We start from the raw sequence: 70,763 nt of genomic DNA, 5'->3' as shown, positions 1-70,763 counted from the left end.
CGATGCAGCAGTTTAATCAGAGTATGCCGATCGTCGCATTTCCTCCTGTGGGTTACGGGCCCTGCCCTTGTTTACAGGAGGGGAGAACAGAGCTCAGGAAAGGGGAGGATGAGAGCAAGCAAAGCGAGCCGTCTGCACCCCTCCACAATGACGAAGGGCCACGTGCCCCCCGCTACGTCGCCCTCGCGCGCCGGCGATCGCCGTGTTTGGCTTTGGTTCCGTCATGCCTCTTCGGCGTGGCTGAAAAGTGAAGAACGTGCACTGCAAATGACATGTGATTTTTGTCAATTTCTTTTTAATATACAGACATGAAAGTATGCCTTTCTCGACGTACAGTTTTATGAGATTTGACACATGCCCGGAGCGGTGTAACCACCACCACGATCGGAATACGAAACAGCCTCATCGGCACACGGCCAGCGCGTCGTGTTCAAATGCTCCTCCCACCCGACGACCGCAGTGACCACGAAGCTCTTCATCCCTACACCTCGCCCTTTACCCACCGTCCTGTAACTGGAAACCTGGCTTTGTTCATTTACGTAACGGATAAAGCGTTTTGTACTCGTCCGTGGCACCGCACGTATCGGTTACGTACTCCTTTTGACGACACCGTAGCATCTCGTACGGACCCGCCAGTGCTCGCTCATCCAGTCATCAGATAAAGGGCGCTTGGGGTGTCTCTAGGTATCGGCGATTGCCAATGACACTGCTACGAACATTTCCACACGTGTCGTTGCCTGACGTCCATTTACTTACTTTTTGGGGGTGAATACGTAGGTGTACTGTTGCTGTGAATCATGTAAGTGCATGTTTAACTCTATAAGAAACTGCCAAACTGTTCGCCATAGTCCCTGGACCATTTTGCATTCCCGTCTGCAATGTATGAGAATGCTAGCTAGTCTACGACCTCGCCAACACTCAGCACTGTCACGCAGCATTACTATTATCGTCGTTATTATGATTATGATTATTATTATTATTATTATTGCAATTCTAACAGGTGTGTGGCGGCACACCACGTGGTTCCACTTCGCATTCTCCTTATGACGCTGGGCATCTTTTCACGCGCTTACTGGCCATTCTATTTTTTTCTTCAGTGAAATGTATCTTCAACCCTTTTGCCCAATTTTAAGCGAGTCATTTTCTTAGCCTGAGCATACTAGGCGATTCCTAAGCTTACAATTTTTATTAAGTATAAGCAGAATAGCCAAGGTGATCAGCAGCAGAATTCGAGTCAATGACAGCGACTTAAAGCTAGATTTTAAGAAGTTCACATATTTACAGCTCCAGAACAATGCTCCTCAGAGTGTAGTGTGCAAATGAATTGCCTGAAGATCTTGTTTTAAAAATGCAGATCCTGGTTCGGTCGCACCAGTGGGGCCTGGGAATCTGCGTTTCTAACATGTTCTTAGGTGATGTTGGTCTTGGCGCCTTCATCCCATTTTCACTAACAAGAGTCTAGAGATTCTGGCCTAAACTCCCTTGCATAACCCCAAAGCTGACCAACACTCATCATGTCATTAAATCTTTCTCCTTTTTTTTGGAAGAAAAAAAACCCCACGAAATTAATAACTATATCGAGAAAATTATCTCTCTCCCTTAGGACATAAGGCAGACAGCTAGAACATGAACAGATATGTCATGAAGTCCCTGTACCAGATATCTGTCCAGAAACTGTGTGGTCACGTTGTTTAATTTTGCTACTAGGGGCATAGAGAGATCTTGCAATTGAAGTCAATGCAATAAAGAAATAGTATATATAAAAAGGTCTGCCTCATATATGTGTGTGTGTGTGTGTATCTCCTTTGTTAGAATCAATTATTTTTTACCGCCCCCCCCCCCAAATACTGTGATGACATCACTAGTTTCAGTCAAAACCTTCTCTCTTTCTCCCCACAATTATGCGGGACTCAGTGGGCAGTGTCCAGGTACCCTACGGCCTTATTTAAAAAGCCTCACACACAGAGGGCATGAATTAGGTGGGTATTATCTAAATGCAGCTTAATATTGCATCAAATATATAGTAAAATGACAATTGTCCAACTGTCTTTGTGACCTAAACTTGCTGTTGCATTTCTGATGTTCAAAGAATCAGAATTCCGTTAGCCCAGAGAAGTCAATCGCCTATGATTTTGGAAAATGCACAAACTCATTTTTAAGGGGTTGTGTATACTTGAGAAGGTAACCAAGATGAGACGTTTAGATTCAGGAGGAAAATATTAGAATTTCTATTTTCATTTATTCGTAAATTTCAAAATAAATAGATAGATAGATAGATAGATAGATAGATAAGAAAGTCCCATTTGACCACACCAGATGACACGCAGGGTCTTCCTTCAGACTTTGTGCCGTAAAGCAGAGGAAAAGAAATTATCTTTTGGATGTACGTTCGAAATGTCTGAGAAATGTTTTTGAAGGCGATGTCAAGGAGGCAGTTAGGCTGCTAATCACAGGAGAAGGAGGGCTGGACCCGTACGGCGACGAGGTGTCGGAATGCGGACGGGGTGGACGGGATCACTTCGGTGACACAGAAAGGTGTAAATGGGAGGGCACCCTCGCACTGAGAATTTTGTAGAGGAGAAAAAACCTTCAGAGAAAACCAAGAAGACACCAGACTCAAGGACGCCCAGAGAAGCAGGCGTATTCCCAGGAGAAAAGGGTGTTTCAGAAAATAGTAGACAGAGTGTTCAAAAAGGCTGATTGTCCGCTTTAATTACTGCCAGAAGGTGTAGGAAAACAATGCGGAAGATGCCGACTGGACTTGGTTACAGGGCGGATGTCATCGGCGACCGCGTCTAGCAAGCAGCCATCTCAGAAGACCACCGTGAAAGCGGTCACTCCCAAGGAAGGACATCTTCTTCCCGTTCACTACAGTTTATTTTATGTGATGTAAAGAAATATGTGTGTGAAGTGTTTTGAAAAATTCAAGAAATGCCAAAGCTGACAGACTGAAATATGTTTTACATTTGTCACCGATAATCCTGTCATCTGAAGATGAGTCCAGTAAAGATGCCGTGTTTTCTCACTTGGAAGGATTTTGTCTCTTTAATTTGTTTCATGTAATCGCAATTATATTTTATACAGTGGTCTTTTTTTTTTTCCCCACTTTTTTAACACACGTTTGAAACGCTTTGCAAGCATAGCATACCACAGTAAGCACACCACACAGATATTTATCCCACTTAGATTGCTTCCAATTTGAAAGTTGTCACAAATAAAGCTGAGATGAGCATCTTTCTGTCTAAACCTCCTCCCCAATTGTTTCGGATTATTTTCTGACAGAGGAATATCCGCGGGGAAATTTCCAGGCTAGATGTCGGGAGCACCTTCAGACTCTAAAGATTTACTTTAAATGAACATTTCCGTGCCCTGGAATGAAGAGGAGGACCCCAAGGAGACCCCGGGACGAGATAATAAACTCTTGGCGGTTTTAATTAGGCAACCTCCATGGACTCAGCTTCTGATTTCCTCTCTTATGATTCAGAATATTACTTTTCCACCTCTTCCTCCAAGGACCTATAACTTTCCTAATATTGAGCAGTAAAGCATCACTGGCCGTGAAGGGGGAGGCGTGGGGAGGGGAAGGGAGACAGACTGGAAGGGAAGAAAAGGGATGTGGAGGGGAGGGGAGGGGAGGGAAGGAGGGGGGAAGAGTAGACCGCTCGAGAAAGCCTTTGAGTCTTGTGTAACGTATTCCCCTTCAAATATCTGCACTGTCGCAGGTTGAAGGCCTGGCACAGCGGACGTCGATCGGTTCTAGCTTCCCTGACAACCTGCCTCCTCCTCCTTCTACCATCCGCAGCCTCCCACTCAGGAAAGCCCGTCAGCCGGAGTCCCCGTCCGGGACGGCCGCCCCTCTGTGGAAGGGAAAGCAAGCACGGTTCTCCTCTCCGTCTTGGGCCGACAAGAGGCCGCCGCACGGGGTGGGTTCAGCCAACCGGCAACGGATTCTGCGGTTCGAATCTTGAGAGAGCAAGGCAATCATGTGGGAACGAAGGTCATCGTCGTCGTCTTTGGCAGCCAGTCCCGCCTGGTGATCACCTGTTTCTAGGTCTGGCCCTCTTGCCTCTGCGAATCCTGATAGCCCTTCAGCAATCTCACCTGTCGTCTAAGTTAGCCTAAGTCAGTCTCCGGTGCTTGCAGAGACGTCTCTTGCCTGAGCCCAGCGGGCAGGGCCAGGCCACAGTTGGGATTTTCTGCCTTATCTTTAGAGCAATAGGAAACTATTAAGGGGTACAAATTGTTTCGGCACGAGACTAATGATCCGAGGGGTGAGGGAGGCCTTCTGGAGAAGGAATAGGAGGTCGGCAGAAGACAAGTATCAGGAAGAACACGAGGGCGCAGGAGAGTGGCCGCTCCCTCCAGACGGTGCGGAGCAGGAGGTGGCCGACACGCCGGGACTCAGGCCATAGTCTCGCTTGTGCATTATAAGGGGCTCCGGACACCGGGGAAGTAAGGGAAGGGGCTGGCAGGCTGCCACCACACGCGTCCGGAAGCCATTGCAAGGACAGACGAGGGTGCCAGGAGAGGCAAGCCATGCGGCTCCACGGCTGTGTTGTGTCCAGTTCGCGGGGCCACAAAGAAGGAGCAATTAGAGAGTGAGCTGTCCTCCCGACAGCTCCAGACGCCCCAGCGCTCACCTCCAACACGTTAGAGAGGAAAACGGGGCGCCCCCAGCACGCGGCCACCTCTGCCGCCTTCGAGAAGCCTTTCTTCAGCTTCGCTGGTCAGCTTCGCCTGAAACGTGGCATCTCAGCTCTGCCCACAAGGTCCTGGTTCAGAGGGTCAGGGCCAGACCCCGAGAGTGATTTCTAACGAGTTCTGCCATCCGATTCTTGGCGTCGTGGGAGTCTGCGAAACACCGCCATAAAGTCCTTTACCTGGTAAAGGCAGGAAACAGACACCTAGCGAGGATCATCCTGGTCATCTATGGCGGACCCTGAGGAAAGGGTGGTTGGAAGGCCGAGAGTGGAGGTTTTTGGCTTTGCACATGCCAGCATCCCCCCCGAGAGCTTGTGAAAACATGGGTGGCTGGTCCCCGCCCCCCAGAGGTTCTGAGTCACAAGGTCTTGTTTGAAGTCTGAGAATCTGCATTTCCAACAATTTCCCAGGTGATGCAGAAGATGCTGGTCCTGAGACACTGAGAATTACCGGCCTAGAAGGTACTCAGTGTCCAGTGCATTGGAGCCGAGGCCTTGGGAATTATCACTGGCTGACTTCGCCAAAGGGAGCCCACTCCACTGACAACAGAACGGGGGCCCTGTGAAGATTTACGCACCCCAGAGCCCCAGAGATCAAGACCTCCCACCCCCACAGTATATCAGAAACAGAGCCTGGAACCCTCAGGGCGGGTGACAGGTGCCCGGAGGCCCAGGCCAAGCCTCTCCCTCTGCGGATGGAACAAAGCACAAAGCAGGAGGTTGCAGGTAGATGGACGCCTGTACCTGAGCAGAGGTGGCGCTTCTACAGAAAACACCTGGGAGACCCTGGCGGAATCAAGGCAAGGAAACTGAGGTGAATGCCCGGGAGCCTGGGGACACATCCCCAGGTGTTTGGAAGAGGACAGCTGAGCTGTGGAAGAGGTCGTGCCAGCTGGGCATCAGGGCGGGAACTGGGGAGTGTGGGCAGAGACAGCTGGAGCTTTGGGCTCTGCTCCGCCACGCTCTGGGGGAACGAGGTCGTCATTCGCAGAACTGGGCCCACGGAGCCCAGGGCACAGGGCCACCGTCAGGAGGTCCTCGCCGATGCCAGACTATGCAAAGTTCTAAGCGCTTTTCATACTCACTCTAAGCCAGTGAGTGAGTGCCGTAGGCTCCACCCTTCACAGGCTAGGGCGCCGGGGAGCGGAAAAGCCAAAGACACCAACAAGATCTCAGGGGGAGCGGAGGAGCCGCATTCGCAGTTCAGGCCATCTGACTTCAAGGGCGAGAGGCCCAGCCACAGTGCGCCCCCCGCAGCCCCTTCTCCTTAATAGAATATGCATGTCTTCAGCACCCGCAACCTTCCAGTCGCTATTTTAGCCACTCGGGGGAGGGGCTCGAGGAGGGGATGCTACACATTAGAAAAAGATCATCTCCCTGCCCTGGGAGAGATTACAATCTGGTATCACGGACGGACGGCCCGTTTACAGCGATCCCCTAAACGAGGCAGATCGCAAGTGCAGGCAGCTATCGCCCGTGAAAAGCCGTGGGGACACAGAAAGAGAGGCTTGTGGGAGGAGGTGGCAGGTCTTGGAGATGGTGATGGAAGAGGCTTTTAATAAAGGCCCTGAACGGATTATAAATAAATAAGTGAATGAATAAGTAAATCAGTCCCTCCAAGGCTGGCACTTGAAAGAGATTATCTTGGAAGAAGCGGCACCTGGTTCCGAGGCTCTGACCTCATTTTCCAGGTTCTCCTTTGCATCCGCTTCCGGTTCCCAGTATGGCCATCGCGCCGGCCTCGGAGGGTGCTAATCTTTTTCAAATATTCTGCCCCAGACAGAAAAGACCTTGCCATTAGCTCCTCACTGTACAGCTGGGGCTGGAAGCAAAAAAGAACGAAAATCAATAGGTCCTTTACTAAACGCTCTGGAGAAGAAACGAGAAAATAAATAGTCTGACAACATCAAAACGCAGTCTAAAAGGGCTGCCGCATCCCCACGGAACCCCCGGGCAAGGGACATCAAGCCCGGCTCCTTCTCTTCCTGGACCCTCGTCTCCCTTGACTTAGAAGATGCTGTTTTCATCCCCGCCTGCTATCTGGACTCCTCAGAGTCTAGACAAGGAGATGGAGAATCTTCCTTAATTCCTTTATGGCCTTTCAGAGAATGACATGGCTACCTTGTCTGAAATCGAGTCTGCGTACTGCCATTAATTAACCGCAGACCTTTGATCCAGGCGTTTCACCTCTCTGAGTCTCTGCTTTTCCTGTTGGTGAAATTAGGGGTTTGAATGAGCAGTTAGCTTAGTCCCGTTTCTGATCTCTCTATAATTCTAGGGCTGTCCATGGTGTGATTCAAGTTGCTCAGAGCATACGTTTTGCCTCAGCGGTAATAAATACATTAAGAGAAATTGCCTGACCCTGGAAGGGCAGGTCTAAAGAAAGAGCCCATGTCCCCAAGCCCTTTGCTTTTAAAGAACAAGCCTGGGTGACCAGGACCTGGCTCCCGGGTTCTCACTCTATCTCTACATACATAGCATTTAAATTATATTAGGACTGAGGGAATGCAGGACCCCTTTTCTGTCTGGGGCAAGCTCAGTTGCATGTAGAAGCAGCATGACTGATAAAAACACAAAGGCCCGAGTCGTCAGCTTGTCCCTCAGGCCCCGGCGCCCAGTTTCCGAGCCATCAGAAGTGACAAGCAGAATTCAAGCTAGCCTTATCACATCAAGCCCTTACCCAGGAACTGCACACCATGGCCTGGGGTCATTCACCCATGGGCCATCAGTACACATAAGGAAGTGACAATTAGCCAACTACTGGTACTTGTGAGTTTCTTTTAATATGCGAAGATGCATACAGAATTTTCATATGATGACGCTGATGATAAGGCTCATTCTGAAAGAAGTAGAGAACCCAGTGGAAATATCAAAATGCTCGCAGAGGCTGCATCGACGTTACCAATAACGATCATTGCATCAAAGGTCATACTGTTGGCTGGAGGCTTTTCACCATTTGGGGGCCTGCCACACTTGGTGCTCCTCCTGTGGCAGGAGATTCGGGAGAAGCAGACCTGGAAGATCCAGCAGAACTGAGATGGAAACGCCTCCCAATGAGAGCACAGGCGAGGTCAAGACGCGGAACCCTGGCTCAGAAGAGAATCAAAGTTAGGAGCCCAGGAGGGCGGGGGTGGGGGTGGGGCAAACATTCCAGCCCCGGGTGCAGACCCAGGGGTCCGAGAGGTAGGAAAAGAGCAGAGCTGGACCACTGAAGGAGGAGGCGGAGCACAAGGTCGTTCTGGGGAAATACGAGAAAATATCTCCGTCGTCTGAGGCTGGACGCGAGGTGGCCTTTTAATGCCTGGTGTTGTGGTGCATGGCACTCATCTAAGGCTCTAGAAGTCGATCCAACCTGCTAAAAAAAAAAAAAAAAAAAAAAGACAACGGGCGTGTGTTTTCTGAGCTTCGTGATGTCGTTGGCTTCCAGCCGAATTTGGTTTCTGCCACCTAATTTCATGGAACATTAGTTACATATCTCTGAGTAATCATCGACGACAAACTTAGCAGCTTAAACCAAAGCGTGTTTATTATGCCGCAGCTTCTGTGCATCAGGAGGCCACGGCTGAACGTGCTGGGCTCCCCGCTGCAGAGTCTCACCTGAAAGCAGCCGTCAAGGCGTCAGCCAGGGCGGCAGCCTCACTTCGAGGTTCGGCTGGAAGGAGAGTCTCCCCGAGGCCCCCATGGCTGCAAGCAGCACCTGTTTCTTGCAGGCCGTAAGGCTGAGGACCTCGGCTTCTTGCTGGCTGTCGTCTAGAAACGGCGTTCAGTTTCTGGCCACGTGGCTTCTGCGCAGAGCAGCTCGCAGCATGCACGGCTCCTTCGTAGCCTGGCAGGACAATGTCGCCTACTGCGTATCTTATGTAGCAGAATCGCGTCCGTGCCATTGTACATATCCTATCGCCTTTGCCGTATCCTAGCGGCTTGAAGCAAGTTAGCCGACACATCCACACTCGAGCGAGGGGATTCTGCAACGGGCTGAACACTGGAAGGTGCAGCTCACGGAGCCGCCGCCAGCGTCTGCCACGCATCAGTAAAGCTGCCTGCTGGTGCTGGATCCCAACGCCACCCTTCCGTTCTCCCCGAGAGACTGAAGACTCCAGAGTTTGTGACACAGTTAAGTCCAGGCCCCCGAACCAGACAAAGGGGCTCCCCAGGAGTGCCGGAGCTGATGAGACGAGGTTGCTTCTCCTTCGGTTGGCTAACAGCTGAATTTCCATTCTCAGAAATAAAGCCTTCCTTTCCCCCAAACGGACAGGACCCACGGCCCAGGCGAGGGGAGGTGGAGACCCAGACAGGGAAAAAGCCTTAGGATCTCCTTCTGGGTCCCCGGAATCTACTGCACAAGTCGAGGCAGAGCTTGGTAACACAGGCTTGTGATTAAAGCCTCAGGGATCCAGTTGACTCAGAGTGAGTCAGCAGCGAGGAATGGCTGCCAAAAATAGCACGGGACGCGCCAGACTCCGCGTAATTAGTCCAGATGGAGGCTTCTTCCAGAAGAGATGACCCCTTCTCACTCGCGCTGCTCTGACATGCACGGAAGCTGGTGCTAATTTCAAACCCCATATTTTGGAGGGGGGGGCGGGGACATGGGTAAATTAGAATACCTGCAAAGGAGAGTCACCAGGAGGTTGCGGAGGCTGAAAGCATGGAGGATAACAAAAAGGACGAGCACAGGGACATTCGATCCGTAAAGGCACACTCCTAAAGTCGATAACAGCATCCTTACAGGCTGTCTTAACAGATGAGGTGTCAGACGGCTTCATAGTATCCCAAGGAACAGAACCGTCGCGCCCCAAGCCCCAGGCTCTGATTTCTCACGTCGCACGCCACGGCAGGGTTCTCATGGTTTCCTGTGCCTTCTCGTTCTGGGACCCAGGATGAAGGACCTTGGGACGGAAGAGGAACAAAGCTGGTGGAAATCTGAGATGCCTCGGGAAGATCTCCCTCAGGTAAGGTTCACGTGGTTCGCATTGCGTCGGCCAAAGCGTGTGACATGGCCGGTTCTGACATCCATGGACAGCGAGGCCCGGTCCCAGCACAGGGACAGATGACAGCAGTGGGCACAGATATATGACCCGCTCCAGAAAAGCGGGAGTGAACGGCCAGGAAAATGATACCACTTACGACGATGCCCTCGGCGACATTCCCTGGTTGCCGAGGGAACACGATTTTGTGAAAGACACAATTCCTTAGAAGGGGCTTCGAGGATGGAGAAGATCATTTTCTTGACAGGCCTGGGCCAATCGCTCTCCCTCTCTAAAATCACTCTACATTCACACATAGACTTATTATATGGCATAATGCATTTCGGTGTGAAGGTTTGTAAATTAGTTAGCTCGGGTCTAAGTGGGATAGTTTCCTTGCCTGAGGAGAGAAGGGGAAAAATAAACAAACTCTTCACTCTGGGAGTGAACTCTATAGACATTTAAATGAGGTAAATGAAATTTAAACAGTTGAGAAATTACAACTATGAAGAGCTAGGTTAATCCAGGAAGGGAAGGGAGTGAATCAAGAGAAAAATATAAGAAACTGAATTTAATTAGAGGACCTAGAAGGAAGATATTAGTTGCTGTTCTCCATGAGGAATAATAAATGAAAGATTGTCTGTCAGTTTTTGGTTGTAAAGGCCTAAATTATGGTTCTCCTCACGCTTCCCTCCTCAAAAAAAAAAAAGATTTATTTAATCTAGCTCCAAAAATTACACAGATGGAGGGAGCAAAAGCAAGGCTGATTACAGTTTGTTTATTTGTTTGTTTATCAGAAATTCTTACTGCCTTGGCCACCAGGAGCAAAGCAATTCCCAATACGGTAAAAGAGAAAAATGGTCTCTGTTCTCCTAGGCGTGGCTGGTACACGGAGGGGCATTGGATGGGGCAGAAATGGGCACTGAGCCTCGAATACTTCGTTGCTCGCATTGCACGGCCTTTAACTTTTAATACATTTTATTTTTTGCGTTTGGGGAGGTTTTGTTTTTGTTAACTTCCTGGTGCAACGCCGTTGTGTTAAAACTTCTGGGATGAACATGGCCGATGCCAACTGCGCCACGCCGTGGCTGTGAGGCCGACGCTGCTTTTCTGAGTTTCGATGTGGATACTACCTTGGCCTTCTCTGAGGAGAAGCACGATTTTAATATTTTAAAAATAGTGTCGATGGTAAAAAAAAAAATCACAACAGCGTTCCTCTCTAAAGCTACCACCAGGTTCTGGGGTGAGCACGATTAGGGGCGGACACAATTAGGAGCAACTCTGGCGAGGTCCTGTCCTTCGGGACGTGTGAAGTCGTTTTGTGCAAGGCAAAGTCCGGTAAACGGAAGTGAGAAGGCCTCTTTGGGGTTCTGTGTCCACAACCTGACAGCCGTGTGACCTCGTCTGATAAGAACAGTAAACATTTATCGAGCACTTGCTGTGTACCACATATGGGTCTAAGCTTTTACAAGGATTAACTCAGATTACCTTTGTAACAACATTATGCGAGACAGGCGCGATTATTCTTCCCATTTTATAAGTAAGAAAAGGCACGGGAACAGGCCCCAATATATAAAGGTCTTCTATAAATCAATAATAAAAATAAATAAATAACACAATAGAAAAATGGCAGTAGAAAAATGGGCAAAAGACGTAAACAGGCACCTCATGAGAGAGGACATCCAAAAAGTCATTAAACATAGGGACACGCACTCAGCCTCATCTGCACGATAATTAAGATAAAAAATAACGTACTGTTACACACTTTGCATCGTGCCCCAAATTAAACAGACTGGTGCCAGCAAGTGCCAGAGAAGAAGCAGAGCGATAGTCGCTCACGTGCTGCCCGGCATCAGCCTCTCTAGCTGGGTGGGCACAGGCAAGTCCCGTGATATGGCAATCCCACTCCCAAGTGCAGGGCGCATGTAAATATCTGTACCTGTGCACCAAAAAATAAGAAAACAAAAGCAAAAACAACACGCATAGAAGAATGTTCACAGAAGCATGAGTCCGCAGCTGCAAGCAACCCAAATGCCATCGACTGCAGGGGGCCTGAGGACGATCGATGTATTCACACAACTGATGCTATTCAGAAGAACGAATCGACTTCAGCGCCAGGCAAGGCCGTGGCTGAAATTCATTAAAAAAAAATAAAAAATGTTGAAAGGACTAAGACACAGAAGAATACTGTATCACTGCATTTATGTGACATACCAGGCTTTGCAAAATTAAAACTCTAGTTTTAAAAGTTGGGAGACTGGTGACCTCGGGGGGTGGGGGGAGGGAGGCGGGAGGGTGTGGTGACCAGGAAGAGGCATGGGGCCCTGTGAGGGGAACTTACTGTTCCTCCCCTTGCCCTGGGTGGGAAACAAAAGCCCACTGGTAAATCTCAAACCCGTTTCTTTATTCCTAGTTCAAGATTTGTTCTACTACGGGCCCATCTTCAGAATTCCATGCATAATCAAACAAGAACTTATTTGTTCATTTTTTTTTTCACAACATAAATGCCAAAGTATTACACACACATTGATTTTTTTTGTTTGTTTTCAAATTAGAGAACCTTCCCCTCCTTGCACCTGTCCCTAAGGAACTAGGAACCAAATACACAATAAATATTATGTTTAATTAAGTTCAACATAACCGACTTGAAATGTTAAAGACTTGGAAATACTTTAGTACAACAAACTGACAGTTTCAATTTGTTTTTTTACTTCACCTATTATTTACTCGAGGGATTGCTTTTTCGTGTCTTTCTAATTTTGTGTGATTTTCCAAAGTAGCTCTAATGAACAAGTATCACTTGACAATAAAACAAATGCAAAAGTAAACTTTAAAATTTAGCCGAACCTTGATTGCTGAGATGCGGAGTTCTAAAAGTAACACGTAGTCCTCTCTCAAGCATTGTTCTTTGCCTGTAAATGCTTCTTCTCTCCTCAAGTTTCCAGTAAATTCCATAGAAAATTTGCCATTTGAATCTCCTTTGTTGAAACCAAACCCATGCTTTCCGGACGTGGCTCAGCTCATGCCTGTTTGCCAGGCTTCTCTACCCTGAACAGCCAGTTGGGAGCAGAAGCCCCTCAACCATCATGTTGAAACGAACTGATTTCCCTGAATATATCGAACATTTTGAGGGTTAGTTCAAATTCCAAGAACATAGTAGTAGCCCTCTCTCGGTAATAACGGCAAAATCCATCTCTTGATAAATGAAATGGTTTACTAGATGGCGAGCCTTGAAATTTGATTCAGTGTTTTTTTTTGTTTTTTTTTTTTTTTACTTTCTTTATTCCCTATTTTAACATCGAAAGGTGATGTGAAAGTTACAGGAGAAAAAATGTTATAACCATAGGTGAAGGGCGATGTTTCAAAGATGTTAAGAAACAGCACGTTGTATTTCATTGACTTTAAGATACTTTATGTTTGCATTCTGTATTTATGAAATTGGGATTATCTCATGATTGATGGCATTTTGCCACCATTGTCGGCCACACAGTCATCGTGATACTGGCGTCATCGCCTGCTCGTCAATGGGCTTACTGGTCCAGCCAGGTAGCTTCTAAATTGGCCTCCATGATCCCCGCCTTCTGGGACTCAGGCTTTTGAGGAACGTCGTCCTCCTGAGTGTGGCCGGGCCTAGTGACTTACTTCTAAAGGAATGTGACAAAGGAGGCAGGATGTCCCTTCTGAGACTGGGTTATATAATGACTATGGCTTCTGTCTGGCTGCCTTCTCTTGCTTTCTCGGTCCTTCACGCCGATGAAGCCAACCGCCGTGTGATAGACTTCCCAGTGGAGAGGCCACACAGCAGGGACATGGGGGAGGCCTCCGGAAAAGCCATCTAGAGACTGGAACTTCAGTCCAACAGCCTGTGAGAACTAAATCCTGCCAACCGTAGTGAGCTCAGAAGCCCACCCTCCCCCACCGAGCCTTGGTGTGACTGGGGCGCAGGATGAACCTCGATTAGAACGTGGCCTAGTCCGAGCCAGTGGGCTGAGACTGAGAGACACTTCCTGTGTGTTGGGTTCAGGCATAAACTGTAGGAGCCGTCTCTATAATGGATGCACACACTGCCATCGTTTCGACTCAGACATTAGATGTTAGCATTATTTGAAGCACATGTGGTCCGTAAAATTGTTCTCAAGTGTCTTTAAAAAATAGACGAAGAATTGGCATTGGAGTGGAGAGGTAGCGTGCGTGCCAGATGAAAAGACGCAGCGTGCGGGCCGTGAGCGAGACTTCGCGAAGCCAGCGTGCGTCTTCGCGGGAATGCCCGCGAACTCCGTGTTCCTTTGCAAAGCAACGGCCAAATGTTTACGGGACTGTAAACTTTACTGGGGAACTTAGAAAGGTCCTTTGCCCTAGGCTGGCAGGGAGCGTGTCCCTGTTACCCAGGACAGCTTCCAGAAAGAGGTGACTACGTAAAGGCAGGCGGCCTCTCTCAGGTAAGCCGCTGGGGAGGGCATTATACCCACCCATGGGTTCGCCAACACCTTTCTGATTTTCAGCTCCATGAAGACAGGGGGCGCTGCTGTGTGCAGCTCACTCCTGCACCTCCAGGACCCACCCCAGGGCTCCACGGAGAGTAGGGGCTAAAGAACTAGGTGACGCTGGAATGGATGGATGACCGTGAGCGCCGGAGCTGAGGCCTGAAACGCTACTCTAAATCGAAGGCCCCAAAGTGAGATAAAGTTTTCCTTGCCAGGAACTGTGTCTCCATAACAGCCTTTATCTTTAAGGGCTGATGGTAAACGGGAAGAGAAAAACAATTATACCAAGAATTGAGCTTTTAAGCCTAGCATTTTATTCTGTCGATTATTTTTCTAAATGCAATTATAGCAATATCATGAATATTGGCTTTAAATACCTAATGGAGAGTCAGATTCCTAGAACTTAAATACATTTTCAAGGCATGAAGAGGAACCCAGATCTCTTCTCCTCTGTTTGGAGATATAAAATACACTAAAATCTTCTTTATAATTTTATAAAGAGAACATATGCTATTAAGAGGGGAAGGAGAGAATTACATCATGATACGGGAAGAAAGCACAGACGGATTTGATTTCGACCAGGTTCTATACCCAGCATTGCTAGTTACAGGACCTTCAGGAAGTTACTTAAGTTCCCTATATTTATAGTAAAATGGGGGGATCAAAGGAGAATGTATTCAGATCTCTTAGCATAAAGCCAATCAATCAATGCCATGATTTTTATTTACCTCTACATACCTCTTCTTCGTTTCCTATCGTATCCAATGGATTTTCCTAACTTTGTACAAGTTAAGCATATTTACACTACTTTACAATCAATATTGATGCAAATATATTGAGATATGCTAAGTTGATCATTTTAAATATAAAACGCTTTTTTTCATTTAAGTGCTAAGTTGTCTGAGTTTCTGTGAAATAGATATTACTGTCATAAAGGAGAAAAAATATATATAGAGAGAGCTGGCTCTTATGAGTATCATTGTAAACGCTTTCATAAGAAAACTATCGAAAATGGAGAAAGAGGACTGTAGTATCTTTCAAGAGACTTCTCAGAGTTTTGGCTCTATTTTAAATCTGGAATCAACGCTAGGCCTAGCAAGGAGAAGGCAGGACCGTCAAGGACAATAAGGTCACACTCTGGAGGTCTCCAGTGGGGACTCCAAAAGGCACGTGTGGAAAAACACGTGCGTCCTGAAGCTGAGAGTCAGGCTAGAGCGTGAAGCCGTGAGAACCCCGGCGAGGCCCCTTCGACTGCCCTAGAATATGCTAGAATGCAGAAGGCAATTGCCAGATTGACTCGAGATTCTTCTGCTCCTGCACGTCCGTGAGCTCCTTCAGATAAGGGATTCCAATTTTAAATTCAATAAAAAATAATTTTGTTTATTCAATCTATTTTTACAAATCTCCGCTGACATACCCACCACGGGGCTGTGATATGACACTCACACAGTAAACGTTTCAGCTAAAGTGATGGGGAGAGAGAAAAAGATTTTTTTTTTTCCTCCAAAGAGTTTGAACCTCCCAGGATCCTTGAATAAGGCCTAAAAGAGAAAAATCAGTGAGACCTGCTCATCAAAGCGTCAGTCAGCTTTGGTCCCAGCAAACCTAAAATCAAAGAGAGTGCCACGATTTCCCACTGCCCTGAAGGCATTCCAGCACTCAGCGGGGGCTAATAATTTGAACGAGGAGACCACATCAGACCTGCAATATTGCAATTCTTCCAGCACTGGCGTGTGTAATTTGGGGCAAAGTTGGACATAGGCTCAGAAATAAAAGAAGTATGTTGTCTAGCATTGTTTACTCAACACGATAAGGGGGCTGGAAGGTATGTGTATAAACACGCATTTATCATACAATCTTTACCTGCATCAGTTAAGCATTCACCCTCTGTAATGACATCGCCTACACAGGGCCACTTTCTCCATCATGTCATAGGAGCCCGAGGTACTTTTAGGGCCTCTCAAAGATGCCTCAATTTCTTTCGAAATCCAAAGACAAAATGAGATTCCAGGTCTTAGAAAATACTTAAATAAATAAAAAATAGTATGCTCCTCTTTACGCCAATGCAGTCATGATATGTATGTAATGCTGCATAAATGCATTTATTTGTTTTGGTGAAGGATAGGTACCACAAAGGCAAAAGTTAGAGCTACCCCCTGTAACCACACGTGTCAAGAGTAGATTTGGTGTTGGAAAGGGAATGAAACTCCTATTTTCAGAAAAACATCAGACATCCTATTAATTATAGATGGCTGGAGTGTTTTCAAGGACATACAGGTGAAGTTATGGGAGTTGGGACTGACGGGCACAGGTGTGAGGTGTGAGCTGACTTAGGAGGAACCACGATCCTTCACAAACCACATGTTTTGGGGATATTACTCTCATTTTCTCCCTCACGAGCCCACTGCTCTAGCTAATTAGCCAATCAAAAGAAATAGAAATGATTCTAGACCTCGGTACGATCAAATTAGTGGAGTTATTTGAGGATGCCGTTTTCACACACTGTAATCGTCCTCTCTTTGTTTTGGTCAAAAGAGTGAAGATCATCTCTCAAACCCGAAGCCCCTCCCTTCTACCTGACCAGCCCTGTGGACGGTGGCATTCCATATCTTCTCTCATTGGCTTTACACACCATCTGTCCTGTGAAAATAGGGATGCACAATGTACAATTAAACAGCATCCATCAAGCTTCCCATACAACGAGAACCTTTTAAAAATGCATTTGAGTTTTCAGGTGATTCAGCAGTAAGAGCCATTAACGCACCATCTAAGTCAGGACTTGGAAAGTTTATTAAAATTGGATTTTTAACCTGATCTCAATTTCCTCCGCTCATAAAGAATCCCACCGGACTGCTTGATATTCATTCTATTAGCCCGAAAGACTCAAACGCCCATTACGGGAGGCAAGGCTTTGCAGAGAGTCCCGTGGATGAGAGTTCCAGATAAAAACACACCGAGCCCAGGCAGGTCCGGCAGCACCTTGATAGGGAGCAAGCTCTCTTGTTCTTTCTTTCCCACCTTCCCTTCTGGCCTCCCTCTTCCATCATATATTTCGGGAAAACAAACGAAAGTAACAAAAGCAAACATAAGCATCGCATTCAAGCACAGAGAGCACTGGACGAAGGTCTAGTTTTTACAGGAAGGGTAGTTCCCTTGGATCAATCACCTCTTCCTCTGGTGCCCTAAGTACTCTCCCTCATGTCATGAATTACAGCTTCTTTGCCTTTGTTTTGTTTGTTTGTTTGTTTGTTTAAATGAGGAAATCATCGTTTCTCAGAAAGGTTGGTGCAAGGACAAAATATGCAACTCACACAATTCCAGTATCTGGCGCAGCCGATGTTATTACTGATCGTTGACCAAAGTCACAGGTCAGCGGCTTCTGTGTCCATCTCACTCCTTCTGCCTTTATCAGCTGCAGAACACACTTCGCAGCTTGGCCGATATCAGCGAGTCCAGATAAAGACAGGTTATGGGTATCAGTCTTGCTCTTGAGATAAGATTTTCTCCTTCCGTAGGGCAGTGGTGATGTCTCACCTTTCCATAGTCCCTGGCAGAGTGTTGAAACATACTAGTTGCTCAATAAAGACTTCAGTGTCTTAGAAGATCAGCATCTTAGAAACCATCTACTAAAACCCTCTCGTTTCCTAGTTGATAACACTGGGTGAGAAGAGGGTCTCAGGCCACACGTCAAAGCGTGACAGTCACTTGTCCACTATGTTTCCTACGTGTCCTCATTCTGACCCTGACAGCTTTGCCATGAAAACCTGTCTGACCTAAACCAAGACTTTTTGAAAGGAGTTCAGTTTACAAGGCTTTTTATTCTTTCTTTCTTTTCTTTTCGGTTTTTTTTTTTTTTTTTTTTTTGAGAATAAACTGAGTTTCAGATACCATGCGAGGTTCTGGGAGAGATGACTAAATTACAGTCCCCATTTTCCAACCCCTACTAATCTAGTCGGGGAGAATCTCAAAGCCGATATTTTCAACACAATGCCCCATCCTAACATCTGAGCTCAGGTGATATGTAAATGCTTGTAAGGAAACCTAACTCAGGCCCCGAGAGGTCAAGAAGGGAGGGTTGGGGAGAAATGACAACCGTCTTGGCAGAGGCAAAGCTCGATAAGAACAAAGAGCCAATTAACAGTCTTATTTATCTAAATATCAGAACATTGATCATTGGTCCATGGACAATGTTGACCAATATTTTAAAAACAAACAAACAACAACAACGACAAACAGAGAAGCTAAAGTTCCAAGTCCTCAAATTCTTATTACTTGCCAGATGGGCCTGGAGTCACTCCCCACAAGTGACACTTCTAACAGGGACTCAGCGCTGGGGCCTGGGTTCTAGTTCCTTCCGAGAACTCATAGTGGGGAATGGAAGCATCTGCTAACCTGCCTTTGGCTGCCATGTGCACCTGGAAGCATGGTGCCAGACGCCCTTGGCCTCTCACCTAAGTCATGAGATTCAGACTACCCCACAGAAGCACTCCAAACTCTTAAGGGAAAGTAGTCCCGCCAACTTAGAACGTCAAAACTGCTCCCTGTGTTTAAGGAGTCCTGCTCCGCACTGGCCTTAGCCGCTGGGAGGCGCTGAGGGACACCGCAACCCTCAAGTGTATCTTACTCTAGCATTTGACCCACAGGGCCTCACACTTGATTTTACGCAGCTTCACAGAATGGGGGTAAAAGCACTTCTTTTAAAGCTATTGTAAATTTAAATGCTAAGGCTTTAAAAAAAAATGTATACACATTTTTAGTCTGGCTCAAAGAAGTAGCCAAGGTCCTTACGACCCCTAAAATCTTACTTTCCAAAACAAGGCTTGGTCTTGGCCCCCCAGATGCTGCTGGCTTTGGCTTTATCAGACAGCCAGGAACTGCCGCGCTGGGCTTTGCTCTCTAAAACAGCGGCCTGGAACACGACAGGATAAAGAAGTTCATGTCCTATAGGGGTCATTCCTTAGACGAGTGCTTCCAACTAAGCAAAGTTAATGGGAGGTTTTTAACACTTTTTAAAAGACCAGTTCGAATCCTTCCAAATATATATTTTCCAACATCTCATCTAAAAACATTGTACTTTGATGTTTGTTGGCATTTTATTTTATTTTATTTTATTTTATCTTATTTTTTTAGCACATTCGCTGACTTGTCCTTACGGTGACTTGCTCTGGCTCCGGAAGCCCAGCACCTCCAAATTTAAAATCTGAACTTGAACTACTGAATGCTGGTCGAGTTCTCATCCCAAAAGCCTCACCTACCGGACCTGGGGTAGGGGGCGGGGGGACAGAGGGACCTTGCATAATTTCCGAGCTGACGTTCGCAATGCCCGTGCACTAGCAAAAGCCCGGCTGGATTCTCCGCGCTCCGCTCGCCCGTCGCCATCCACTCCCGGTGGCTAAACCGGAGGGACAGGGCGTGTTCCGCGGCGACCGCGAGCGCTCGGGAACCGGCTCCGCGCGCGTTTCCCGGCTCCGGCTGCTCGACCGGCCGCGCGGCGAGCCCGGGAGAATGGCTCCCCCTGCTTCCCGGGCGGCGCAGCGAGAATCGGAGCCTCAGGTGAGTCACCTGCCGGGAAGGGAACGCCGGGCGCGGCCGCGCGGGGGTGGGGCGCGGGGCCTGGGGACCTTGCGGGACTGGAGTGGAGGAAGAGGTGGCCTTCCTCGGGGTTCGGACCGGCCCCTTCCCAGCAGGGGTGACGGAGCGGCCCTCCAGGTTTGCAGCGAAGGCACAGTCACCCAACCCACAAGCAGCCCCACCCTCCCGCTGGGGCTGAAGCTCGGGGCGCCGCGGTGCCGGGTGGGCGGGACCCGCTCGTCCTGCTGCGGCCGGCGGGCGCCGGAGTCCGCGGCCGCCGCACGGAGCGCGCAGCGCGCAGCGGCGCGCGGGCACCTGGCGGCCGGTTCCCGGCGGCACCGCGGCGGGCCCGGCAGCAGTGGGCGCTCGCGCTCCTCCTCTGCCCAGCGCGCTCTCCCTCCGGGCCCGGCCTCCCGCGTCCCCTCCTCCCGCTCCTGCTCCTCCTCCTGCTCCTCCCCTCCGCGGGACTCGTCGCCGAGCCTCCCGCCTGCAAAGTCCCCGGCGCGCAGGCAGCCGCGAACCGCCGCCACTGCCGCGTCCCCGGGCGCCCGCGCCGCCTCCCTCCCTCCTGTCCTCGGACGTCCCGGAGCTCGGTCCACCGGCCGGCGGCGCTGGGCGGCGCTGCCCATGGCCCAGCCCGAGAGCCGACTGCGGGCGCCCGACCGGCTGCACCGCGGCGGAGCTCAGGTGAGTGCGGGGCGCGCGGGGCGCGCGGGGCGCGCGGGGCGGGGGCCGCCCGCCCGGGGAGTGGCAGGACGTGCGGCCCTCCCGGCGCCCCGGCCCGGCGTCGCGGACTCGCGGCGAGCGCAGGGCGGCCAGGTGAGCCGGGGCCGGAGCGAGTGCGACGATCCGGGGGGCGAGCGCGCAGAGACCGGCTTTCTCCCATCCGCACCTCCTGCCTCGGCCCCTCGGCTCCGCAAGTCCCGAGGGACTGCTTTCGGGGGGCGTCGGGGCTGTTGGGTGCTTTTTCATTGTTTATTTTTTTGCCGGCAGCTAGGCGGGTTTCTGACTCTTAGTGGGTTGGGTTTTCCCCCCTTAGCAGAGTCCGGGGTTCGCTCCCGGCTGCCGCTTCTCCCGGGGACCGCGCGCGGCCGCGGGAGCGCAGCGCTCGGCGGAGCCCGGGTACCACCTGGGCTGCGGACGGGGGCGCGGATGCGGTCAGCAAAAAGTCGGTGGGCCGGGGAGCAGCCAGCGCGGGGGCCCTCGGGCTGGTTCGCTCTGCGTTCGGCTGCCGCCAAGAGATGGGGCGCCTCCCGTGGGGCGGAGGTGATGCTCGGGAGGGGAGAGAGCGAGGCGACAGGCCGGGCGGTAAGTGGCCTCTTTCTCCTAATGCCAGTTATACACGGTCCCGATTTTAACTGTTACTTTTCCCCTTTTTTTCTCCGCTACCTCGGTTTCTATTTCGAGCACCATGGGTGGTGGCCGGGGACGAGGGTGAGGGGAGGCGGGGCGCCAACCCTCTGTGGGATTCCGTAGCCCCCAGCTCCGAACGAGGGGTCCCCTTAAGAAGCCCGATGTCTCCAGGTGCGCTGCCCGCGGCCGGCGGCAGACCGCGCGCTGCTGCGGCTCCCCCTTCCGGCCCCACCTGCGCCGGCTTCGAGAGCCCTGGACGCGGGGGAGAAGCGGCGGGATCCGCAGCCGGGGCGCCGGGCGCGGGGCGCGGGGTGCTCGGCCCCGCGGTCGTTGCGGGCTCCGTGCGTCTCGCACCGCACGGACTCCGCTGGGCGAGCGTCCGCTCCTCCTCGCACACCCAGGCCCCTCTCTCGGGAGCGGGGCGACATCTTTCCTCCTCCGCACCCCACTTTGCAGGACCAGTCGTATCTTCGCCCAGCCTTGCGTGAGTCTTGCTCCTCCCCCCGCGTTACCCGCCGGCTATTTTTATCCACAACTTGTAAAAGGAGGCTTTGGGGGGGGGGGGGAATTCTGGGGAACCGAGGCCAAATCCACAGTCTCTGCGCTCCGCTGGCTCCCAAAAGCGGTCCCCTGCTAGCAGGGAGCAGCCGCTAGGAGCAGCCAAGGGATGCGGCAGGAATCCGGTGCGCCCGCACCTCTCTTCACGCGGCCAGAGAGAGACCTCGAAACCCCGGTACCGCCGGCTCGGCTGCGCCACCCGCCGCTCGCTCAGGGAGCCGGGCCGGGGACGAGTCCCCGGCGCCAGGGCGCCGGTGCGCGGCCCGCTGCAGCCGGTTCGCACGCGGGAGCCTTTGGGTCCCACTCGTGCGTTCTCGCCTTGCGGCCCGATCTCACCTTAGTTTGTTGACACGCAATTACCAACTTCCACTCGAGGGTTAATTTCAGGAATTCCATCTTTTAAAAAAGAGAGGGAGATAACCCAACTTTTGCCTCCCTGCGTTTGTAAAGCCCGTGCTTCGGCGTGGGGAATTTTGATGTTGCTTTCTGCTTTCTCCGCAACAATTGGAAGCAATTACAATAAGCCTGAGCTAGTGGAATTCCAGGCGGCTGAACGCTTCGGCTGCAAATCCCCGTTGTTGCTCTTTGTATTTCCAGCGCTTAGACGTTTCCTCTCACTGGATCGCGGACATAACGTATTGAAATGGACCGCGGTGTTACATAAGGTTTTCTCCAGCGCTAGGCAGAGAAAGATCCGCTTCAAAAGGAGCCTTTCTGGGCCCAGGCAGTGGGGTCCCCCTAGCTCTTTCTGCCAAGTTTGACCAGGACGACAACTTCGTGACTAAGCACTCTTGGGGCTAAGCAGCTAATTACGACAGCAGCATCCGTGGAGGGTCCCTCAGCGAGGCTTCTTGAGCGGTTTTCTCAGGGCTGTGGATCCAGGCCCAAGGTGCCTGGTATGCAATGCATTGTAGCTTTAAGATGGGAGTTTTTTTTTTTTTTTTTTTTCTCTCTCCTTTCTTTTCTTTTTTACTTGGGAAACGGGTAAGAAAGTGATACCTCAAAACCACAAGCAAGAGCAAGGAAAACCCAGGGCCCTTGGTGCTGCTGGTGGTGTGCCTAGTTTGAAGCCTCAAGTGCTACAGTCTAAACCAGCGCTTTGCACAGAACAGTGTAGACGTCCAGAAGGCTTGAACTTGCACTCCACATACAGCTGGGGCTTGTGCTTTTATTATCGGAAGAAGAAATTCTCTTACTGGAAAAGTCCCCAGAGCTCTCTGAAAGGGAAAAACAATGTGGAAGCTTCTTCCGAATTAAAATTTGATGGTGACCTGAAATGGGCCAGGAAGATGGACCGGCCGGAGTCAGATTGCTTCATCCGCGCCCACTGCCTTTCCCGGTCCATGGCGTCTACCCACAGTGGCACTTACCAGTCACTAAGTGCCACTAAGTACTAAGTCATGTTCTCCCCATTGAGGCTAGAGTTCGGAGGGAGGGACAGCAAAGTGTATCGGTGTCCTGATGGAACCGAGCTCAGGGCTTAGACACCAGGTTCCCAGGCGTGCTTTCTAAGCCATGGTCCCTGCCTGACATGCAGTCGTGCAGGAGTAAAGAGTTACAAAGAGTTACAACTTTCTAGCCACTGTGTGGGAAATGCAGTAACTTCTAGCTCCTGTGCAAAGCTATAATTTTCCAGCTGATATTGGAAAAGATCTGGGTTGTTCCCCCATCACTTTGGTGTAAGTATCTTCCTTCAATCTCCAGTAATGACTCAGTGCTTTCCCGTTTGGCTGTCCTTTTCTGGGGTGGGGCGGGGGGTGGGGTGGAGGGTGAGGGAGCTAGCTGGATTTGGAGGCAGCTTCTTTCCCCAGCACCCTTGCCAAATGATCCCCCCGTAGTCCCCCCCCCCCCCAGCCGCGTATTCTTCCTCTGCGAAATAGAAAGATTAGTGTGAGAAGGTGTGGGTAAATTTTGGCAATTCTAAAACACTGATAAAAATATACAGGGTTACTTAATTTGCCTTGTTTTCTGCACATTTTATTTTGTTTGTTTTCTCGTTCATTGTAATTGTGGTTTGTGTGTGTCTGTGAATTACACAGACTGAACAATAAATGAGGGAGAGGGTTTTAAATAACGAGTCAGTATGTTCCTGTGATCACGTGACCTGAAATCCACCAGCACCAGACCCACTGCTCCTCAGAACCGCTCCTTTCTTGTTTTGGGGATGAGCATTACTTTTCTAAAGGTTTTGTTGTTGTTGTTGTTGTTGTTGTTAGTTTAATGCATTTCATATGTCTTAGGGCAATATATTTTGGGAGGAGGCATCCTGCTATCGATTAATCATAACAGAAGGAAAGTTGCAGATGAGTGTGTCGCTTGGGGAAAAGGGATACACGATTAGTTTCAGAAGATGACCTGGGTCTCTCCTATCTAAATTTGTCGTTAGCAGAAAGCACTGGCTCTCTCTTGCATTTTTGCTGTTGTTCAGAATTTGTCCTCGGAAGATACTAAAGTGCCTGGCACTGAATAGATGTTTAATGAGTATTTTTGAAATAGTGAATGAATGATTGAACTGAATCCTCACAGCGACCGTGCACAGGCAGATGGCATCCTTTCTATTTGAAAGATTTGGAATCTGCAGATCAGGAAAGTTAATTAATTTTATGAAGGTACAAAGGATTGCTGTTGGGAGTTCAGGTCTGTCTGTCCTCATTCCAGTCCGCCGTGCGGGCTTGCCCTCCCCCTGCTCCCACCATGGACCTAGAGTGCTCCTAATCCAAGTGGCTGAGTTTTGCATTTTGGAAGGTGCCCAGCAACCTTATTCGTGAGGGACAATCCTCCTCTCCTGGAGGGACTTTTAGGTTGGGGGTGGGAGGAGCTCTTTCTCCTTGTCCACCTCTCCAGGCCCTGAATGAGGGCTCAGTTGATGATCCTCCCCGAGACCTGGAATCTCAAAGGACTAGCTAAAGGACACAGGATCAGTTGAGTGTTTGTTGACCACAGTGGGCCATGATTCAAGGGGCATGTGCAGCAGCATGGATGCCCGAGCAAGTCCCAAGGGTGCCGTTCCTGTGCCATGATGCTGATGGGTCCTCTGGTGCAAGGGTTCCCTGCCGTCCTTCCCATCTCCCAAGCCTGGCCTTTCAGCTTCTCACCAACTCCTGGAGGGAACCCATCATCTCCAAGTAAATCTCCTTTCTCCTGAGTTAGCCTGAGCTGGAACCAGCCGACGCACAGCCTCTCACGATCCATCCGTAGTCCTTCCTCCTGCACGGAGCAGTCTCAGCTTCCTCTATCTGCAGGGAATTAAGCTCATGGCTTTTTCAGGCCGTTAGGATAATACTAACTGCGCCATCATTTGTCAATAGTTACGTGGAATCATGAGAATTCTAGGGAAAGACCAAAAAAAAAAAGAATCCATTATTCTTCTAAGGAATAGCCTGAACATCACGGAAACAGACCACAGTGCGCATCTTTATTTTTATTTTTTTCCCCTCCGGGTTGCATGCTTTTTGGTTGCTTTCCAGCAGGGGGCGCAAACGCGAATGCCTTCAGCGGCCAGGCGAGGTACAGCTGGGAAACAGACCTGGGGCCTGGGCCTGGGTTAGGGGCGTGCTGCACCTCAGACCCAGCCCAGGGGCGGTGGGACTTCGGGCCCAGCCCTGCCAGACCTGCCTTTTCCTTTTTTTCTTTTTCAAAATATACTGTAAGTTCACCCTTTCATATAGAACCTACTGACTTTTAAGTGCCGGAAGCTAATTCGATATCATTAAAGAATGCCACGTGAGCCAAACAAAACACTTCTGGAGGCGGGCCTCATCTCTGCCCCACGGGCCTCCAGTGTGTGATCTCTGGTTTCTGGGACAGAAAATAACTTGGCTGCAACGTGACACTCAGTAAAATCAGTCTCCCCGAGCATCCAGGTAAGGGGAGATCTGAAACGCAGTGTAGACAGTGTTCCAGTGAGTTAACCCTCACGTGGATGGAATGTTTGCGGGGTTCCTCTTCCTGGTCCTAGTAAACAGTCCATGATGATCAAGTGTATTCCTCTAACGCCTGTCTGTGAGTTCCAAACGTGTCCCAAGAGATGTTCTGCTCACTGGCGACACAGGACGGAACCCGGCAGCTGGAAATCGTGCCCTTGAGCTTATTTCCTGGTCGAGGAGGCAGACGACAGTGAGACAGATACGTCAAATCTCTCCAAAGTTAGATGGTGACATGTCGAGGATGACCATACATTCGAGGAAGGTCATGGGTTAACGGCAGGGCGTTGGGGTGAAATATTGCTCAGGTAGCCAGCGATCTCGAGGTTTGGTCTCTGACTCGGTGTCACCAAAGTCACGTTTCATTGCCTGACCTAGAAGATTGCGTGTGGGAGTTTGGTTTGGTTAGATTCTGGCGGTCGCTCTCGTGAGTAAACCCCCCGATAACAGACTACAGTCTTAATTTTAATGACGTCGACGCCGGAGCACATTTATTGAGTTTCTACCATGGGCCAGGCACTGAATTTGTGCTAGAATGCATTTAACGCACAAAACCGGTGGAGGGCCGGGCCTCGAGGAAATGACAGACCAGCATGGAAGACCCGAACAGGCGATTACGGAAGAGCAGATGGCTAACGTGAGTGGGGGGGGGGGGGGTGTGTGAGTTATCGAGATTTGATGCCCAGAGCTCTGACGCTCAGCATCTTTTTCATCAAGTGTCTGACATGTGCCAGCAACAGTTTAAGTCTGTGCCGTTCGACCCACCTGAAGCCTGGAACCCCCGTCATCAGCGAAGGTCTTTGGACGCTTTAATTTCTTTACCCGGAAAAGACATTTATTTGGTACCATTACGAAATTTCACATCGCATCACAGAAACGAAGTCTTTTAAAAGCATATTCTGTGTGTGAAATGTTCCCGTGCCTTGCGAGTCTGATGCGCCCTGTCTCACATCTGCCCGGGCTTTGTTATTGCGTCTCGTTGTCAGGGTAGTCACGCAGGAGATTAGAAGATAGTCCTCGTTCTCCACGAGCTGACAGTCTAGCGTGGCAGTCAGACAGATTCGCAAGCTTTAACACACCAGGGGCAAAGGCATGGCGTTGGGGCCTCTGCCCTGTGCCCCTCATGAGGCAGGCCTTTCCTGCTCTCCAGTCGCCCACTGATTTCTTCCATCGCGTGGTTTGGTGGCATCATGTTTACCTGGAGTCCTCCCGTTGCTTCGTTGGCTCCCTGACTCGCCACCTCTCACACCCCCATCAGAGTCTGTGCCCTGCGAAAGCAGGCATCTGGTGGTGGATGTTTGTCTCCCTGCAGTTTCTGGAACACTATGTCTGGTTCCAAGGAATCGCTCAGAAAACAAACAAGAGGCCGTGTTTCTGCCTGGGGGAATTAGAGACGACTTCATGGGGGAAGAAATATTTAAGGAAAGAGAGAAGCACGGAGAGAAAAGCCCAGGAAGGATGATCAAACACAGTCAGAAGTCGGGGAGCCCCCCCCCCTCCCCAGCCCTCGCCAGGACCTCACTTGTCCATTTCAGGGATTCCCAGGGCGGTCGGCCCAGGCACATAAACGGCAAACCGCCTGCTAAGCAGATTCTGGCCCTGCTGAGACGCTGCTCAGAAAAGAATGAAACCAATTAAAGAAGAACGGGAAAAGCATTTTTTAAAGCATGAAAATGACAGCCAATTCCTTTAACGTGGTGCAGTAACATGCACTGTGTCCTTTTAACTGCTGCGCCCGGGCCCTCACGGGTGGTGGGGGCTCTCGGCATCTTCATTTCATGTGTAAGGAAACTGGGGTCTGGAAGCGAAGCAACTTTCCGAGACCCTCAGAACGAGGGTGCGGAGCCCCCATCCAGGAGGGCGCCGATTCCCTCACCCACAGGGAGCAGAGGCCTCAAGGTGCAGACTTGCTGGACCCCCCGGAGGACAGAGCGACCCACATGTTCTACAAGCACAGACGTTTCCTGAGATGGGAACCATTTCCACCCATCTCTTTTTATTCGGCAAGGACTTCCATTCCAGCACTTTCGGGGACGCGTTTCGCGTCTCGGTTAAGTGCCCCCTCGAATTCATTAATTCACTCCTACACGGCGGCACAGGAGGTGGCTCCGTGTAAGTGCGCTCGGTCTCCAGCTTCAGAGAGTCGGTCAGGGTCCTCTCTGAGCAGTGAGAAGGCAGCTGGAGGAAGGTGACTGCAGATCCAGCTGACGTGAAGAGGCAAGCTTGCACGTTACTAAAATTATATCTTAAACCAGATTCCCCCCACCCCCGGCCCCCACGTCCTGGGTGGGAAGGAGGGAGAAGGTGTCAATTAGATTTTCGAGTTATTCCTGTGGGGGAAAGAGTGTGGCTTTTGAAGTCGCTTCTGTTTGAGCTTCTGATCTCCTGTTCATTGCTGGTATCATCCTGAGGAATAGACAGTTTTTCTGCGCCTCCATTTTTTTTTTTCCAAATTCTAATGAGGATTAAAGGAAATTGCCATTATAAAATGCCTAGGATGATGCTCAAAAAAACTTATCTTCTTCTTGTGTGGCATTGCCAGATTTACCCAATAAAAATGCAGGACAGCCGGTTCCATCTGAATTTCAGATAAACAGCAGAGACTATTTTAATATAGGTATATCCTGGATTCTAAATATTAAGCAGTCTTTTGTTTTTCTGAAATTCAAATTGAACCAGAAGTCCTATATTTTTATTAAACATCCCTTTAATTGCGGTGACAGTGCTGAGCCATTGCTTTGGTAAAAGTTCTAGAACCCTAGGAAGTTAGAGAGGAGAGAGTCCAGTAATCATGGAGGCAACAAGACTCGGTCAGGCTATGGTCCAATGAGGAAAGGAGGTGTTGCTAAGTAACACATCGAACCAAGACAAGCGTATCTGTTGGCTAACAGAAGCCAAAGAACTGTGGACCAAACTGCATCCCTGAGTGCAGTTCCCACGGGCCAGTTACTCGCCTACATCATGAAAGCAGACACAGATCACTCCCAACAGCCTTGGGGAAGAAGGTGTTTGCAACCCGCAAGGCCATCAGGGTGGGAGTTCGGCCCCCTAACGCAGCATGGGATTCAACACAAATGTTGCCCCCAGCTTGGCTAGACTGGGAAAGACGAGGCTCACGCAAGGGCCCCACTGAGTACTCTGAAGAGGTACCTTGTGCTGTGAGAACTCGTCCCTACTCCAAAGCTAATAAAACAGAGAGCCTCTCAGAGTCCCTCCACCCAAGGAGATGACGTCAGGTTACAAACGGAGTCCGAGACCACCCCCAAGACTGCTGGAGTGTGCCCTTCGGAGGATGGCTGTGAAAATGTCATGTTTCCATTTCAGGTAATAACCTGGAGAGGAACTAAATTAACAAGACTTTGGTTGTGTGTGAACTTTCCAAAACAGAGTTCCGTGCTTGCTTCAGCCGTGAGCTATGGCTCATGCCGAAATAATCAGTTCGTTGCATGTAATGTTGCTACCTTCTCACTTAGCCTGAGCTGCTTCCGACCAGCGGGTATATGTGGAACATGGACCAGAAAGAAGGGGGAACTGCCGGATGGTTAGCACACAGGCTTAACCAGCCAGGGATCTGCTTACAGTCCACTTGGCTAATTCTCAGCCGCGCAGCAGGAACTGAGTTGCTTCTCAGCTCTGAGCCTCAGTTCCCACATCGGCGAAATGGGCGTAACTAAAATGACAGCAGAGGATCGCTTCGTGCACATTAAACCCGAGCAGGTATGTCGCGCCTTTATACAGTACCCGGCTCAGAGGCAGCGCTGGAAAATAAAAATTTTAAAGAGATGCTATTAATAATACGACAGAAGATTACGAACTCAAAGTCATGTCACAGAGACCAAGGACTGAATCTCATGCATCCTATTCATGAGAAAGCATCTGAGTCCTTTGCCTTTGTTTCTTAGGTCTTATTCTGTATGATTGAAGCACGCCTTATGATTTCATTTTCGGGGCCAACGGATTAGAAGCAGCAACGTGGAAAAGGTACGGAAGGAGCTGTTAGGGGGAGACGCAGAGCACAGAGAGCGAAGGCAGCGGGGAGAAGGAGAGAGAAAAGAAGACGGGGCAGGGAAACTTAAAAGCGGACACCGGGATTCGAAGAGCGTGGATGTGCAGTGATGTTTTCTAGCGGGGCATCGCCCGGAGTCCTGATTAAACCTTCCGGTGCAGTCATGTCTGTAAATGCCACTCCTCTCCCTGTGCCAAGGACCCCAACTTAGCCCGTGACCTTGAAGGAAGGACGCGAAGACTGTAATGGTGAAAACCTGGAAAGAATATGGAATGTGATAGAAAGTGTTCTTCGATGGCACAAAGCCACAGATAGAACTGAAGACAAGGGAACGGAGTACCGTCTTGTGGGGGGACCGGCCACGGTGCCCCCGCTACCTGTGCTTCCGGGGGGGGAGGGGTGTTGTTTCGCTTGGTTTGGTTCAAATGTCCACTTATTGATCATCAGGTCTTGCTACAAAGAGTTTCAGGGCGCCACCAACTCTTCCCTGTGAAATGCTGACCTCCCTTCTGATCTCTAAGCCCCATCTTCACGCACCCCACAGGAACTGACCACTTCCGGGACGAGGGGTCCACCGAGGCTGGAGCATCCCTGGGGGCAGGGCAGTTTGGAGCTCCTGATGACTCAAAAGCAAGGAAGTGGCCCCCGCTCCGTAAGGGACTGTATTATTTACGGTGCTTGACACTGGGGGGGTGATTTCGTTTTTCCAAACCTGGGCTTATGTGGCGAGAATCACATTTTATGATGGACGTCAAACACCCATTTGAGAGCCTGGTACCCAGCAAGTGTCTCTAACGTGACACGTAGCAGTCATCACTAGCTTTTTTCTCTGATAAACCTGATTTCGTTTGAGAAGCAGGTTAAGAATATCATTAAGGATCCAGCCATGTGTCACCTTCCTGTCCCCCTGCCCATCCGGCCAATCGCCACCCAGGCGGTGGGAGGGTCATGATGTCCCTCCCATGTCTCCCTGCTCTAACATAGGAAGAGAGCAAGGTTGGGGGTCTCTCTCTCTTTTTGTTTTTAATGCAGGAAGGAGATCTTTCTCAAAAGCCTGTGGCAGCTTCCGCTGTAGACCCCATTAGCCAAACACCTGGTCACTTGCCCACAGGCCAAAATTACAGAAGAGGAAACGGAGGCACGGGAGCATATGAGACAGCGGAAGAAGACGATCGATCGAATACGGTCACCCCGAACTGATCCCCCTGGCCTTCGGGGGGCTGTTTATCCTCATGGTCATGCGTTGCAACCGAGGATCGACCGATTGGCCCAGCTTCGTAAGGTCTCTTTCATTCCTGGTCCCAGACTTGTCGCTTCATCGGCACATGTCTTTTGGAAAGGCAGTAATCCTTCAAAACCTCATGCATTCTTTACGCTTTTTAATTGTGTGTTTCATTCACTTGTGAGTTTAATGTTTACTTCAGTAGACTAAATTACAGGAGGCTGGAGACGTAGTCTCGAGCACCCAAACCCGTATCAAACCTGAACCCATGCCTGGCCAGTGGTCAGCACCCTAGACATAATTATTGGATGAAAAAACGAAGGACCCCAGTGTCTCCTTCGTCCTAGAGCCGTCAGGATTAGATGGGGCGATGCGCACAGGGCGTTTAACGCGCGTGGCCATGCGCAAAGCGGGCTCTCCTTCCGCTGTTTCGTTTTTCACGGTAGACGTGGAGATGAAACTCAAGGCCCGCAGCCCGCAGCCACGGCCTCACCGTCCAGCGCCGCCACCCCCTGCATCCCCTGTTCTGGGCACGCGCCTCATATCCTGGCCTCGGACCACCGCCCATGGCCCCTCAGACAAATCAGGCACGTGGGCCTTTCAGCCCCTGTGCGCCCCGAGCCCTCCGCCTCGAACCCCCACCGCGCCGCCTTCTCATCGGGCGCAGAATGTGTGGCGCTTCCAGCGCCGATCGCGGGTGCTCTCCGAGTCGCCTCCCCCCGTGTCCCGGGATAAATGAGTGTGCGCGCACGGCCGCCCCGCGGCTCCCTCTCTCCCTCGCACGGACCAGGGTCGCACGATCCTTCCCACGCGAGGGTCAGCGTGGCCCGTGGCTTGCTGGGGAAGTGGAAGTCTGTCCCTGCATCCTCAAGAGCTGCTCCGGCCCTCGTGCGTTCTCTCTCCCTCTCTGGCCCGGTGACCCGCGGTACTCAGGACAGCAGGTGTGCTGCGGTTCTGGGCGCGTGAGGGGCGAGAGTGAGCAGGGCCCTGCCAGCAGGCTGCGTGGGACAGGCAGCGCGGGGAGGAGGCCGCGAGACGCGCGCGTTTATCTCAGCGTGGCCAGCGTGGCCGGAGTGACTCTCTGCTGCTTCCAGTTGTCCTGGAGTGCTCCTTACCTGCCGCGCAGGTGACAGACGTTGTCAGGATTCCTTGCTGGCGTGGCTGTGTCTCTCAGGAAATGACTTCCCCAGGGACAGGGGGACAAACCGCTGCCAAAGCCTCGCCCCGCCCTCGCCCACCGAGGCGCCAGAGCCCAGTCAGCCCAGCGATCACGTGGTGGGAGGGGCGAAGGGCGTCAGGCCAGGAAAGGAGGATGATTTGGTTCAGGCTTCTTGAGCTCAGGTGGGCAGCCGTCCTTTGTCGCAAAGAAGTGAAAGCGGCCTGAGACAGCGTCCTCTGGGTTAAGTCGGTGCCACCTGGCACCGTGTGCTTCCCAGACTCCCCGCAGTCCTGTGCGCCCAGCCTTTCTCCAGCCTTGCTCCAAGGGAGCCTCTGCACTCTGCATTCTCACAAGCGGAGCCTGTGCGGCCTGCTTCTGGTCCCCAGCCGCTGCCCCTTCGCCACCCAAATTCCAGCCCAAGCAGCAGAAGGGCTCTGGTTGGCACCCAGCCATCTGCTGCGATTCTGGTCCCACAGGCCACCGGGTCCTGCTGAGTTAAACGGTCCCCTGTGTTCAGAATTGCCTTCACCTGCTGCCTTTTCTTACTCGAATAATTCTTCGTGGTCCTCTGCTAAGGACGGTACAAAGGCTAATCATCTCTTGATGGTCGTCCTTAAAAACACTAGACTCGAAGCCGCTGTGCGCTTTGCATTCTGGTTTTATTTATTGGTCATCTAGCCCTCTGCATGATTCTCAATACTCAAAAACGTTCTGCTTCCCACGAAGAATGCTTTTCTCTCATTTGTCAACTTTGGGAATGCTGCGGTTCTTATCGCAATTATTTAAGCAGACCGCTTATAAAATCTAAATTATTGCTGTTACTATCCTTTCATTTTTCTCTTCAAGATACTATAATGTTGAACTAATTATTGATCTCCTATGTACCGATGGTCTACCCCGTGTCAGCTGGGCGAGGGTCATTTTGTTTTGTCTTGTTTCTGTGATATTTCACTAATTCTTATAGCCCCTCAGCATGGTAAGGGACCATTTCCTTTCTCCGGATGGAGAAACCGAGGCTCAGAAGGGAAAGTAGCTGTTCCATGGGAGAGTAACTAAGCCAGAATTTAAACCCCAGGAGACCTAAACTCGCTTGCTTTGATCTCCCCACAGCGTTCCACATAGCTCTCTATTTTCCTGTTTTTGTACTCTAGGCCGGACTTCAGTTAAAGGCACTGAATTTGGCTTTTGGCATCACCAGGCCTCTGACTGTTTCCCAGGCGTCTTCTCCACGAAGTACGTCCCCGACTTCCTCTTCTCGGCCCCCTTTCAGTTGCTGCCTTCATTTCATCGAGCTGGAAGCACTCGTTTCCACATGATCTTCCCCTTCTGCCATGGGTTCCCGGGGGGTGCGGGGCGGGGGAGGGCTGGGAGGGGCCCCGACTCAAGGGAACTGCCTTTCCTAATAGAAGCTGTATCATTTCCTGTCATCAAAAAGACACCAGCGGTGTAGAAATGCAATATATGTCGCTACCTTTAATCCATAAAATGTTAGGCTGATGTCAGCACAGGTGAGAAACTTTATGGCTTATGGTTTTCACCGTAGTGGTTTTGTTCGGGATTTTGGATAATAGTATGTTGCCATGGCAGATCAGTATGTTGCTTAATTCTCTGAACCCTTCGCATTTCACAAATAAGAGGGCAGGTGATGTAGAATGTAGGGCACAATCGTTCTCCTATGTAAAGGAGGCTTAGAGCATTTCTGCTTCTTGGCCAAGGTCACCCAGAAGTCAGGGCAGGACTCAGGACTAGACCCCAGCTCCTCACTCCCAACGCAGCCGCCTGCTCACACTCGTGTGTTTGCACGCCCCAGCAAAGAAGGCTTCGTGGAAATGCATTTTTGCATGCCTGAAATGATCCATGTTAGCAATGCTGGTTACCTGAATATGACGTGGATCAGCTGCACCAATGGAAGATGAAGATCCAACAGTGACAATGATGACATTTGGTGGCAGTTTTTTCTATGCCAGGCCCTCTTCTTAGCACTTCACATAGTAATATCTCCTTTAATTCTCGTACAATCCTACGAACTTTGAGCTGTTGCCATCCCTACATTTCGGGCGATAAAATGAAACACACAGAGGTCACGTGACTTGCTTTCGTCCATCCAGAGGGAGTAAGGGATGGAGCCAGGACTCAAATCTATGCTCTCCAGCACTGGCCTCCCCATCTGAGTTCTTAGAGTTTATCTTGGTGATTCCTGAGTGCATCCCCCCGATGCCTGCGTGTTTCAGATCCTTTAAGTAATAATAAATTGTATTCTAAAAGTATAAAATATAAGTCATTTGGCATGAGCATTCTGAAAGAACAAATGGTCAGGCTGTCGATGATTTAACATATAGCAGTATATGTAATCTGAAGATACTGAAAGTATAACGAGAGTTAACGAGAGGTCACAGAGAAGTTTGTGTCAAGGGAAGGATCTAGGTGTTGTTATTCTGGACAGATTAAGTGATATTTAACGGTTTCAAGATCACTGGGTAACAAAGCAGGCATTCCCCGTTTACAGCACATTCATTATAGATAAGTTAGATCTGGAATCAGAGGGCAAGGAAATACGAATTCATTTTGTAGAACCTAGAGCCAAAGAATAAAGGAAATTTCAACTTAGTGTTTTTAAAGTTGTTCAAGTAAGGGACCAAGGAAAGCAGTCACGGGCATGTGTGTGTGGGGTAGGGGGACAAGCTTTGCTTTGTGGCTCTATCCAGTGCTATCACGTGGACAGCAACAGTTTAATTCAGAAAAGGAAAGAAGGTGGGCAATATAAAATCAGAACCAGCTACGGCGCTGCGCTTTGATGGCTTCCACGCCCATTTCCGGTCAGCTCCTTGCAGGCGGGAACCTGTCAGTCATCGCTAGCCCGCCTCCCCCCCCCCCACCCGTGTGGTTCACGTGACATGACGATGCTAAGCGCTCACTTAAATATCCGTTGTTAAATGATCAGGTTAAACCTCGGACATGCAGATCCAAAAGGAATGACAAAAATGAGCTCCTGGGCCCAACCAGAGCAGAGGTTTCCATGGTTTTCCATGAACTTGCCTGAACTTGGAGCCCGTGCGTGGCATTGCTGGAGTTCCCGCTCAGGACTTCATGTTCGTCCCACGCCGCGGGGACTTCCCACTCTTTTCTTTTTCTTTCTTTTTTTTTATTTTCTCTTCACCTAGCTCCTCTCACTCTCCCCCTTTGGCAATTATCAGCTTTTTCTCTGTATCCATAGGGGTCTGTTTCTGTTTGGTTTAGTTTATTCATTTGTTTTGTTTTGTTTTGTTTTTTTAGATCCCACGCAGATAGTATTTGCCTTTCTCCATCCGACTTATTTCAGTTACCACAATACCCTCTAGTTTCATCCACAGTGTTGCAAATGGCAGTATTTTGTTCTTTTTCATGGCTGAGTAATATTCCATTGTATATATGTAGCACATGTTTACCCATTCATCTATTGATGGATGCTTAGGTTGTTTACATATCTTGGCTATTGTAAATAATGCTGTAGTGAACATAGGGGTGCATATGCCTTTTCAAAGTACTGTTTTGGTTTTCTTCAGATAAATACTCGAAAGTGGTATTTCGGTGTTGCGTGGCAGCTCCATTTTAAAATTTTTGAGGAGCCTCCATACTGTTCCGCATAGTGGCTGCACCAATTTGCAATCCCACTAAGAGCGTGTGAGGGTTCCCTGCCGGGCACGTCCTCCCCGACACGTGTCGTTTGCTGATTTTTTGATGACAGCCATTCTGACGGTCTGCCGTGTGTCTAAATCTCACGTCGTAGCCCTGCTGGCTCGTGCAAACTCATACCTGCCACTGTCCCCCATCGACTGGACCTGCAGTGCCGCTCCCAGCACAGGCCGAGTCCCTGTGTCCTACCAGCACACATGCCTCTGTGGGACTTCCTGCCAAGAAGACCCCAAGTCTCCCTCTAGATGTGCCCGCCAATCAATGGCCTTTTCCAGAGACTCGCACCCGCTCCGCCCCTCTGTTAGCTCAGCCTCTGTCCTCCGGGCCCCTGTACAGCTGCATCTGTGCTCACACCAAGGCTGGCGGTAGGGTCCCTGCCACATGCGTCTTCTGCTTTACCACGTGTTGTGAGGACTACTGGGTCGCTTTGCTATCCCCAGAGACTCGGAACAGTCTTAGAAGCATCGCAGGTGTCTTGTGAAAGTCTGAGCGATCACCTGTGGGCAAAGTAGAGACCTCAGTCTTTGCAGACTTGCCCTCCCATATATATTTTTTTTACTCCAGTTCACCTTATGTGGCAATTAATATCTATTTATTATATTCATAAAGCCAGGAGTTTTCACTTAAATGTTCCTGGTTGCATCCAGAAAAGACAAAGACCAGAACACACCGGTCTCTCATCTCCAGCGACATCCGTGGAGTGGGCAGCAGCCGGCGCTTTAGACAGACTCCATACACGGCCACGGGCTGCAGGCCCCACTGGCAAACCAACTTCATGGGTTGATGCCACCGGGCTGAATCCGGGAAACAGGGATGTGCTCCCCGTGGAAAGATTTACACAACAGAAGCAGTCCCGGGCAAGCCCTTTCTTTTTTTGCTGGTGCTTCTGAAGGCTGTGAATTAGCCCGCTCAGGCAGCTGTAGCAAAATGCCATCGACTGGGTGGCTGAAACAACAACAAACGTTAACTTCTCAGAACGTTGGAGTCTGGGAAGTTCGAGATCAAGATGCCAGCAGATGCAGTTCCTGCCGGGAGCTCTCTGCTGGCTTACACATGGTTATCATCTCCTTGCATGCCCCGTGGCACAGTGAGGTCTTGTCTCTCTTCTTTGTCTTATGAGGACACTAATCCCAGAGTGGGGGGCCCACCCCCATGACCTCCTCTAACCCTGCTTCCTTCCCAAAGGCCCCACCTCCAAAAGCAAGTCACCCTAGCCTTTAGGGCTTCAACACGTGGAGTTAGGGGATTGCAAACGGTCCATGCTAACTGGCTTGAGAATGGAGACGAGTCTCCTCCTTTGCTCATCCAGGGGAGAATTTATCTTAGTTTGTCCATATTTATTTTGAGCTGCAAACTCTCTAAAGTTTTCTGCCCGACACAGAAGCAGCACGGACTTCATGGGGTTGGGTCCAGTGGGATGGGCATCAGGAGACCTTGCTTTCCCATTCGGCTCAGCAGCCCCTGCATGCTTGACCTTGGGGTTCCCATTCTCCGTCTACCTCAGTTTCCTCTTCTGCAGGGGTCAGGACAAGGCAAGATGATGGTGCACGGCAACTTTGGTCTCTGATGCCCCCTGTGTGTTTCCTGGCCTTGCCTGGGGGATGCATGGGCTTCGTGGGCCACCGTCCACCCCACCAGGAGGCCCCAGAGTCCTATGGCACCCGTGGGGCCGGGGGCAGTCGGGTCACACTGGCAGCAGGGACGGAAGCCACACACGCTGGGGTGCCCCGAGGAGGCAGCTCTCGCCTTCTGTCTCCCCACCCAGCCCCCTGTTCCACTGGTGGCACCGAGTAATGAGAGGCCCATCCACCCTCCCATCACAGAGCTCGGCCACACACCGCCTGCGCTGGGCGGCTCCGCTGCTGCTGACGGCTTTATTTCGGTCACCTCCGCCCCCTGTGCACAGCAGCACGGACTAAACGTGCCGAGGACACGTGGTCCCCCCACCATTCCCCCCCCTTCCCTGGGACCGCACACGCCTGGCTGCGGTGCGAGCATCCACGCAGGGCCGCACAGGAGGGACCCACTGCGTGCCCCTCCGCGGTCGGAGAGCCGGGGTCCTTTATCCGCGCCGCTGTCCTTTCTTCCTGGTTGAGCTACTGCAGTACTTTGGATCGTGACCAAATGCGTTTGACTAATTAGCATTCCTGGATCCCATTTAGCACACACGGCCTTTTTAATTTTATTTATTTATTTGTTTGTTTATTTTAGAACTTAAATAGCTCTCCGATTTGAGGGCTTGCCATAGGCCAGGCATGGTGGTTCCCTCAGCATCCGGGTAGTCTGTCGTGTTGGATCCTCGGGGTTGGTGCGTGGGGCCAGCGCTTTCCATCTAAGGCCCGTTCCAGGGTTGTCTGGAGGACCGTAAGGTGCAGAGCCGACTTCAGCCCAGGTGCTTGGCCTCTGAATCCTCCGTGACTTCTAGCATCTTCCTTCCATTCCCTTCTGCAGATAATACCACCTCTGTGGCCAAACCAATCCCTCCCTGTTTTGTCTACAACAGTTGTTTTCATCCTGGGATTAAAAATGAACTGCCCCCAAACAGTAAGAATCAAAAACCCAAAGAACAGGCTCAAGGCCGAGGCAATCACAGTCCGGATTCCAAGGGCACAGACATTCCAGGCTCTTGGGGTCAAGGGCTGAGGGTGGCCAGCGCCTTCCCTGGGAGCTTATTAGAAACGTAGACAGGCAGGCCTCTCCTAGGCCTCTGGGATCAGAATCTGCATTTCAATGTCGGTCCCCAGGAGACTGGTGTGTGGCCTGAGTTTGGAAAGCAACGGGCCGGGCCGTTGTAATAGGGCAGCCAGAGTTCTGGAAGGGAAGATTCGTCACCTCCCACCTGCAGCTCCTCATCTAGACCCTTCCGTGGAATCCCTCTCGTAATCCGGAGAAGAACGTCCTGTGGGTTCACGTCACACGACCTGTGGGACGGACTGCGTTTCCCCTCCTCATCGTGTCTTGGAGCACTCGGAGGCTCACAAACGACATTGTGATTTGTTTCTTCTGGTCCCCAGTCCCTGCTCCCGTCACCACACCATGCTGCCCTCCCTGGTTTGCCCAGGTACCACCTTCTTCAAACCTGGGGCGTTAAGTTCATTAACCAGTTAACCCCTTGTAAGTATGGAACCTCTCCACCTGTCAGTGGGTTCAAGGAAGCATAGAAGGCTGCAGGAAAAAAACATTCAAAGAGTCCTTTATTCTAAGGGGAAAACGGGGCCAATTACATCTCCTTGTGTCAGACAGTACATGTGGCCCAGGGAAACTGACATTTCGTGGACTGACCTTGATTCCTTTCTGCTCTGAACCCTTTCCCACCCCCTTCTAACCCACGGCGATTACCATAAGGAAATCCAAACGAAAGCGAATGTCAACATTTGTTGAAGAGTGTCATGGGTAGGCAATTTCAAGAAAAATAAATATTTATGCAAGTCTGGAGATATCACTCCCTTTTCGTAGACTGACAGGCTCGCGCTAAATCTGTTTCCTCTTCCCTGGTTTCCAAGATGACCTGCCGGGGAGAAATCCGACGCCACTGAGAAGCGGTCTTAAGTAGCTGCGCCAAGATGAAAGGGAAGACATCTTCGAGTCCTAAAGATGAACAGATGATCTTCTACTGTTGATTTCTCAGAAGTCCGGTTGGATACAGAAATGACAGTTGTGTTGTTCAAACCGTCTTTACGCAGCTTTCAGGACACTCTAGAAAATCAAATCACTCAACACCCTGGGCAGCCGGGAGAGAAGCAGGTCTTGCGCCGCAATGGAGTGGCCCTCACGCTTCCCACCAGCTCACACTCTCGTGTGAGCCCGCCCTCTGCCTGGAGAGTACCCCCTGCCCCATGGGGACACGTCACCCATCAAAGGGGACGCACAGCACACTTTAGAGATCACCTGCAGAATTTTGGTCTTCACACTTCCTGGATCTATGACCTTGAGAAGGTCATCCAACCCAAATAGCAGGCTTCCATATTTGTCATGGGGAGAAAGGCAGGCCATTGTCATTTGTCGAATGGCTACTGGTTGCCAGGCACTGCACTGCGTATCTGGATGGATACACAGTGGTGTGGGTCGTCTTATTTCACTGTGATGGCAGCCATAGGAAGCAGGGTTCAGCCCATGTTTCAGAATGACGCATGAAGTCCCAGACGGGTAAGAAGCTTATCCGCGGTCAGCTAGCTAAGAGTTCTGCCCTGGACCCGTGCAATTACAAAAGCTTCTTCGCATTTCCACTACTGCATGTTACCTTTTCATTTCTCTCCTTCTCTCTCTCTCTCTCTCTCTCACTCTCTCTCTCTCCATACACACACACACACACACACACACACACACACACACACACATATATAGATGTGTGTTTGTGTATACCTCTTCATATTATACAAGTATCAGAGGGGATAATTTATACACACGCGCCCACTGCCTGGCACACCACGCTCATTCTGTTAGCCTCTTCCCTTCCAACCCTTTTGTTAAATCCCATCGAGGACTCGTGTTCTGATCATCCCTGTTCTCCTAGAAGAGATTCTTGCCTGCGCCAGGAATGTTGCTCTCTTGCGCTAAAGGGCTGGGAAGGTATTCGGCAGGCAGATCACAGGAACCTCTGTGCCCGATGCACTAAATTTCTCTCCTGTGAAATACCGTCGTTATTTTATCCGCGAGTCTGCTCCAGTGGAGGGATTGGGAGAATAGATTGTCATTAATTACATCTGAAATCTAGGTCATGATGTGAATCATGCAATAAGAAGACTTACGGAGAAAATTAAAATATTTTCGAAGGGTTATTTCACTGCTTCCCCTCCTTTTTTAATTAAAATATTTTCTAGACTCTTGGGTGACCTCGTCCTATTACCGTTAGGAATTTCGAGCCTCCCTTTCAACATCTGGTTTCTGCTTACCTCTCCAGGGATGAAAAACTTACTACTTTTTGCGATGGACTTTTTTGTAGATAGATCAACTGTGGAGCTTCTCTTCCTATCGAATTTAGAGTCTCTCTTAGTTCCTTCAGCCATTTGCCTGACTCCCAACTACACTGGACACGTCCGTTCAGCCGGCGGGATCTCTAGAGCCTACTTCGTACCCTAAATCATGCCAGGCCCGGGGTGGGTGCAGCACAGAGAGACAGGATGCTGACAGGGAGACTCTGAGATGACATCGTCAGGTGGAGAGGCAGATGGTAAACAAGCAAATATAATTTTGAATAGTGTATGAGGACTGTGACAGACAGTGATTGAAAGAGAGGGTGGGCTCCTGCTGCAGAGTAAACTGGTGTTCGAAAGAAAATCTGAATGACGTGAAAGAGCCTACAAAGCCAGGGCCCAGGAGAGAGGGAGGGAGGAGGGACCCCCGAGGCCCAGAGTGGGCGGAGCCTGGTGTGTCCAAAGGAGCAGAAAGGCCAGTGAGGCTGGGCCATGGTTCCAAGGAGCCCACTCAGGCTGGAGGGGTGGGCAGGCCCCATTCCAGAAAAGGAGTTTGAATTTAATTCCCAGTGCAAAGGGGCCTCCGCCCAGAAAACCTCATGGCCTGTCCCTTGTGTTCCCCAGGCCTGGCTCACAGTCACCATCTTCCCGGGGGGACCTGAGAAGCCTCATTTGGCTGCCGGGGAAGAAGATGCTGGTCTTTTGAGTCCTCAGAACTCAGGGCTTGTTTATCCCTCACTACGGAACAAAGAGAACAGCCTCCCCGCTCAAGCGAGGAAACGGAGAGGGGCTGGATCTGTCTTCGGGGCCTCTGAACCCAACCGCAAAGGGAAGGAGAGGGTTCGCTTGGCTCATCTGAGCAAGTCGAGGGCCTTCCCGGGCATCCTGGCCCTCACTGGAGAATCAGAGCCCGGCACGAAGGTGCGGCGGGGCAGAGGCTCACAGCGAGCAGTCCGGTAGTTAGTGCCACCCTGACCGGCATTGTCGAGATGGGAAGGGGAACACCGAGCTTTGCCCCCCCAGACCACGTTTGAATCCTAGTCCTGCCTGGAACTTTCTCAGACAAAGTACTTGATTTCTCTTAAGCCTCGCTTTCTTGTAATGACATCCGTTCCCGTGAGGACTGGCAGGGAGCACCCCCAGGGCCCCGCGTGCAAAGCCGCCGGCCTAGCCTCTGCTCCGTAGCAAGCAAATGCCGCAGATGGCGGCTGCCGGCATTGCTTTTGGCGAGAACGTGGCCTGGGCTCCCGGAGCTGCCGCGCTCTCTGTCCGTGCCCTTGCCAGCTCAGGGCTCCAGACGGCCAGAAGGTTCCGTGTGTTCACTTCCGGGGGGGGGGGGGGGGAAGAATCGTGGATTTGTCTTTGCACTGCCTCCAAGTTCAGACTCGCCCCCCGGGCCCCTTTCCTGTTCAGAAAGGTCCTGATCTGTGTGTGTGTGTGTGTGTGTGGGGGGGGTGGTCTTGCTTGTAAGGGCGCAGTTCCCACGCTCCAAGGGCGCCAGGTTAAGGACTGAGCCTTGCTCGGTGCTCCATAGCTCTGTACTGTCCTCCTCGGTTCTCACCGTCACACGTGGCCTTGAGATGTACTGTGAGGGTGCATGCCGGAGTTTGAAGACTTTACCAAAAAATGCAAAACATCTCTTTAATCGTATGTGGTGATTTACCTGTTGGCATGATAACTTTTTTTCTTTTTTATGTGGCTCCTGGAAAATTTCAAAGTGCATATGTGCATCATTTTAACATTTATAATAAAGTACGGTGATAATAATAACACATGTTTGTCATAGGGCATGATTTGACTAAGTGCCAGAGACATATAAAGAAAAGAAATAGTTACCACCACCTTTGGGAGAAGGCACTGGTACTTAACTTGGGGAGCATCCCTCGATTGCCTGGGAAGGTGTGAGTTTTTCTGAGAACGTAGTAAAACTGTGTGTTACACGTGTTTCTACGATGCATCCGCTGCCCGGGTGCCGCGTGGAAGGCGCTTCGGCAGCGTGGAGTGGAGCAAGCAGGGAATTCGTCTCATGGCTTAGCTGGAATGTCAGCGGTGTGGCATAGATACTCATGTGATAAGAGAAAAGAGGGCGTGCGCGGCGCGGCGCGGCTCGTGTCGCATTTCTGCTCATCGATCCACGTTACGTCATTTCGGTCTCAAAGTATCCATCTGAGGTGGGTGGGATTATCACCGTTTTTTGGAAGATGAAACTGGGGCCGGGAGAGATGATGTCACTTTGACTGAAGCTAAAACCAGGGACGGGGTTCTCGATGCCGCGGCCTGCGTCATTTCCTTTGACTCTTCTGCTGAATGGAACAAATGAATGAGGCAGACCCGTTGTTGTAGGTACACTGTGCGTCAGCTGATTCTGGAGCTGGCGGCCAGGGGTTGTCACGGCCACTAGATTTGGGTGGGGTCTTTCTTCTTCTTTTTAAATTTATTATTATTATTATTATTATTATTATTTATGCCTACAGCATCTAGTCTTCCTAGGTGGTCTCCCATCCAAGTACTAACCAGGCCCGTCCCTGCTTTGCTTCGGAGATCAGACCTTAGGCTTGTTCAGGGTGGCATGGCCGTAGACCATGGACCGTGGCTCCACTGGGGCGCAAACCCAGGGTCTTCTGCGTGTTAAGCAGACGTGCTCGCCGCTACACTATGGAACCACGTCCACGGGCCTTTCTTCTTCAGGAGACCGACAACATTGCCCTTAGTTTATGTCAAGACCGCAGGCAGCCAGACAGCAGCGCCAGCAGACAGAACACAGAGAAGGGCTCGGGAGCCCAGGTCTTCGCGTGGGTTCTCCGCGTGACCTTGGGCATCTCGAGGCCTCCTCACCTGTAAGACGGAAGGTGGGGACTCGATGGCTCTCTTTCGCTTTGATGTTCTAACCCCATCGTCAGATCAACGTGACCCAGATGCCCCGGCTTACAGATTCACCCGAGCTTTGCTTTTCTGAGAGTGTTATTGAGAAGCCCAGAAATGCTGGGTGTGCCCTCGGGGAATGCAAATTATCAATCACCACAGGAAGAAGCCGGCTCTCAGAGGCCATTGTGTGCGCGTGACATATGTATACCTAAATATATGTATACGTGCATGTGTATACATATAGGACTTAGCTAAAGTTTCCTCATCTGTAAATGGTAATAAGTTTCATACATGCACGTGCTATACATATAGCCCTGTCTTTATATATGTAGCTCGTGTCTCTCTGTCCCTCTTTCTCTTTAAATATATGTATATATAGCATGTGTGTGTATGAGACTTTAGCTAAGCTTTTTTTTTCCCCCATATACCTCAAATATTTTTGGAATGTAGCAGACTTAGAGTAAGTAAATACATTTTTAGAAAGTTTTAAAGTAGAAGTGAGGAGCTTTTAAACTGCTAACTGCCCAGTTTATTTTTTTAATTTTTTGGAAAGGACAAATTATATTTAGTTTCTCCTCCCTGCTGACTGCTGGTAATTCCCCTTTAGGAAAAAGATCTCAGATGAGCACTGTGCTCAGCAGGAGGCCTCAGAATAGAGTGGGACGAATAGTCAGATAACGTGGCCTCCAAATCTGGCTTCTGACTGTCACTCGGCTGTGGAAGGATTGGGACCTACAGTTGTTTTCTTGAGTCTGAATACAGAGCTATAAGGTGGGACAGCCGTGCCCACCACGAAGGAAGTAGGATATAGTGTAGAGTAGCTGGTCTCTCCCTCAGTTCACTCACCTGCACACACGCGTGCACACACACACACACACACACACATACGTACAGACCCTACAAGCATACATGTGTACATGCACAGACACACACACACACGTGTAAAAGGTCCATTTGGTCCACTCACATGGTCAATTGGGAAATTTGCCTGAAACATACTGAAATGTTCAATTGACTGAAGCAAATGGCCCATTAAATCGAGCTCATCCAATCAGGAGAACCGAACTTGAACACACCTTGTTTGGCCAGTGCTCCTTAAACATTTTCTTCTTTTTTTTTTTCCCCTAAACAACGGTGTCAACCGATCTTGCAAGTCCCCTCTCCAGCATCCTGCAATTCTCTGAAGGTTTCTAGCTATTGAATTGCTTGTTCTTTAAGGTACATTTTCCTATCATTGATACCCGAGGGAAGCCCATCTGTGAGGGAGGTTCGATCATACAAATAGAAGCCCGGTTGTGGTCTTCTTTCTATCCATTCCGGACAAATGAATTTTAAACCTGGTATTAAAAAGATGGCGGGCCTTCTCAATGGAGAACATTTTTATTGGCTCCGTAAATCCCACAGTCCCCAAGCCTGGCCTGTGTCTAACCCATCACCAACTGTGTTTAGATACAGATTCCTTGAAGACAGATTCCAATCTCCTCCTCTGGGAGGGGATCAAGCACAGATTGTTGTCTGTCAGCTCCCTGAAAATGTGGACCGTGACCCATCCGTCTTTGGGACCCCCGTGCCACCTTGGCCAGCAATGCCCGTGCCCTTGAGGGACGTTAATGCCTAAATATAATAACTCTCAGATGGGTAAAGAGGAGAGAAAGCAAAAAGGAGGCAGCTTTTGTAAAGAGAGCCCTGAGTTGAGGGTTTTGAATTTAGGCTCCAGCTTTTGCCATGGACTGATTTTTCTCATGTCCTTGGGCGAGACTTTCATCTGTGACTGTCCTGCCTCCCTACCTTACACCGTGGCGCTGTGGCGGCAGTCAGCTGAGCAGAGTGCAAGACCACTTTACAAACAGTAGGCTTTGCACGCACAAAACCTTTTTGTTCTCTCTGGTAACCTCCGCTGTTTATCCCTCTAGCCACACTTCAAACACACCCTCTCCTGTGAAGCCATCCCGATTGTTTCAGGTGCAATCAATGAACATATCGCCTCTCGGCGCCCCGCCTGAACGACAACCGGAACACGTCTCGTGCCGGTGGCTGTAGTCGGGTCACGTCCGTTAACCTTTCCCAAATTTGGGCTGCAATACAAAACACCCCAACCCCCGAGGGCCGAAAACCACGCCGACGCACCCTCACTGCTGAGCTGGGATGGCCGTGCGCACGCGGTGGACCCGTGGGGTGTCTCTACCGCAAACCGTCACTCGTCTTCCGCCCCCGGGACCAGAGGCGGGTCAGGGCACGTGCTTTTCCTGGCGATGGCGAAAGCGCGGGAGGGCAAGGAGAAACCCACGAGGCCTCTTAACGCCTAGGCTGGGGGCTGGCGCGTGGACATTTCTGCCCACACGCCATTGTCCAAACCCAAATCCAGTTGTCAGTAAGCGCTCCCCCGCCCCCCCCACCCCCACAATGCAGCCATTGCAGGAACTGGATGCTGTGGGGGGTGAGAACTGGAGCTAAACAGCCAGTCGGCCTTCGTAGAGGTTCGCCTGCCCCTCCGCCTGGGGCTGGCGGGGCGGCAGGTATTTCTGGATCTTCGCTGAGGTCCCAAAGACCTTTGCAACCCTTTCCATTATAGTAGCTTGGTAAACTGTGGCTGCGGGGCCAAATCACTCTGTTTTTGTGCAGAAATCCAAACGTATAAGTTGTTGAAAAAAGAAGACAGTAATACTTAATGATGCACGAAAATTATACAAACGTCAGATTTCTGTGCCCACAAATAAAGTTTCGTTGAGCCACGACCCCATCCATTCCATCATGTAGTGTCTATGGCTGCTTTCCTTTCTAGCAAAACAGCATAGTCGGAGTTGCCATAGAGACTGTATGTCCAGCAAAGCCTAAAACATCACTGTCTGGCCCCGCACAGAAACTTCTATAGCATCAAGAAACTGTGCGAGCCCCAGGGAGGTGTAGGCTTCCCCTCGACTGCAGAGCTCTCGGCTCCACCAAGCCTGTGTGGATTTGAGGTTAATGCTTTCCCCTCTTTGTTTCCTAGTGATCGGTGGCCCGCGACACCCATGCGTCACTGACCAGGAGGCATTTCTGGCCGCAGCGCTTCATGACCCAGCGACGTCTGGCCCAGTGAAGCCACCGTGGTGTCCAGGTGTCCGGCATGGCCGCGCTGCTCCTGGGCGCGGTGCTGCTGGTGGCCCAGCTCCCGCTCGCGCCTTCGCGCCCCTCCCCGCCGGGGGCCGAGCCGGGCCCGCAGGACGGGGAGCGGAGGGCGGCCACCCTCCGAGACGAGGGCGCCAATGGCGCGGCGCCCAACGGCTCCGCGCAGCAGCAGCTGCCCCAGACCATCATCATCGGCGTGCGCAAGGGTGGCACGCGCGCACTGCTGGAGATGCTCAGCCTGCACCCTGACGTGGCGGCCGCCGAGAACGAGGTGCACTTCTTCGACTGGGAGGAGCACTACAGCCAAGGCCTGGGCTGGTACCTCCGCCAGATGCCCGCGTCCGCCCCGCACCAGCTCACGGTGGAGAAGACCCCCGCGTACTTCACGTCGCCCAAAGTGCCTGAGCGGGTGCACAGCATGGACCCGGGCATCCGGCTGCTGCTCATCCTGCGGGACCCGTCGGAGCGCGTGCTGTCCGACTACACGCAGGTGCTCTACAACCACCGGCAGAAGCGCAAGCCCTACCCGCCCATCGAGCGGCTGCTGCTGCGCGACGGCCGCCTGGACGCGGACTACAAGGCGCTCAACCGCAGCCTCTACCACGTGCACCTGCGCCGCTGGCTGCGCTACTTCCCGCTGCGCCGCATCCACGTGGTGGACGGCGACCGCCTCATCAGGGACCCCTTCCCCGAGATCCAGAAGGTCGAGAGGTTCCTGAGGCTGTCGCCGCAGATCAACGCCTCGAACTTCTACTTTAACAAGACCAAGGGCTTTTACTGCCTGCGGGACGGCGGCAGGGACCGCTGCTTACACGAGTCCAAAGGCCGGGCGCACCCCCAGGTCGACCCCAAACTGCTCAGCAAACTGCACGAATACTTTCACGAGCCAAATAAGAAATTCTTCGAGCTGGTCGGCAGAACCTTTGACTGGCACTGATTTGCAATAAGCTAGGCTCGGGACCTCTACTGTAAGTTCTGGCGTACATCGGGGAGGGGGAAGAATTTTAAAAGGGCATTTAAGCTATAATTTATTTGTAAAATCCATAAATTACTTCTGTACAGTATTAGATTCACAATTGCCATATATACTAGTTATATTTTTCTACTTGTTAAATTGAGGGCATTTTGTATTGTTTTTCATGGTTGTTAACATGGTGTAATATGTCTCTATATGAAGGAGCTAAAAGATTTCGCTGCAAAAAAAAAAAAAAGAGAGAGAGAGAGAAAAAACTCTGGACACGCTATCATTTTTGAATATAATTAACTCGCCCCTGACTCAGAATAGCTGTCTGCGTTGCACTCATCAGAGAATCCATATTCCTTTGTTACTTAAAAAAGAAAAAAAAGAAAAAAAAGTTTTTCATGGCTCTTGTTTTCATCTTTCCCCGCTCCTTTCTTCATCGCTCTCGTTAATTTTTAATGTCTTGCCGTAGTCACCAGATTGTGTTACTTGCATCGTAAGGTCTATCTTCACAGAGATGCCCCATCACTCTTGGAAGGGGCAGGTCCACCCACTCCCGCCTTCAGCAGCCACCTGGGTGTGGATTTTAACCCCGTGTAAACTCAAAGTGGACAGAGCGACGTCGAGACCGAGGAAGCAGCGAGCGCCCGGCGAGAGGCTGCCTGTGACGCGTCTTTGCCTCAGACGGCGCCGGCATGCATTTCCGATCTCAGCGATAGGCAAAACCTTCAATAAAGGCGGGGAATCCTACCATAAAGGGGATTAAAGCTTTGGCCTCCACAATGACCTTGGGACTGTGTGCTTTGCCGCTGATGGCCACGGGTCTCTGCAAAGCCACTCGAAATAGAGCAGAGGAATTGCAAAATCTATGTGTGTCCTTGTCTTGTAGAGTCTGCGAAAAGCTGACTAATGGGGTAGCCTGTACTTCAGTTAGGGTCTATTTTCTGAAAGCGCTCACTCTGCATTTATACACATATGTTCCATCTGCTCCGAGACATAGATATGTGTCTGTTTAAAAACCAACTCTGGTCTACGGCCATGCCACCCTGAACAAGCCCGATCCCGTCTGATCTCGGAAGCTAAGCAGGGTCGGGCCTGGTTAGTACGTGGATGGGAGACCATCCAGGAAGACCAGGCACTGTAGGTGTAAAAAATAAAAAATAAGGGATTGTAAGCTGATGAGGTCCTTCCAATCTGTGAGGTCAACCAAGGGTTGCCTTGCCTAAAAAAAAATCAACTCTGAATTTGGAGTTCTGATGGAGGATGCACATTTAAACTCCCAAGGGTTAACGTCAGAAAGAGAAAAGCACAAATCACAGAGCTAAGGACTAAGGACCCCTTCGCACCTGCGCCCGGACGCGAGGGGCGATCTCGGTTTCACTTGCACCTGTGAGCAGCTGCGTGGCCGAGGAGCCTGGGTTTTCCTGCACTGTCTTCCCCCCTTCAGCCTTTCACAGGATTAAATAAATTGGATTTTTTTCCTCATGAAATAAAAACATTCATTACAGTCAAACAAAAAATACGAGCAAGGAAGATAAAGCCATTTCCTGACACGGTTTCCACTTCAGGCAGAGTTGCGGAATGGGCGTTATTGAGCATCTTGTGCATATGAGAACTCGTTGACATTTCCCCCCAGGCAACCTCAGGATGTAGGAATGATGGCAGATTTGAAGAGGAGGAATTAGGCATGAGGAAGATAAGGAACTTGGTCTAGTTCACGTTGACTATAAGCCAGGGCTTGGAGTCCGTGTAGAGCTAAAGCACAGTTTTCAATTTGGTTTGGTTTGGTTTGGTTTGGTTTGGTTTGGTTTCCACCCACCTCCTTCTGAATTCAAAGAAAAGGCCCAGACTCAGAGACCGCTCTCCTCTACTTAACCTGCCAGATTCCTGAGCTGGTGCCCAAAGTCTTCGAGCCCAGGGTGTGTGCCTGAGCCAGAGGAAAGGGGCAGGAACGAGCCTGCGTTCTCCTCTGCAGCACTATCAGGGAAGTGAGTCACCTCGATGCTGTTCCAGCAGCTGCAGCCCAGCCTGACCCTAGCGTGCCCCACCCCAGGCCCTTGGTGGGCCGCGAGGAGGGGCCTCCCTCCACAGAGCTCGATAAGGTTGTCACTAACGACCAGCTCCTCAGAGGGCATGGCAGAAGCCCTCGCATCAGGCCTACCCCGGACGTGGTGCGTTGCAGTCTGCAGAGGACCTCCGTCTGCCTCCGTCTGCAGCACGGTGCTGAGTCTTGCTTTTCTCAGCCCCATTTCAGAGCTGGGGAAAGAACGAAGGCCGAGAGAGGTTAAACTGGATTTCCGAGGCTGCCCGACATCTGATGACTGAGCGGAGAGGCCAGTGTGAGTTTCTGACTCCCAAGAAGACGACCTTTGCCTGTGCCCTCATGGGGACGGTTTGCTTGGGGCGTGGACCGTGGGGGCAAGAGGAGGTGGGTAGGAACAGAGGAAGGAAGGGGTAAGGCCAGGCACTGGGGACATGACCTAGCCGCTGGGGCTGGCACTGCTGGTGGGGCGGGGGTAGCATCATTGAGTACACATGTAACAGCTGTTGGTTTTAGGATACAGCATCTTGGCTAAGAATGAGTACATGGAGGTCTACCATGGACCGCGGATTAGGATCCGAGTAGCTATGCCCACTTACTAATTTATGGTTCTACCCTAGCCAGCCATTCAGAAGGTACAAGGAGTAAGAAGCTGTCACTCCAGGCCTAGCCCAGGCCCTCGCATCTCATCGATCATTGTCATATTCAGAGAATGCCCTGTAGTTGACCTGCGCCACCTTGCTAGGGACCGAAATGCCATGACTCCAGAGCCAGACGGGCACCCGGGCCCTCCCGAAACACACCCAATACCAATTCTATAAACAAATAGAAATGTGGGCTGGAGGGAGGGAGGTTCCTGCCCCAACGCGCCCAGGTTCAGGGGCAAGCTGGGGCCTCCGGGTGGGGGCCTTCAGGGAGGCAGCTGGGAACAGCAGAGCACAGCCTCCGCCGTGGCATGTGGAGTCGTCACTGCACCTGATGCTTCTGCGTCGGGACAGCTCGTGCCCCCCCGCCTCCCTCCAGGAATCAGAGAATGCCGAGCCCCAGCTCACGCCGGCTATCAGCTCACAGCCTGAAAATGTGCCAGTTCAGCGAAAATGACAATGTGCCTCTGAGCACAGGGTGACTTCTCTTTCTCTCTGGGGAGACTGAAGGGAGAAAGAAGCAAGGCAGAAGAGACCAGCGCCCAGGGCGGGAACCGGGGACCGCGGCCAAGTGTTCGAGAGTCATTAAAATTTTATTTTTCTTTTCAGCCCCTGTGCTGTGCTTAGCATCTTATTAAGCCCTCGGTATAAAAGAAAACACAACAGAAACTAACAGCTATTAACTGTTCTGGGTTTAAATTAGAAACACAGAGAGCCAGGAAGGCAGGGAAAATGACATTTAACTGTGTGTGAACTGGCCAGTGGCCTGTGTTCTCATTTAATTCAGAAACATCCCTGGGAGGAATCGACTCGCCCCATTACAGTGACGGGGAAGCTGAGGTATAAGAAGTGGGCCTGCCCTCGTTGCTTTAGAAGAAAGAGGGGACAGCCACTCACCCTGGAGAGGTAGTTGTCCCGATGAGGCACGCTGGCATTGAGGACCGTGAACTGAAGACGAGAGATGGCAGAGAGGCCACTCCTCACGCCGTGAGTCGGGAGTAGTAAGAGGTAAAGAACCTTCCCAAAGGTCTCGTGGCAGAGCTATGACCCAGGTCACTTAACTTATGGGCCACGAGGACTCTTCGGTCTTCCTGGGGGACGCGCTCTGGAGCCAGGGCATGGGGGACAAAGGACGTGACCAAAGCAGGGCCTTCTGGACAAGGACAGATCGAGGGATCAAGGCAGGGGTGACGAGGTGGAGAAAAGAGGTAGGGGACGTGAAGGCAAGGGCCTCGTCCACTGGACACGCGAGCGGGTTGTGCGCACCGAGAACCTGCTCTGCGTCAGACCCTCGTGACCTTGACATCTGCTTTCCAAGCTGTGGAAACTCGCGTAGCAGACGCCCGCGCATCTCTGTCTCCCGTGCAGGTGTGTCTGTCACATAAAAATTGCTATCATTTATTGCACACCAGATACGTGCTTCGTATTTTAAATATGTTGTTTCTCATCCGCATGACAATTCTAAATAGGAAGTGGCATGGTACTAATGTCATAGAGGCAGAAACTTAGTAAAGGCTTAGGTGTTTCATCTGCTTTTCCTTAAGAGGGAGGGAGCTTACCCCCCAAAACAACTGCCGACGGTCTGCTGTTGACCCAAAGCCTTCACGACAGCATTGACAGCCGATTAACATGCGTTCTGTATGTTGTGTGTGTGATATACTGTATTCTTACAGTAAAGTAACCTAGAGGAAAGAAAACGGTATTAAGGAAATCATAAGGAAGAGGAAACACACTTATAACACTCTTTTAAAAAAATATACCCAGATAAGTGGACCATGCAGTTCAAACCCATGTCGTTCAAGGGTCAACTGTATAATATGTATAAGAGTCTAACTTGGCAGCCTGGAGAGAGGCTTCCCCACTGAAACTGACTCACTCACCGTGATGTGAGAGCCCTGGGAGGGGACGATGTCTCAGGGGAGCACGGTGGCCGGTGGTGCCGAGAGTGCCCACCTGGCCAGCATCCGCCAAGGAAACAAAGCCCGCTGCCTTACGGTTGCAAAGAACTCGATGTTACCAACAACCTGGGAGCTTGGACGAGGCCCCGAAGCTCCAGGTGAGAAAGCAGTCCAGCTGAAACCTCGATCGCTGTCCAGTGAGACGAAAGCAAAGCTAGGGCCTGCCTGGACCCCCGTCCCGTGGAAACTGAGATAATAGATGTCGCTTTAAGCTGCTAAGTTTGTACTAACTCACTGCATATAAACAGCTAATATAAGGCAACCCTGCTTTCTAGCCATTCTTCTCAGCTTACGCTCACTCTTTGTTCACTCTCTTGAAAACAAACAAACAAAATGCATGGCCTTTTGCTACCCAAACAATATGTGTTCATCACATGACAACCAGACCCTACAAGTAAGATTATTCAGAGATAATCACTGTCAACATTTTGCTTTGCATAGTTCAAGATTTTTTTTTCCAACATGTGAATGCGTGTGTGTGTGTGTGTGCGCGCGTATTAAAAATAAATTACAATTTTCTTTGATAACTCATTCAACAACCTGAGGAACAAAAATCAGTTGCTATCTATGAGTCGATAGATGGGCTTTTAGAAGTTATTTCAGCCGATCTTCTCATTTCGCGGAAGAGGAAGTGAGGGCTGGAGGCGGAAGTCACTGCTCGTGCTCACGTAGTTAATAGCAGACTCGAGACGAGAGCTCAGACCTCACTTCTGAATGCCTTCCGTGCTGTAAATGTGTCCCCTGATCACTTGCCTCACTCCCTACCAGACAGCGTGCTCCTGGATGGAAACCAGTGGCTCACACTGTTCTTCGCGTGTAGCAGATATCCGGTCGATCGTAACTGATCGAGGTTATATTCTTCATTTACTAGCGTTTTTAGTGCAGTGAGAAAAACAATGATAGCTAGGTAGACCTGATGTTCCAGTTACTGATGGCTGTGTAACCGACTGCCCCCAAAACACAGTGGTGTAAGGCAACGATCCCTTCTCTCTCGTAGTCCCGTGAGACCAGCTGGGCAGGCCTCACTTGGGTGTCCAGCTGGTCATAGCTGGAAGCTCAGTGGTCCGAAGGCAGAACTGGGTTGGATGTCCAAGATGGCTTCTTTAATTACACATTCAAAGCCAAAATTAGAATGGCTGAAATTCCTGGGTGCTACTGAGGCACCATTCTCCCCTTCTCTCCAGGGGGCCAACTTGGGCTTCCTCACAGCATGGCGCCCTTGGGCTCCTTGGTGAGACTTTGACCCTGGTAGCTGGCTTTCCCCAGTGTGAGTGCTCCGGAGGACTGAAGCGGAAGCTGCAAGTGTCACAGAGAGAAACGACTGCCACGTTTTGTTGTTTCCAAAGGGCCAGCCCAGACTCAGTGCGAAAGAGGGACCGCACAAGGAGCCAAATAATGGGAGGTGTGGTTCACCGGAGCGGGGGGCCCTCCCTGGAGACTAGCCACCATACTCGGGTGTCCCTTGACAACAAAATGGACAGAATACCTACCTAATGGATCTTAAAAGAGAAAGTAATATAGGTTTACGTTTTCATGAATCATCAGTCTAATATAAGCTATCATTATTATAAGCCCTTGGGCCTGCTATATAATTTCAACTGCTTTGGCCTAAAGCGTTGGACTCTTTTCAGTCCAATCATTTGATCATATGTGATGGATTTTGCATAAATCTCTTACCCCGTAAGTAGAGTGCAGACAGGTACGCTGTGTCCCTTTCATTGTATCGTGTTACAGCCCAACCGAACCATATCAGAAAAAGATATACTTAGAACAAACAGCGGGCCGGGGTCAGCTCGGAAGCCTTTGCCTTATGCAGGCCCTCGCCCTGCCAGACCTGTGAGGCCTTTTAGATAATGTGTCAGACCTGAAGGAATGTTGCTGAGACATCGAACACCGCATATTAAAAGCCGTGTATGCATTCGAAGAAGACTATGTGGCAGATTCCGGTCCCACTTCCTGTAATTTGGAAGTTCTATCTTTAGTAGCAATTTACATTTTCCACACAATTAAAGACCGTACCTAGTTCTAATTTGCACTTCAAGTGTCCAATTCAGCTGCGATTTACATTTTTTTTCCCTCTATGTATGTGTTTATCTGCTTCCCAGTAAGAACACTGGGTTTTAAGTCTTGACATTGTCACTTCAAATACAGGTAACAGTGGACGCATTTGATTAACTGCTGTGAAAGGGGGCTGAGACTTTATTTAAGAGACTCTTGTACGTCTTGAAGTCCGTGAGCACACAGGCGTGCGATCCACGCACGGTCACTGTCCTCACACATGCTCTGTGGCCACATTCAAAGGGTCTGTGAATGAGGGGACTCGCCCTTGGATGTAGAATAGCCCTTCAGCTCTCGCTGCTCATTGTGAAGGCCAAGGCCACACTTTCAAAGCCGATGAGATAGTTTTCTGCCTCTAAACATAAACCTTCATGTAAATCCAAGCCATTGGCAGACAGACACGATTTTTGAGGCAATTATCTGGCTAATACAGGTCTTTATGTTTTCCTGAAATATTTGAACAATGAAGAAGAAAAGGTTGGGTGGTCCATTTGTTCCTTTCTTCTCTATACATGACAGATGTAGATTAAAGGTAAGTTAAAAACATTTTTTTCTGCTAAGTCATTTGGAATTATACCTGTTAGGGTAAAGAAGGCTCCTAAATTTTTTCCAAGGACATAAAATGACTTTTTCAATTAGCTGTCATTCCTCTCATTTTTACCCAAATCACTCCTTTAAAATTCAATGTCTCCCCTCTCCCCGTGTTCAATGTTCTACTTAATTTTTTCCCCCAGGGAGTATGCCAACCTTGAAAAAGAAAGTTTAAAAAGTTTTAGACTTCAAGAGATACTTTCTCCATGCCCACCCATTCATTAAAATCCAATTTATTCTTATTCACTATCACCAACAGGTAGAAGCAACTCAAGTGTCCATCAACAGATGACGGTAAAAACAAAGTGTTTTGGCCACACAATGGAGTATTAGGAAAAGGGCTGACGTTCTGACGTATGCTACAATAGGGATGAGTCTTGAAAACATTATGCTGACTGAAATAAACCAGCCACCGAAGGACAAATGTATGATTCCGATTATATGGAATGTCTAGAATGGGCACAGCATAGAGGCAAAAGATGCATTAGAGATAATCAAGGGCTGGAGGGGAAGAGGACGAAGAAGAGTTATTGTTTAGTGAGCACGAAGTTCCTGCTAGGTCAAGGTCAGCGATGACAGACACACAACATTTTGAATGTAATGAATGCTCCTAACTGCACACTTAAAAATGTTTAAAATGTGAAATTTCATATTTTTACCACAATAAAAATGTTATATACATTATACATATTTATGCACATATATATGTATATCAAAAAAGGACAAAAATCCAATTGTAGGCTCTATATCACTTGCAAGCAGGTCAACCATGTCCCTGATAAGTTCATAGCACGTGCAGAAGGGCTTCTGTAAAGTTGCTAAAACTGTGTGTCATCATCATGTGACAATGCCGGTATCCGATTGCTGCATTATTTATCAGTTTATGGATGGAAAATAAACATGATACTGAGTGTGCAGCAGATCTAATCACACCCACTTTTCACGTGCCTGACTTGCAACTTAGCTTCAAGCCAAACAAATCATTTGCAGTTATAATTTACGCTATTATACAGCTCCCAGTTTCTCCCATCCTGAGAACCACCTTATTGCCTCGATAAATCGTGCTGTTCCCAGTCAACCTGTGACATGTTTGACATCACCTCAGAGGAAAGACAGCGTCAGTCAGCTATTTCTGGTGAAAATGAGCCCATGGCCCTGTTAGGTCTGTGTGATGAAAATTCCCCATCAGCTGACCAAATTGTTTGGCATAAAATGCTGAAAGGACAAGCTTCTTCTTAAGCAAAAGCAGATGAAATACTTAGTCTTTACTAAAAGTCGTCTAAAGAGTAAACTAATGAAGGGGCGCCTTGAAATCTCATACTTCGTTTTGTTTATATCCGGCAGGCATCTGGGCTCGCTGACTGAGGAGGTGCCCTTATGTCTCATATACCAACTTCTCGCTCGAAATCAATTGGGGAAAGCGTTACATAACTGGGAATAAGACCATATTTAACTTCGTGCATAGAGTTATTGGTACAAACATGTATATTTTTTCTATTGAGAGAATTTGACACCTTAAAGCCTAGATTGATTCCCATAATAGTTTAGCGGTCCAAATTCAGTCCTGAGCAAGAAGGAATTTCTCCTGAGAGAAGCTTACAAGTATAGGGAGTTCGAGAAATTCGACGCTGTTCAAGAGAAAACCAGAGGCCCCAAATGGCCTCACATGGACTAGAGCTCATTATACCAAACCTAGATTTAATACCAGATTTAATTGCAGTTTCAACCTTTCCCAGAAATACAATCTTTATCAACCAGTCTGGAATTTTCTGGTCAAGTACCACTAATGTGATCTGCCACCCGGGGCCTCTCCATCCTCCAAAGGGAGAAGAGGCAATCTGCAAAATAAAACTCTTGCCATTCCCTTGCCCCTGAAAAGATGGCCTGGTCTAAAAATAATCCTTTCTTTTCTTCTGCTAATAACTCCCCTGCCACATTCTTCTCCCTCTAAAGACCTTCCATTCTGTGCACCCCCTGTGAGCATCCTCCTACTTGCTAGATGGGATGCTCCCCTTTCATGGATCGCTTAATAAAGCCAATTAGCTATCGAAATTCACTTGGTTGAATTTTATTTTTTAACAAGGCTGATCAAGGAAAAAGATATGCCCATGAGATGCAAAAAAGAAAAAGAAAAAAGAAAAACAACGATAAGCTTTATTGGGCAGAATTTGGGCTAAGTAACATGACAGAGAGAGTCTGTATAGCACAAGAGCTTCCAGAGACTTAGAATGAGGGGACCACCACCCAGGAGGGGAGGAGGGCAAGGGAACTCCTGGGGGAGAGGGGAATCCACACGGGGCTTACTGCGAAGGGGATGTCACTCGGTCCCGTGGCCAGGAGTCTTTGGGTCAGGGGACAAAGGGTATCAGCTGCTCAGGGACTTGTAAGTACAAGGCCCTTTCTTATTAATAGCTAACTATTAGAGATGAGGCTTACTGGGGTACACAACGCAGGCAGCCTCCACATGGCTGAAAATCTGCTTGTTTTGGCTACGTTTAAAATAACCAGATGTGTAAAATCTGAGTTTGGAGTCGGTGGGCTGTTGAGCTAAGGGGTCTCAGCCTCCCAGAAAGAAGCAAACAGCTGTGGTGCCAATACATAGTCCAAGTTTGGCTGATTTTTATAATAAGGATCCGGAGTATCTGCGTTGTGCACAAAGTGGGTTTTTCGCCTACAGGTGGGTTTCCATCAGTCCAGAAGATTTATTAAGTCACTTGTATTTGTCTCCTAATACCACTGTAACAAATTACCACAAAACTAAGGCTTAAGACAAGGCAAACTTGAAAGTCCAAAATCAGCCTCGGCGAGCGAAAATAAATGTTGGCAAGGAGCTGTTCCTTCTGGAGGTCCCAGGGAAGTCCTCTGAGCTGGCTTGTCTGGCTTCTGGAGGTGGTTCTCTTAATTTTTCTTAATCTAGAGCATGTCCCTCTTGAGTCTGATTCACAGGGGAGAAGATAATTAGTGTGGATGCTTCAAAGGGGACAAAAAGCTCGTTTGTCCTGAAATTTTTTTTAAGTACCACAAGTTATTCTGGAACACACAGAACGATGGAACCTTTATTCTATAATTTGGATTCGAGGGGCCCAAGGCTTGAGAATGTATCCCCACTTGATGGAATCGAGACAGTACCCCATCACGGTTGGACACACACACCAGAGTCGGGTTGCTGGATTCCAATTTCGACCTCTCTTCTTTCCATCTGTGTGACCACAGACATGTTACTCACCTCCTGTAAGGAGGCACCTCGTAAATGCCACCTCCTCACTGGGCTACATGAGAGCTGAATAACTTAACTCATGGAAAACTCTAGAAGCTGTGCTGGCCTCATTACATGGTTAACACAGCCTCCCCAGGATTGCTGCCTCACTTTAACTTACAGCTCTACACAAATATTGCCTCCCAGGCACAGACTTTCCCTGCCCTGTAACTTAGATGCCTTTCTATTTCCTTCACTCTATTTTTCTTCATCGAACTGATCCTTACTGATGATAGATGATAGATAGATGGATGGATGGATAGATATAGATAGATAGATAGATAGATAGATAGATAGATAGATAGATAGATAGACAGATAGATAGATTTGTAGAGTAAATATATACATTTTTTAAATTCTCCCTTACTCCAATTTCCTCATGCCAGATGCAATTTGTTCAATCACTCTATGAATAGTGACTGAACACCTACTATGTGCCTGCCACTGTTCACAGGACTGGGTCTGGGAATGGAACAGTAAATAAGAAGACAAAGTTCCTCCCATCACAAAAGCTTTCCTTCCGGTGTTGACCTACTATGTGCCCGCCACTGTTCACAGGACTGGGTCTGGGAATGGAAGAGTAAATAAGAAGACAAAGTTCCTCCCATCACAAAAGCTTTCCTTCCGGTGTTGACTTACGATCTTCTCCACTAGAATCCCATCTCTGTGAGGGCAGCGAGACTGAGTCGTCAGCTCATTCCGGGATCCTCAAGCCTTTAACAGTGTCTGGCCCCAACTGTCCACACTGAGTGAATGAATGAGCAGATCATCTTTCTATCAGGCACATAGAAATTGACCAGGAAGGAAAGTAGGGCAAACGTCGTCGTCATCTCTGACTGACAGAACTGCGTGATGGAATGCGTCTCGTATTTCAGCCTCAGGGTCCACTGCAGTCTGTGCTTTGTCCCCATGGCCAGCGGTGGAAAGTGGGACACAAGTAACTCCCTCAAGGACACATGGCCAGAGGGGGCCAGAGTCCGAGTCCTCATCCAGGTCCGTTTGCCCACCAGCTCCACGATCCACCAACTGTTTCTGTTCGGGATAACCCAGGCATTCTGATCAGCGACCAGAAGAAACAGGGACAGACTGGCCAAGACCTCATTTACATACAAAGTGTCTCTACTCTGTGGGCACCAGACACTTCATGTAAAATAGAAGATGGGATTTCTAAACACCCAGGGTTTAGACATCTGAAAAAATAAGCCACCTTAGGGTGTATGAAAGGAGAGGAGGATGCGGTAGGAAGAAGGGTAGAGTAACGGAGTAGGGCATTGAATTGCATTTTTGCTCACGTCAACATTTTATCCTTTTACAGCAATTGAGCACTTGCGCTAGAAGGATTTCTCAGTCGTTTCCTGTGAAGGGTTCCTACGAATTCCTCCCTGTGGAGAACCAGGATCCCCTCCCCTCCCGGCTGGGAGCTTCCCTCCCCCTCACTGCAGTAACCCCTAACCCTTTCCAGGGCCCCGCTGCCCTGGAAGGTGACCAGGAGCTCAGACAAGCACTGCCCTCTCTCTCATCACAGAAATGAAGGACCTTTATATGAAAGGGCAGCCAGATTCTCTGGTTCAACATTGAAAGAGATAGTTGCCCAGCAAGAGCTCCCTCTCATCTCGGCGGCTGTTTGTATGGATGACACGGTGTGGTGGAAATGCTGTACACACTTTCAGTTTCCCTATTTGCTGGCTCTGCGATTTCAGACAAATATCTTCACCTCTCTGGGCCTCAGATGTCTTTCTCTGGACAAGGCCATAGGACTAGATGATCTCTAAGTTCCTGGCAAGTGCTAAAACGTTGTCATTTCCCCTAAGTAAGAAAAAGAGGAGAGTTTGGACGTGTCTCCCTCCCATATTTCCTCCTCTCTCTCCCTCCTTCCCTCCCTTCATTTTCCTCTTTCTCTGTTTCCTCTCTTTCTCCCTTCCTTCTTCCCTTCTTCCTTCCTTCCCTCCCTCTCTTCCTTCTTTTTTTTTTTTTGTTTCTTTTTCGTCTTTTTAATGTGCCAAGATCTGAAACAGGCTGTCCTGGCTAAAACTAATACCTTAAATATTTGACATTGTTGTGGGTAGAAGCCAGAAAAATGCTCTCGTACGAGCTGTAACTGTTTTGTTATGTTCTCAGGTGAGGAAACATGAGGATTCCTTTGCAGCCATCTTTGCTCCGCCCCAAAAGCCATCTATGTACAAATGTCGTTTCTTGAGAAGTCACCCCTCCGTCCCGATGGCTGACATAGAGTTCAGCAGGGGCATTACACCGGTCAGTTGTTTGTGTGGTGGGAGTGGCCACATCCGCGTTGTCTTGATCTAGAGTTGGGGCCTAGCAAGGGACTGCTGAGACGAGACTGATCTAGAATGTTCTACCACTGTAGAACTGGAGACGGTGTTTGAGTTTGTTTCCTAAGACCTGCTATAGTATAGCAGGGAAGAGAGTTGCTGAGGGAGCTGATTTCTCGCGAGAGATTGCGTGGAATTCTAGGTGAAGCAGGTTTTCTAGGGGGTCCAGTGGAAAGGTCACTCCGAAAGGGGGGACGGCCAGTGTCCACATCCCAACCCCTTTCCTTCCCAGCCACACAGACAGTGGGAGCAGTTGGCGTGAGGGACGATTATGCTGAAGTCCCCTTGACTCCCGGTGGATTTTGTGTGAGCTGGAAACGAATTTCAGGGACCAAGCCTTTGACAGGGTATTGCTATGGTAGAAACCTAAGGTTGTATGACACGACCTAAAATAAACCAGACTAACAACCCACAGGCGGCGACGACGAGCCGATCATTGTAAGCGTATGATAAATGACTTTGGGGGACAGAAGGGAGAATTGGAACTGAGAAGAGGAGAGCAAGCGAGGCCCTGCCATCGAGCGGGGGGGTGGGGGGGTGCTCGGCGGCATCATCTTCCGGATGAACTGCAAGCGTGACCTTGCTCGGGTGTTAACGTCTTTGGTGTCCTCTGTCTTCCTGAACCTCGGCCGTGATCCCTTAGAAGGGAGGAAGCGCAGGCCGGGGTTTGAGCCCAGGGCGTCTCACGGCTCGGCTGGTATTCCCCGTCCCGCGGCCCTGACTCTGTGTCCCGTTCGCTGTGCCCTCGTCCCTGAGCCTGCACACGCGTCATTTTAACGTACGACACACATAGTCACGTCACGCTCTGCGCCTTACCATCACTGCACTAGAGACGATGGAACTTTCCTGCTGAAGACCTTGACACGCTCATAGTGTCAAAAACAGCAACAGCTGATATTTGAAATACATCATGCTCGCCTCCTCTTCCTATTAAAATAATAAAAAAAAAAACAACACGTTTGGAGTTTGAAAACCCCTGAGCTCTTGTGCGGAGGCCGTGGGAGCTGGTAGATGCAAAAGGGTTCCAGGCGTCGGGGGATTTTTTTGTTTCTTTGGCAATCTCGTCATTCAAACAACCTCAAGTTTTTAAATGTCACGCTCGCGATCTGCTATAGACTGTCATTAATAAACATGAATGGTTTGTGGAGGTGACGGTAACGGAGGTGGGAGCAGAATGCAGAAAGCAGGGGGGCGGCAGGCCGGAGCCCCGCCTTCTGGCTGGCTGGCGCCCCCACCCCCCCCGGCTGAGGTCATCACAGGGCACTCCTGCCTTGACGGCCGCCCGTGGACGGAGGGCGAGTTTGCTTTTTTGGTTTCTGGTTTTCGCAAGCTTGGCTCAATGTTTCTCGCCTGTCCTCTTTCTCTACTCTCCTCTACGATCTTGGTCACATTTCAAGCCACACAAGTGCCAGACACACTGGCCTGGATTCTCAGACAGGCCATCATTTTTCCTTGCCGCTGTGACTTGTTTAAAACATTTTTCTCCTGTGTCTTCCAGTGGTGGCCTATGTGACTTTCAGCGACCAGCCCCTAATGCCTCTTGGCGTTAGCTCCCCCGGTCCTCATAGCACTGAGCACCTCAGTGGCAGCCCCGAAGCACTTTATAAAAATGCCATCCATGGGGCAGGACTCACCATCCACCGTCGTGGTCACGCCGACCAGATACGAAGCCGGCCCCTCACACAGCACCTCACAGCCGCTGCCCAATGAGATGTCGGTTGGAAGAATGTTCGAATGGTTAATAGATCGTTGATAGATATTGGCGTTCTGCCTTCATCTCACATTTTCTCTCTCCGCATCGAAACGAGGACTTGCTTCTGAATCCAGTGGCACAACAAGGACAGGGCAGAGGACACTGACCCTGGGGGACACGTTGTCTGTCCCGAGTGTAAACACAGTAACGAAGGCAATTAAAAACTCGTCTGCCTTTTTAACTGCCATGCACTGGAAATGCTGACCCATCTCGGTCATCAAACCCCCTTCCCCGCTGAGCACTCATCCCCTCCCTCGCTCTCTGGGCCACTGTCTGGATCCCTTGTGAATTTGTCCCCTGAGCAGAGTGCTTTCCACTTTGCCCCATTTCAGTAGGACTCTCCTCGGGTTCATTCGCTGATTCATTTAACAAATATCTACACAAGGCCACTACATGGACGGTGTCAACACACGGTGGTGAACGAGAAAGGAGGTCCTGGTTTCTTGGGGCTTGGATTCTGGCTGGGGGGACAGAAAGCAGAGGGAGCATGCCCATGCGCGTTGGTCGGAGGAGCGACAGCCGCCTTGAGGACCGCATCCCGGGAGGAAGTGATCGTGGGGCAGGAAGGCTGCCGTTGGCATCAGGCTACCTGCGACAGCGGTGGAGAAAATTCTGAGCCGCGGCCTGAGTGATGAGAAGGGGCCGGAGACGCGGAGAGCGGGGAAGGCGGTTCTTACTGGGGGAAAGAGCAAGTGCGAAGCCCCGAGGTGGGAAGGGGAGGTGTCAGGAGGGCGCGCGAAGTCCCCGGTGAGGAGGTGAGGACCGCGGCCGCTAGTTCTTCTCTGTCTTCTAAACCCTGCACTCGGGCCTATCTCTTCGGCTCAGCTGTGCTCTGCACACACTCCCGATTTTTTTTTTCTTTCTTTCTTTTTTTAATCTGGGCACAGAGAGCAGCCTGGCAAAGACAGAGAGTGTGCTTTGTCTCGGTGCCATTTCTCTGCGGCTGGTTCTGGTGGGCTGCAGAGCTGAGGACGTGAACCCAGGCGAAGGGTTCGGCGTCTTCCCTCTCTCGCAAGCGTCATAGCTTGCTCTCCATCACGTGGTCCAGGTGAACGAATGATGCGGGTCCAGTAGCTTCTGTCCCCTCTAGTCTATCCTGCATTCCTGGAGTCGCGGGCTGTGCGTTTTGACTCCGTTCAGTCACGGAGCTCTCCACCATCACCTCGTCAGGCGTCTTCACTTAGGACACAAAGCAGTTAAAGCTCAGAGAGCGTGAGTTACTTGCAGTCACACAGCTGTCCAGTGACGATGCTCAAGCTAATCTGCATGTCACCCTTCCCTAAGCATCTAGCCAATGCTGAACGGTGTGAAAGTCACTGTCTTTTCTCAACAGCCCTAAGTGTTAGAAAAAAAAAGAAAATAAAGTGAGAAAGTGTGATTAAGTGTGTTTTAATAGACATTTTTAAGAGGAAAATATCTTTCTCTTTTCTGCGTCTCCCCATTGCCTCTAGGCTTTTCAAAACATACAGCTCCACTTTTCGTAGGCACTTCTGGGGACTCCTATTGATACAGATTGATATAGATTTTGCGTGAATAGTTGCAAGTATCAGACCCATCTGCTTGATATCTAGCCCAGGATACGCGTCAAAACTTGAACCTCTGGGTCAGCAACCATGTGCGGGACTCGTTCAGCATGAGCCAAGCCCACGAGCCATGCCAGAGAGGGCGGCGTCGAAATGCTGGCTGATGTGCTCGATGAGCTCGGAGCAGCTGCAGGCTGGGCACGGCCCTTCTGTGGCTCCCGTCCTGGTCGCTGTCTCCGTTTTGAAAAGTGGGGAACGGAGAGGCGTTGTGCTCTAACTTAAGAAATATACGAGCAGAGTGAAGAGACTTTTCATCCAGACCTATAATTTTAGGAGCCCAAGGGAAAAATGTATACTCCCCAAAAGCAGAATAATTACTGAGCGAAAACAAAGATAATTGCTCAGACACTTTAGGAACATTTTAATGGTAATAAAAATGAGTGACTGCTCCACCTATCAACTTATTAATTATTTCAGTATACATATTTGTGTATAATCCGTATGTATGAAGTGTTTAACAGATCGGGATCTATAAGACATGATCATACAGTCTCAAGTTCAAATGATAAAACATTCTGGAAAGCAACTGAAAAATACGCGTCGAGGTCCTTAACAAGGAGTGGAGTCTTTTGTTGGCTAATTCTGCTACCATAAATCTCTTCCAAGGAAATAACGACACTTGAAGCCAAGACTTATGAACAGAGATTGCATTCTAGTGATATTGTAGTCATGAGACATACAAGTGATATTGAAAGCAACTAAACGACTTATTAAGATGTATATACTACATTTATATATATATATATAAAATAAAAATATTTATTAAAATACGTAGGAGGAGAGATAGTTCTTGAATATTTGACATGTATCATCCCATCTGGCATAAGGCCTGGAACAAATCCTGGTCTGGAGAACCCCCCCCCCCCCCAACCATTAATATCCAAGCCTCTGGGTTAGTAATCATTTGTCCAACTGATTCAGCATTAGCCAAGACTGCGAACAACGCCAGAAAAGTTGGAACTGAAACATTAACAGGGTTTGGGCTGATGACATCTTGCTGGGCGAGATGTGGCTGTACAGAGACATTCCTGCACATGTCAAGGCGCTAGCAGAGGGTGGCCATGTAAATGACTTGGCACCTAGGCTTAATTCTGAGAAGGAAACCTCAGGGAGGAAAATAAAAACGAAAGCCCCCAAGGGGGAGTCTTATGCTCGAGGATATTCGTTCTAACATTATTTGTACTAGTTAAAGATCATAGACAAATCAAAAAGGAACAACCTACATGTCAAATGACAGGATATGGTTAAGTAACCTATGGTAAAGTCACGCCATGGAGTATAAGGTGTATAAGGTGTTTGAGGCTTTTCAGAAAGCTACATGAAAACGTGGGGACATATCATAATGTTCATTGGATTGTGCAGGATAAAAAGGAGTCTATAACGGCCCTATGTTAAAACATACACTTCTGTATATTAAGACGACTGTAAAGTATTCAGAAAACCATTAAACTGGGTGCTTTGTGTGGCGAGGTTGTAGATCCGTGTTTCCTTTTTTCCCTGTTTTCTCCTTTCCTCCGCCTCCTTCCCGCTCCCTAGCTCTTTTGCTGGCCATTTGAAATAAAAATATAATACATTAGAGATGTCGAGCTTGTCTTCAGGGGAAGCTCAACACAGTCAGTTGAGGACAAAGTCGATGCTGTTACAGCTCATTCGGCTCCCTCAGGGAGAGCGTCCATCAGGGGAATGGGATGCGTGGGGCAGTGCGTTGTCCTAAAAAGTGACGAGGACCAAAAATATAAGTGGATTATTAAAGGGCTTGGGGAATATTTTGAATGAAAGGTTACAAAGGATCACTGAGCGCGGTAGAACACTTAGAGAAAAACAACATTTAGCTTTTGAATTCGATTATTCGCGAAATGCTTCTCAACGTCTTTGTCACCAAAGCTCCCTCCTTGAAAGTGACAGGGTCCAGATGTCTAGAGTTCTGTCGAGATCTACCTTGTGGATTTGAATGGCTACTATTTGGGGAGCTATGGAGACCCTTTCTATCTGACTCCATGGGATGAAACAACGGGTTTCATCGCCTCGATAAGGAAGATCATTCAATTAGTTAGAAACAGTCAGGGTACCAATAAGAAATAGATAGCAAACTGAAATTGGGATAACTTGAGATGGGTTTATCAATGGAACTGCCTATAAAAGTATGGGTGACCTATAGTGGCATTACAAAGAATAATGCAATGACCTGGGCTAATAAAAAAAAAAAAAAGACAAGATGAGACCGTCAATAGCACCCATTGGCTTGAGAGAAGCTGTGACTTCAATCAAGGACCCACCTGTCCTACTCAACCCTTAGGGCAGGACCCAAGGAAATAAATAACCTGACTCCTCTCCTCTCACCCACCCATATCCTACTGGACGTTGGCTCAAGCTACTGGCTAAGTCCAACCGGAAGCAGGAATACAGTCCACAGAGATGAGCCTGGAGCATGGACCTAGAGTCAGACAGAAGACAACCTGGAGGAGCCATACTGACCTCGTAAAACAGTGTAATTCATCACGGCTGTTGGTAGAGAGGCTGACGGATTACTTTTTAGAGAAATCCAACTACGGCATGGTGTTTGGAGCAGATGGCTTCAAATTTTCTGTTTAATTCTGAGATTTTGTGATTCTAAGGTACCTCAACTGGACTAGAAACATACAAATAGCCGATGCAACTGCATTTGCACATGATGGTCATCAGCCAGGAGCCAGGACAAACGAGCACTTTGTCCCTTTTATAGCATTCACACTAATTATCTTCGGAAGGTTTTTACAAAGCAATAAAACCAATGGGATATTTAATCGAAGTGTGAGTGTTGATGATCAACGAACACAACTTAGCATGAACAGGTAGTTAGACTTCTTTACCTTTGTCACCCCAAGACCTGGGCGTAAGAGGAGAACATTTTAATAAGAGAGCTGATGTGTATTAAGTGTTCACTGTGCCAGCGACTGAGCCGTGCGCCTTCTATCAGCTCATCCGACTCTGCCAAACGTCTCTTGAATGGTGCACGATTGCCGACGTCTTCCGTCTACACTCGGAAGCAGCCAGGGAAGAGGACGCAGACCTCTTGCTGGAGGAAGCACACTTGTCTGAGGGTCCCAGCTGCTGCCCCTTTGCACCCATCGCTAGCTGCGCTAAAACCACACTTCCATCCGACTACTCCCAGAGCCATGGCCAAGTGCAGCTGGACACGCCACTCCCATTCCAGTGAGATGCAGGACACCTCTGACGGGCATCTGGCTCGGGAACACCTACTGGCCCGGCCGCGCCTTTCCGGAAAGTGAGCCACAGTCCAAGGTTCTTCCAACTCAACCCTCTTCCTCCTTTGTCTTCGTTCACAGATGCCAGATGCACACCGAGCTCCGAAGCCTTTCCCGACCTGCTCCTGCTCCCCGCTGGCCATGGACCGAGTTGTGTCCTGCATCCCCCAAATTCATATGTTGAAGCTCTAACCCCCATGTGACTGCATCTGGAAATAGGGTCTTTAGGAGGTAATTAAACTTAAACGAGGTCACGAGGATGGAGCCCTAATCTTTTAAAATTGGCCTTATAAAAAGGCGAAGATTCTCTTCTCTCTCTCTCTCTTTCTCTCTCTCTCTCTCTCTCTCTCTCTCTCTCTCTCTCTCTCTCTCCCCTCCCCCCTTCTCTTTTCCACCTGAGGACACAGGGAGAGAATGCAGCCATCTGAGAGCATAGAAGAGCCCAGTCTCCAGAACATTGAGAAAATGAGTTTTGGTTCTTTAAGGCACCCAGTTTATGGTATATTTTTGTCATGGCGGCTCAAGCTGATACTAATCCACTCCCCCCAATAAATGTTAATCCCATCTCTGCATCGGGTTCTCAAGGGACCCAAACTAACACATGCACCCTCAGGAGCTGGCCTAGGCTCACAGACCTGTGACGTGGCAAAGGTGAGTTTCGAACCCAGGCAGCAGCACTCAAGGGCCCACCTGCCCCCTCACTAAGCACACAGTCTCTGGCATTACCGACCAGCCTACCCTGCCCAGGGCCGCTGTTCTGGACCGCCGAGCCTCCCTTCAGCTCAGCATTTCTGCTTCCGGCCGCCTCGCCTGACGCGATGTCACACATCTGCTGCATCCGGCAGGTTCGCTTCTCGTGAGGGCGCAGTGCTCAGATGCCGCTTCCCTCCCGCTCTCCTGAGGCACATTGGACAGATGTGAGTGTAAACGGGTCTCGGCGTTTCCCAGCTGTGAAACTTCAGACACACTGAGTGCCCCGAGGCTTTGTTTAATTACACACAAAAGATGAGAACCTCCATTCCTAACTCAAGGGTCACTTGGAGGACCAAGCGAGCTAATATTTAAGGGCCGAGGACATCAGCTGATACATAAAGCCTTTCATAAATGATATTTCTGACCCCATTTGGACCCATCTTTTCATTTATTTGAAGAGATTGGTTATGAGTGTGTTGCCCAAAAGTGCATAAAATATTCTCGCTTGTGATGATGGCTTTTTTCATCCCTCCCTGTCATGAGATTTGTGATGGATGGAATCGGGGCGAAGTTCGTTCAGAAACCATGCCTAGATTTGACATTCCCTATAGATTCTCGTAAATGAGAGAAAATATTGTGACTTCTCAGCTTGCTTATCTCACCCCCAGAACTTCCCTTGAACTTGAGTTACTGTCACAGCCTGTGTCATAAGCTGTTTTTGCCAAGAAAAAGAAACACGTCAAGGTCTTTCTCTCTCTTATAACCCAATCTTTAACTAACGCTTCCAACTATTTCTAATAATTCTTTATTTGAACCCATCTTGAAAAGTTAAAAATAAATTTTTTAAGCCCTTTTTTTTTAATTGAAAATGAGAACTGAGTGCTACGTGGGGACTAGAATGACCTCCACGGCATCGTAAGTGACGGTCTCCGCCACCAGCGAGCTGTGTTACCTCGGACAGTTGCCTTCTGTGCCTGTGTTCTGCAATCGGAGAATGAGAACGATGTTTCTTTTCTTGGGGTTTCCCATTTGTGAGGATGAGATGAAATGATGGTGTAGACTGTCCTCTTGTTGACATGCAGAACAAATGGTCATGGGCCTTGTGCAGGTGTGGGCTGACGAGTTTCCTTCATTCGTGACCCACACCGTCTCCGATCTCCCCGGATTATGAAGGGTTCAGGAAGTTCAGGGTTTCTGAGAACGCCTAGTCGAGAAGGTCCGTTGTTTCATTTCCAGGGAAGTCTAAGATGGCCTGTAAGAACTTAAAAGTTCTGCTCATGGCTAATAATCATTAGTAGACACCGCTACAGGTTTTTGTTATGTCTGTTTGTTTTGCTGTTTTAAGTAAAAAAAAAGAAAAGAAAAGAAAAAGGAAAAAAAGAATTATTCTCTCCATCGAAAACAGGTTTTGTTGCAAAATCAAATTTTAGGGCACATGTATACTCCTCTGACTATGTTTCTTCTCTTGCTTACCTGGTCTTTAAAAGGCTCTGCTGGAATATGCTAGAACATGCTAGAACAGCTGCAAAGGCCCACTGGATTGTCTCTCAGTTGCAATCTGCATTGTGAAAGATGGTACTATGTCCTGTTACTCTGAGCTCTGGAAGGATTGCACTGTTCTCTGAAGAACAGTGCACCTTGTTGAAATCACTATCATCTTAATAGTGATTTTGTTGACTGCGCTGTCATTTCTAAAAGTCTTTGTTCTCTGGCTCGCTTCTTAATGCGTTCCCTGGAATGACGAGCTCTGATGTCCTCAAGCCTGTGCATACGCATGTGATGCGCTTGGGGTAAGGGTGGGGGCTGGCCCCTGAACAGGTGGCTGCTTCACCCTGAGATGGCCTCCTGGCTGCGGTGGAGTAGCCCGTGGCTCTGCGGTCCTTATCATCAGAGGCTTTCGTGAACTGTACATTTGTGCCAATGGCTTTTCTACATATTGTCGTAGGACGTTTTAGACTTTCTTTCCACACGTATCTTCCTCTAGAAAATAAACTAAAAGGTAAATAAGATATTCGTTTCAAGCTCCTGTGAAGAATTCGCAGGCATCAGCCCCTCTGACATTCCATCCCTTGAATGGCCCCCGGGACATACTTTGAGTGCAAGACTTGTCCCTGTGCCCCAGCTACTGCTGCTCAGGGCAGGAATGTGTCAGACCTCAGCCCCCAACCCAGTGGGAGTCAAGGTGCGAGGCAGTGAATCTCAGCTCCCTCACTTGTTAGCTCTTTGAACTTAAGCGAGTTACGTAATTTCTTTGTGCCTCAGTTTTCTTGACAGAATAATACCTGTTTCAGTGGCTGATTTTGAGGACCAGTCTGGGTATTACATGTATAGCGCCTGACACATAGTAAGCTCTTGATAAATACTTTTTCTCTCCTTCCAGGTGGCCCATGTTACTGAGTCAAAACCCACTGGCTCTGCTCCAAGCTGTCCCTACTCTTGTACGAAGCATGATGATCAGCATGCTGGGCCAGACTTCGCGGGCCAGGCTGAGCCCCCCACTTCTTAGTAAACTTGGAAATTTACTTCATCTGCAACTTATACTTCTCTTTCATAGAAGGAGTGTCATACCATCGTTAGTGGTGGGAAGACGACATGAGCTAATTCAGGAGAAGGGCTTAATAAAATCCACGGACAGTATTGATGCTCCATAATTTTTATCAAAATACATGCAACCTAAATAATACAGATAAAAGTCTTTAAACAACGCTATCTTGGGTCTGCGTTTTAACACTCCCACCTGTGCCCACCCCTGATGTTTATTCTTTTATCCCTGCGACAGTCAACTCACTAACTCATCCACTAGCTCTGTGTCTTGTCTCTGTGTTTGGGTTTCCCAAGCCGTTGTTCTGCGAAGCTAAGCCTCCACGTCCCTCTGGAGGCTGGAGAAAGCAGGCATCTCCATCTCTGTTCCGAACGGCTTTTGTAGGACGTCAAAATTCACGCAGAGGCACTAAATACCTTGAAATATGGAAAAGCGAGACTCTGCTAAATAAATAATCATAAAGCGCAATTTACTAAATGAATATCTGTGCTAAGTGGATGCGCACAAAATAAAACCTCACTGAACAGGTACAAAATTTAAGCAGGTTGTAAAATTTATTAACCAGTGAGTACACTCATCCATTACCCAATGAATTAGCTTTCCCTACTTT

At 49.6% G+C, this 70,763-nt stretch overlaps 2 protein-coding genes and 1 pseudogene across 3 annotated transcripts; 2 read left to right on the top strand and 1 right to left on the bottom strand.

The window, feature by feature from the left end:
- Positions 1-7,698: 7,698 nt before the first annotated feature.
- LOC118607836 lies at positions 7,699-9,005 on the bottom strand. Its single transcript, XM_036227199.1, has 2 exons — positions 8,298-9,005; positions 7,699-8,055 (listed from the first exon to the last, which is right to left on the bottom strand). Exons 1-2 carry the CDS (start codon positions 8,915-8,917, stop codon positions 8,028-8,030), a joined length of 648 nt encoding a protein of 215 aa, XP_036083092.1. The 5' UTR covers positions 8,918-9,005; the 3' UTR covers positions 7,699-8,027.
- Positions 9,006-20,205: 11,200 nt separating this feature from the next.
- On the top strand, positions 20,206-47,874 carry HS3ST1 (heparan sulfate-glucosamine 3-sulfotransferase 1). Of its 2 annotated transcripts, none has more exons than XM_016128473.2 (2): positions 20,206-20,406; positions 46,380-47,874. In XM_016128473.2, the coding sequence occupies exon 2, from the start codon at positions 46,497-46,499 to the stop codon at positions 47,433-47,435; it is 939 nt and encodes a 312-aa protein (XP_015983959.2). In that variant the 5' UTR covers positions 20,206-20,406; positions 46,380-46,496; the 3' UTR covers positions 47,436-47,874. The 2 variants fall into 2 exon arrangements, with proteins under 2 accessions (XP_015983959.2, XP_015983958.2); XM_016128472.2 differs by lacking the exon at positions 20,206-20,406 and adding an exon at positions 42,206-43,374.
- Positions 47,875-48,487: 613 nt separating this feature from the next.
- On the top strand, positions 48,488-48,606 carry LOC118608762 (annotated as a pseudogene).
- The last annotated feature ends 22,157 nt before the right edge of the window (positions 48,607-70,763 follow it).

The sequence above is a fragment of the Rousettus aegyptiacus genome, unplaced genomic scaffold (assembly GCF_014176215.1).
Source record: "Rousettus aegyptiacus isolate mRouAeg1 unplaced genomic scaffold, mRouAeg1.p scaffold_m13_p_10, whole genome shotgun sequence".
NCBI lineage: Eukaryota > Metazoa > Chordata > Mammalia > Chiroptera > Pteropodidae > Rousettus > Rousettus aegyptiacus.
This window is presented reverse-complemented; position numbering and strand designations above follow the sequence as displayed.

Coding starts and splice junctions, on each gene's coding strand:
- HS3ST1 (XM_016128473.2), top strand. CDS start 46,497: ATGGCCGCGCTGCTCCTGGGCGCGGTGCTGCTGGTGGCCCAGCTCCCG.
- LOC118607836 (XM_036227199.1), bottom strand. CDS start 8,917: ATGGAAATTCAGCTGTTAGCCAACCGAAGGAGAAGCAACCTCGTCTCA. Junction 8,056..8,297: donor GCCTTGACGGCTGCTTTCAG/GTGAGACTCTGC, acceptor TTTTTTTTTTAG/CAGGTTGGATCGACTTCTAG.